At 43.1% G+C, this 71,881-nt stretch overlaps 2 protein-coding genes across 2 annotated transcripts; both read right to left on the bottom strand.

Moving 5' to 3' along the window:
* Positions 1 to 24,951: 24,951 nt before the first annotated feature.
* On the bottom strand, positions 24,952 to 53,553 carry LOC104151109 (uncharacterized). Its single transcript, XM_068960108.1, has 20 exons — positions 53,396 to 53,553; positions 50,670 to 51,014; positions 49,985 to 50,035; positions 48,380 to 48,456; positions 48,067 to 48,132; positions 47,192 to 47,306; positions 46,543 to 46,582; positions 46,032 to 46,123; positions 42,991 to 43,053; positions 42,593 to 42,703; positions 40,818 to 40,959; positions 40,241 to 40,398; positions 36,389 to 36,733; positions 35,275 to 35,334; positions 33,751 to 34,152; positions 31,626 to 31,715; positions 27,808 to 27,863; positions 27,262 to 27,346; positions 26,459 to 26,489; positions 24,952 to 25,346 (listed from the first exon to the last, which is right to left on the bottom strand). Exons 1-20 carry the CDS (start codon positions 53,493 to 53,495, stop codon positions 25,274 to 25,276), a joined length of 2,502 nt encoding a protein of 833 aa, XP_068816209.1. The 5' UTR covers positions 53,496 to 53,553; the 3' UTR covers positions 24,952 to 25,273.
* A 4,421-nt stretch (positions 53,554 to 57,974) lies between these two features.
* MED7 (mediator complex subunit 7) lies at positions 57,975 to 59,452 on the bottom strand. The gene is made up of 2 exons (XM_068959526.1): positions 59,340 to 59,452; positions 57,975 to 59,012 (listed from the first exon to the last, which is right to left on the bottom strand). Exon 2 carries the CDS (start codon positions 58,930 to 58,932, stop codon positions 58,240 to 58,242), a length of 693 nt encoding a protein of 230 aa, XP_068815627.1. The 5' UTR covers positions 58,933 to 59,012; positions 59,340 to 59,452; the 3' UTR covers positions 57,975 to 58,239.
* Positions 59,453 to 71,881: the final 12,429 nt, after the last annotated feature.

The following is a 71,881-nucleotide window of genomic DNA, read 5'->3' as shown; positions in this document are numbered from 1 at the left end:
TGTGGTACTGGCCTGAACACAGCGTTCCCTTGATGACTTCTCCGAGATGGTGCGAAAAGGTCCCACTACCTCCCTCCTCCTGCCTGAATACATAGTTGATAATTGCATTTTTCTCCAGTAACTACTAATGGCTTCTTCCCCTCTACCGCTGCTTCCCCAACCCTGAAAGAAAGGGAAAACAAAGCTTCACTTGGCTAGACTTTAAGAAATGGAATTAAATACTCTTCAAACTGGCTGCCCATATTCTGCTGGGGAAATCTGTCCTTGACTATCCTATTGACATCACCCAGGCATGTAGTAACCCAAGTGATGGGACCTGGCAACTTTCTGCATCACACCTCCAGCACATCAGGCTGGTGCTAAGAGTGCTAATTCTTGTTATAGCCTTACAGAAGTTAGGACAAACCTGCTGACGTGTATTCTGAGGGACCAGTGCTGGGAAGAGCTGCTCCTGCAAGCCAAGGGAATAAAGTGTGAGCATTAAATGCAGTGCCAGGCTGCTGCTGCACACCCTGCTTGCACCGTGTTTGTGCAAACACTGTGGGATTCATCATTTTCTGTTTGAGGCTCACAGGTTTTGCCAAAAGGACTTTTCTGATTCCTCTCCATGCCTCTACCCCCATAGCCATTACATGCAAGTTATTTGCTCTCAGTAATTGAGAAGGGATGGGCAGGGCAAGCAAGTCACTCCTATGTTGTTCAAAATCCTTTTTGTGCCCTTCTGGTTTAGTTAAATTTGGTCAGGCTTTTCTGCTGCCCTTTGGACCATAGCAAACAACTCATCACTTCAGATTTGGGATGGTTAAAAGAAAAGGAACAGTAGTGCCACCTGCAGCAGAAACACACAGCCACAGAGATCTGGGTCCACAGGCTGAGTATCAGGTAGGCATTTTTATCTGGCCCATACATAGACGTGGCTTTCAGGGAAACCATCCTTTGCAAACAGCAAGTTTGGTGCTTTTTGACCGTGCTTACACCAGTAAGAAAGGTGCTTGGTAACTGCAAGCTGGGGAATCTCTGCATTGCTATTCTCCCACGCCACTGGTGGCATTGCTGGTGCCCAGCCAGGTAGTGCATTGCATCCTGCCTGGCCCTGGGAGACCGCGGATGAACAGTGTCGCAGGTCCACAGTGCCTGGGGCTCCCTTCATCCCCTCTCATAGCAGCCCTGGGGAAACGATGGGCTCTCAGTGCTACTGTGAAGACTGTCGCTTCTAAACAGTTTCACAGTGGAGTGAAAATGAGTGTGACAGTGAACAAACGCTCACCCGCAGCCTTCCATTGGCAGCCTCTTGCTCTGTGGTAATCTCTACCGATTGCATCTTTTTTCACTTTGCCCTCCAGGGCTCAGATGACCTTTTCCGCTAAGCTCTTCTCTTTGCTTACCCAGAGAAAGACTAAGATTAGGACCCAAATCTGTTCCTCCCATACTGGCGTGCAGGATGGTAACTCCTACCCAGTATTTTCAGAGGAATAAGCAGTTATCACACGTGGAGCTGTAACTGTCTTAAATCTCTGTTTAATATCAATTTAGTAATGTTATTCTTTCCAATTTAGAGAAAATAGACTTATAATAACACATTAGTTATGTTTTCAATGATCAGTAGGCAAGTAATGGACAATCAGCATCATGTTCAACAGACACAGCAAAGAACAGACACAATACAGCTGCAGTAAGAAAAGATACCAGCCTGTCCAGATTTTACCTACACACAGATACAGGGCTTTTCCCCCCACCCACCTCGGATGTGTAATAGGGCAGAACATTTCTAATCTGCCCAATGTGTCTCAGCCAGCCTATTTCTAACCTGAGGCTTTGCAACAAGACAAGATCAATGGGGAGTACAGCTAGAACTCACATATGCTATTATAAAAGATCTCCACCAGAAGCCACTAGAAAATAGTCCACGGCGTTCACCTCAGCTCCAACATCCGACCACAAAACCTCCTGTGCTGATCCTGAGGGGCAGCTTTCCACTAGCACTAAGGCTGCAGCCAACTGAAGTCTAAAGATGTAACTCACTTTTATTTACAGGTCAGCACAATATCCTTTGCACCAGTGAAATTTGGGAAAGATATACTGAGAGGCAGTTCTCTCAGAGCACCCCGGAAAAAGCAAAACGCTCCTGGGAATGACGCACAGATCAGGATGCAGAGCGATGTGTTCTGGGATGCTACCTGAGACCAAACACCAGGATGCCCCGATCAAACCATACAGGCAAAATTAAGGGTGTACCATCCACTACACAGAAAGGGTATACTAATTAACTGCCAAAAAGGCAACAGTAAGCTGTTGTAAAACATTTTCTATCTGAAAAATGCCATTTCATTAAAGTTCAGACCTTCTGTGGACATATGCTAGCTAATGATTTTTCATTAAAGAAAAACACAGACCATCCCAGAAACACCTTGCTAACATCTTTCTTCCCTTCCGAAAATGTCAAGAAGGAACACTTCAACTGATCCAATAGCAGTGTGATATGGCTTTTCTTTCCAATATTTATTTTACATTATGGAAAAGATCAAATATTTCAACTGACCTTCAAAATAGCATAATCTAAAAATGCAGTTTTGTGGGATATTAACCTTGTTTTTTAAAGCTCTTTTTGCAACAAAAACAAGTATTCCAAGAACAAATAATTTCCTACCTTAGCCCATACTACTTGCAAGAGGAACAAAACGGTCTTACTGAAAGACTATTGAACAGGATCACACATCCTGAAGGTAGACACAAACCTTGTCTAACCAGCACAACTGGTAACAAGTCTAATTCGTGTTCGTAGAAGCAGATCCCAACAGATGTAAATCCTTACAGGCTCCCTGAGGTCAATGAAACAGTGCTTATTTAGCCAGACATGGGAAATCAGGTCAGAAAGAGAGTGGGAAGACATTTCAAGAGGCTATCAAGTCCATTCCTTGTTTTATTGCAGGATCCAATATGCCAGCGTTTGACAGGTGATGGTGTAATCTGCTGTCAAAAGCTTCTGTAAGCATGTTTCAAAGAACTTGTAATTAGAAAGTTCTCCATAATAACCAACTAAAAACTGCTGCAAATTAAACTAATTTCTTCTTTTCTTTCCTCCAAGGATCAGAAGAACCCATCCAGACTAGGGCTTTTTTTTTTTTTCTTCATATGAGAGGACTTGTAGTACAGCTGGGTAAGTAAGAGGACCCTTTAAGCCTTTAATATGCCTTTCAAACATGTGTATAGCTTTAAATGTGTGTTCCCCAGAAGCAATTCATACAGAAAATTGCTTTGCCTACTTCACACAGATGCAGAGAGGAAGACAAAAAAAAACGTACCTCAAGTGTTGCAAAAAAGTAAATATGAGTGTGCCAATGGAATGGAAAACCAACACCAAGTCATTGGAGCTTAATGGAGCATATCTGCAAAGCTGATTTTTCTCCAGAAACTTATAAATGAGCCTATGAATACCAGCTAGCATGGAGTGGGCACATGAATCCTGCTCCACACTGGTTCCTCTTGGAGAGGAGGTGCTCGACAGCAGGACAACGAGGGGCTGGTGGTTACCACAGTGAGAGTGTTCACAGCCCTTTTCCAGTATCTTGTTCTCAAGTTATAGCATGCAGAGGCTGCAGCTGGAGCATATGAGACACCCAGTTCCCTCTCGCCTGCAAACAGAAATCTGCCATAAAAGGAAGCGCAAACCTGGCTTTCTCTTGTGTTTAGGAACAGCATCACGAGTGGGAAGCTCTTAGCTGATGAACAAATAGACAGATTCCTAATCCTGTAAAGACAAAATATAGGCAGTTGGTATTTGTTTACTCGAAGTCTTGGAGTCTCTGCCACCATTGAAGAGCACTCTACTCCAGCTTCAGTGAGTCAGTTACACCACTGCAAAAGGGACACGATCCAGCCCCACCTTGGAAACCAGTCAAAAGAGAACGTAAGTAACAGAGCGCCCTCCTAGCCGAAAAGAAATCTCTGTCTCTTACCTCTTGTCCGGTTTAATTATCTTGATAGTATTAAGAAAAAGAAACACTGGGATGGGTCCGTCAGCTTCCTGATGGAGCATATTGTTAGCTTATCCTGTCCTCCCTTCTCACTGCTGCAAATCGCTGGAAGACCAATATTGTTACAGTACACGTTGGAGCCCTGGTTCGGCATGTGCTGCCCCATGCTCCACATTTCAGCAGTTTGAAGCTGATTAAAGCATTGAATCCTGGCTACCTTCCGAACTTATTACAGAGGGTTCCTGGGCCTGAGCGTGCTCATGAATTATTCAAGAAGATAGGTAGGCTCCAAAGTAAACAAATAGAGGCATAAATAAATGACCTCGAGCAGAGGCACTCTGTCACCTGGAGGAGGTCACTGCAGGCTCTATGTCCCTTATACATAGATATTAAAAAGATTTAAAAAAATTGTATAATGCCTTCCCCACCAGTCTACTTCACTTCTGAGGTTGACAATTTTCTTCCCAGCAAGGTACACTGCAGAAAACAGGGACTTTCCATTTGCTGACTGCAGCAACAACAAACAAAATCCTAGTCAGGAGCAAAAGCTAGGGAATTTTATAGCTACAATGCATAAATTACTGCTTTTTCTACATCTAAAATATAGTCTTTAACTAGTACTAATCAGATTACGTCTGTGGAACTGAGATGGAAGTTTGCTACAAATCTTTTAAATGCTCCAGAAAAAAATTACTGTTACTGCCTTTTCCATGTAAGCCATTATTCTCAATTATATCATTACGATGTGGATGCAATATGAATAGTCACTGCTGCTCTTTTGAGAGATGGCCAGGCATGCATTTATCTTTCGTTATAGTTGTAGAAGAGAGTTGAAAAGTAGGTGAAACACATGCCACATAAAGACTTTGCTGCCAGAAAAGTGCAAACTAGTCTGTCTCAACTGAAATTGAGGAGCAGCCATGACATTCAGAGCAGAAATTCACATACTGCTAATATAACACAGACCACAAGTGGAGCACAGCAACCTGGCCAGGTAAGTACAGAGGAAAGACCAAAAGAAGTAGATGGAGGATCACATACAAGGCAGAAGGTCAACATGAGAATAGACTATGAGGAAGCAATTTGACTAGATAATCATGCAAGAAGGCCCAGCAAGAAAGAGGATGAGATCTCACTTTGGGTGAATACATTCTGAGCTTCCCATGGACATGAGACATCAGTAGATTCATATCAACAGTTGTGTTATTTGAACTCTTTCCGAGCAACTTTTGCACTGTGCAGTTCAAGAGTCCAGGCTCCCTCGGTAGTCAGTAGAGACAGGTAGGAGTTTCCAGAAGGAAACACAGAGGCTCTGGCATAGACAACAGTGAGGATCCTGCCCCTATCTATCCAGAGCAACTAGGTTTCTTGCTTTGATGCCAGGAACTGGACACATGTCCCCTGCCAGCGTCTCCATGATGCAGCATGGTGCCTGGACAAATGGCTTCTTTAAGATCTGAGCAAGTCTTGGGTTTTGATGAGCCACTTTCAGAGTCTGTTTTAACCATAATAGGCGACTACACACTTTCTGTACAACTGAGATACCCTCTCATCCTCGCAAAAGTGTTTTTAAATGCATTCCTTGGATGGAGGCCCTACTCCACATCACCATGGGACAGAGTTACTCTCTTACCATACCTGTTTTGATACAGTAAGCCAGAGAAGCTGCGACCACAAGTGGGCATCCAGGGTAATATGGCCTTGTATAAGCTTGCATGATCCTGCAGACGAAGCTGCAGAGGAGAGAAGATGTGCCTATGCATGTAATCTGCTTAAGGCAGAGCTGCAGAAGCAGGGGAGTGATTGCAACCTGAGGTAGGGCTGCGTGCTAACATCGATGTACTGCTTTGGGGCTACACTGCTGTCTCTGCCCGGGGTGCCACGTGAACTCAGTAGGCTGTTTTGCAGCCGGGGCTCTCTGCCTCTTCTCTGTTGTGTAACATACCCACAGCAGCACAAGGAAGGCAAATAACTTGCCTAAAATCATTAGACAGGTCAGTGGCGAACACAGAAATATGAACAAAATAACTCCTCTCTCTTCTTGTTTTCATGCCTCTTTCTTAGACTCCTTTACCTTCTACAGTGCTGAAATGTCACCCTCTACACAAATTAAATAGTAACACCCTGGAGCTGATGACTGAATTATCTCACAAGTCCTACCTAAAGAGATTTGAACTGAGCAAAATGTATTGGTAGTTATTATTCTGAATGCAAGGGATCTGGTACCTGAATTTTCAATCACATTAAAGTGGAGAATCAAATTAATCAGGAATTGGATGAAGTGGAAGGTTCTTGATCAGTAAATTTGTTGTAAAGCTCCCATGTGAATAAAACCTGAAGACGGAGGAAACAATTATTCTTGGCTCACCCAAAATAAAAGAGTTTGTGCTTGATTAGCCTACCATGCATAAACTTTATCAAATGTCTTTCTCTCCGTCAAAGGTACTCAGAGGAATTAGTTCACATTTGCATTTTATTGGTATTCCAGTACAGCCCTACAAATCCACGGTCCCCTTGCTCCTGGTGTGGCAATATCTGTACACCATCCTTGGGCTAGGAAAATGAAGCAGAAGGCAACAACCACCTGCACCATCGGCTGTTGGAAACACGGCAGAAGAGTGTCACCTACTGGCCAAACAAACACTACATTTTCAGTGGACTTGTGTATCCCTTTTCTTTCCCTTATCATTATTTGCAACACTCTTGTGTCACTGGTCTGGTCCCCTTTTCTGTTTTGCACAATACAAATCGAAAGGCGCTGCCTTTGCTTTCCACGGATTTTGTTGGTGGTGGTGTTGTTCTCTGGAAGAGATGATGCCTACATTTCAAATCAAGGCAAGTAGTACCTTATTTTATTCTCCACCCGGGGTGTATCACAGTCTAAGTGTGATCATAACACAGAGCTCAACTATCTTCTAATCCTGTCTGCAGCACAGTCAGTGCCGGCTGGTAAACGGCCCCTCCAAGATCAGAGCCGAAGTCTAAACTCACCACGGAGGATGGTCTCAGGGCAGTTCTTGGCTGTAAAGAGTTCAGGGCTTATTGCATGAGTGAGCCAGAGTCACTCACACAGTCCCTAGGTGGCTTTCTCCCCCTTTCTCATAGGCACTATGCTCTGTATCTGAAGCTGGATCTTCCTCTAATAAAGTCTTCTCAATTGTATAAGCTAATACAGATTTTTCACCCTCATAGCTATCAGGTAGGGGTATGACAACAGTCAGATATTTCAAAGAAAGGTACAAAAATTCCCCAGTAGTCACTTGTCAGATAACCAGGTTCTGGGGAGGTTTCCTCCTAACCTCCAACACCAAGAAGTGATTTAAGCCCAGAAACGTAAGTCTTGGTCCCTTCAGCACGGAAGAAAAGAAAAGGCAGAGCCCAATCTGCTTTCACTGTCCCAATGACATGCACTGCACTTCCAGCTCTGCAATAGCAAAGTGTTCAAAGTGAATTCTGAGGGATTTTTTTTGGCTCCCTGGCCTTCATTACCCTGCATTGAAAGGGCAATGAAGAAACCCTGTGACAAAAGCCTAATAACATGTTCCCATTTTCTTGGTGCAGCTTTTGCTGCAGGTAGTTTTTGCTGTGATCTAGATACTAAACGCTCCAGCAGCCCATTCCCAGGAGAAGGCCAGTTCCAGAAGGGAATGGAGACATTGAATTCATCCTATCAATATTTTATAACAACTGAAAAATTTGCAAATGTTAAAGTTCCATACACAGCCTCTGAAACAACCATGCCTTCCTTCTGCTATGTCCAGAAACTATATCTTTTTACAGAAACTGCTTTAGGCAGAAAGTAACATTTTTCGTCCTTGTTTGGCGGTCACTAAAACCGTGAAATTCACTCAGCCATACTTGCATAATTCAAGAACCTCCCAAATCTCCTAGGATTTAAGGGATAAATTATGCTAACTTTATGCAACAGGACTCTGCTCCTGTGAGTAAGCTCTTACTAATCTAGCCTCCAGTACTGTCGTTTTGCACAAGAAAATGCACTTAGGTTGGCAACATCTCCCGGCAAGGATTGTCTTTTCATCTACATTTATCTGCAGGCATGTGGAACAATGGCATGATCAGGGCTCAGTAGCAACACAGTTAACAATGTGAAGCGAGTGAAGAGAGAGGGAAGGGCAGGAAGCGAAAGAGGCCAAGAGCGGAGTAGAAGACATATCCTTTGGGTACATGCCTACCTCTCTGCTGTGTTCCCAGCAGTGTCCTTCGTAACAGGTACTCCCAGTGGTCCACTTTCTTCCCATTTCCACCCCTGCCGAGTGCTACATTGCAAGACCTTTCTATTTTAGTCATTCAGTCCTGTTTTCAAGCACATTTATAGTTTCATTAACAGTAAATGCTTTTCTTAAATATAAAATATCTGTCTAAATATAAATTTGGACAGATTAGCACTTTGGACAGTGCTAATCTGTCCAAATGTATTTTTAGTGGGATAAACAGGTTTCCTTTTTCCCTCCTCCAATTTTGTAGCATCCCTATTCAAATCAGCCTTCCTGTACACGCTTATATAATTGGCTGGCCTCAATCTTTAATTACCTGTATTTGTATGGAATCTCAATTCGCTCATAAAAAAGTAACGTTTAATGTAGTTTAACGTTCACCTGTCTTTCTGTGAAGGAGACAGATGAAATAGCTTCTGATTAATTTTTCCATTAGGCTTGTGTTAATTTGAATCATGAGGAGGGGAGAGAGGAAATGCATTTAAGTACCCAGTCAGAATGGTAAACCAATTCCTGCAAGCTCCCTATCCCTTCAAGCTCCCTGACTCACAGTTCATCTATTTTGGGTTTCTGGAAAGTGGGCCAAGAACATAAATATTTTCTTCTTGCTGATCTCCAGCGTGGACCCTGCTGGACTGCCCTGACACTCTTCAGGAAAGCTTGCCTTGCAGTAAAAGACCAAAGAACCTCAGTTTATTTGATTTCACCAAGAGAAGGTTAAGAGGTGACTGAAGTATCCTCCTCATTTTCTATTAAGAAAGAACTTTTTAATCTAGCAGACAAAGGCAGGAAAAGAACCAATAGCGAGAAGCTGAAACGGGATCAATCCAAGCTAAGTATAGGCAGTAATTTTTTTTTTTTCCTTCAAACTAAGGAGAGTAATTAACCATGGGAACATCTTCCATTAGGTCTGCTAGATTTTCTGTCACAGGAAGTATTTGAATTAAAGACTGGGGATGTATGCAGCTCAACCACAGAGGAGCAAGCAGGAGGAAGAAGGTGCATTTTACTCCTGACTATGAGACTGGAGAGACAAACCTGGGATGCTGGTGCAACTCTGGTGTCAATGGTTTTTTAAAAACATATTGAAAAATTGAACTGAGTGAAAGAGAAAAGCACAAAATTTAAGAATTAGAAAAATAAGAGGCTGTGAGGCAATTTAAAGGTCAACTTTGTTTATAAAAAAAAGTCAAAACCAGTCAGTATTGCAAATGAGCGTTTTCCTATGGAAGAAAGATTGGTGCTAAATCTTGGGTGCAGAAAGGCACAATAGAAAAACGCGGCTGTGATCTGAATGCAATCAAATAAGATGGAAATGAAACAATGAGTCCTCTAATAATGGTGGAGCTCCTTGTTCCTGATCAGCATCTCCAAAGTATGACTGACTGCATCTCTGGAAGATTCTTTAGTCAAGATTTCACTCTTCTTGCAAGAGAAATGACTTCAAAGCTCACAAAGCCAAAGCAGTGACAGGCACGCATCCAGTACTGCCCTCAACACGCAAAACAAGAACAGCATTGCCTACAAGGTTAGACCTCGTGCATGAATGCCTGGATGGCTCTCCCCGAGTGCAGCCTTTCTATGAAGAGCGGGAACTGAATTTTGAATGGGAGAAGCAGAGATTATCATTCTGGGCAATAGGACCTCATTTCCATTCTGATTAGGGATAATAAAGCTGAGGATCATATGCTTGATGAGCTGGAAAATAAAAGAGGAATTAAAAAAATTAAAATTCTTAATATTCCTGAAAAGATCAGATTGTTTGCAAGGTTCACATGTTACCAGACTTTGGGAGCTCGTGGAGGTGTTTCCGTGCAACATTTCTTTTGCAGCAGCCAACCCTCTCCTAAACCCTGTTGTCATGTCTCTCCTGTGGCTGATTCTTTTCTATCCTGCCACAGGATATGGGCAGTCATCAGTGAAATGGGGTTACTGGAGTGCTGGAGCGAAGGTGTTGCTTGTGCTCCCAGTCTGAAAACATCCATGTGAAACAGTGCATTCTTGCAGAGTAAGGAAGGCATTACACAGCACAGACCAGCTGTCTTCTATTATTACTACTGTGAATCTGCAGGAAGCAAGAGGAATAGAAGGGATTCACAGTATCTTCTATTGAAGGAGAAGGAAGCTAGAAGTATGGCCATTATCGCGCAGAGTCCAGCATAGGAAGACAAAGAGAAATCCCAAGAGAGGACAGTTATTCTGCATCTCTCACGCATTTCAGGAAGGTCCAGTAGGAACAGAGACACTCTGAAGGGATGCAGCTGAGATAGATTGAGAAAAAAATCTGGTGAAGAGTCTCAGTGCTCTGTTATTTTGACTGCAGAGGATGACACATCCCAGCTGTTAAAAGTCAGTTTGAAATTAAACAGAAGTGCTTTGCAGTCCCTTGGAACACCACTTTTACAAGCCTAGGAACACTGAGGAAAGAATTCATCACTTTTGGGACTGATATATATTCTCTGGCATTTTAAAATATTGAAAACCAATCACAACTAATGAGAAACAGCAAGTGGGTCACGTCCAGAGAGATGTGGCTCAATCCTTTCTCAGAGGGACCGGTCATTGAGAAAGACAAAGGCTGCGTAAGGAGGCAGCTGGAGGTCACGCAGCTCTGTTGCTTGGGTGTCTGTACACGCAGTCCCAGCTCACCTCTACACTGAATCTGAACAGGAGCACACAAGTCTTGCTGCTTGCTACAGTGGCTCTTGTAATTAGATAGTGAGAACCACTTGCTGTTTTCCTCTTATATTCTTAGAGACAAGTATCAGGGATTTTAGGGAAAAGTATTTCTGTCTGTATTGAAATATTGCCTAGAGACCCCAGCCAGGATATTAAGCCCAACTTGCAGGGCACGCACTTAGCGGCAGTGGAATCTGTGACTTGTAAAGTTTAGTCAAAAGGCACATAGAAGAGCAGAGCAAATAGACAGAAATCTAGTCCTAGTATGTTAGGCTGGCACAGGACTCAGTCTAGGTAGACATTCTCTTGCAAAGTCCCAAAGATATCTGAGGTACTTCACTAAAGAGCAGCATGGATGCATGTTACAGCAAAAGAGAGCTCTCTGCTCTCCCTTTTCCTATGCGAAGCCATACAGGACTACTCCATAAACAGATATTGTATCACTTGGAAAGTCAGAGAAGACAATGACAGAACCTGATGACATTTTACAAATGGTAAAGTGGAAAGAAAGAAAAGGCACAGAATTAATTTTGGATTCAGAACGTGACCAGCTAATGGACCAGGAGGATGTTGGTATTATTAAAGAAAAAAATAAAGAGACCACCATTGAGTAAAGAGACAGAGGAGAGTCAACCATGCTAACAGTTGCCACCAAATACCAAAGACAGCCAGGAGGCAGCTAAATGATGTATTGTAATATCAGACACACACCAGTGACCCAATGCTGCAGCAGGAAGTGGAAATGAATCAATATCAAGTAATGAGAGAGAATAATACACAGATTAGTGAGGACAGAGACGGATTTCTGATCCAGGATTTTCCCCAGAAGACTGCTATGTGCTCTAAGAACTATAAATCTTTAATCAGTTCATCAAGTAGCTCACTTATGCCTGTGTGCATACACTTGGGGTGGGATGAAAGTTCCTTATGCATCTGAAGCTTTGACATGGCACTTTCTGGCGTTGTATCTGGTTTCCCTTTTCGTTCGATCCTGCTCCTTTCTGCCAGTTCTTCCCACTACCGCTGAACCTGGATCTTTTCTTCGCAATAGCCCAGCTCCACAGAGGGAAGAAAACGTCCCTATTCCAGAGAAGCCAGGTGGTCAGCCACTCTCCTCCAAAGGTGAGTTTAGACTCCTTCAAAAGAAGAGTGGAAATGACTTCCCTATTCCAAAGCATGGGCACATGCAGTAACTCACAGGTCATTTTATAAAAGAGAGGTTCCACCAGCAGCACCTCCGTTTCCTACGGTCATGTCTTAAAAGAAGGCAGCAGCCATCACATTTTATAGGAAACTCTGTATCAAGGCATAGTACCACCTTGAGGGCAAGTCTCAGGCTGAGCCTCCTTGGAGGTGCCTCGTTTCTGGATCTTGGTAGGGTTCAAAGATAATGCAATAGAATGAAAGTAGATGAAACTGTTAAGACTCTGGATTTTATTAATCCATAGTAGAACTGCCAAGAAGTACGACTTTTTTTTTTTTTTTTAAACAGTTGGGCAAATTTAATGTGGGAAAACAGCACTGGTAGAGTATGGAGCCAGGTGGAAGCCTGGGTAAGAAGGAAGCACAAAATGCAACTTTGGACCTCAGTTTCTAGCTTGCTGCGACCTCACTTTTGCCTCAGCCTAGGCATTTTTAGAAAAGGTCTCTGAAATCAGCGGGTTTATATTTTATTTCCAAATAGAACAAACTTAACTGAAAATGGCATAGATTTTACCAGGTCAATACAATTTATGAGTAAATAGGAGATGTTTAAATCTAGTTCTGCATAAATAGCCCCAGCAGGAAAGTAGAGGAGCCTGCTTAAAAAAAAAAAAAAAAAAAATCTCCATCAGAAAATGTAACCATGTCTCCATCAGCCAAGGAGATCTCAAATCTTTCTTGCAGAGGATAGAAAGAGGAATGCATTGCAAATGAGAGCGTATCCATGGACAGATTTGCAGGCTTTACTCTTCCTAAAATAATTCATACTACCCCATGCTAAAGCGAGGCTCAGATTCAGGATAATTAACCATAGGTGCCAGTATTATACACAGTTAAGAGACCACGGTTTGGAAGGTGATCTGAATTACGCAGCAGTGGAGCAAGTCTGACCAGTGCTAACACAGCAGCCGCTGCTGCCTAAGCTGCAGCAGAAGCAGAAGGCAGGGAGTCAGGGAGAGGTCTCAGTGCGCCAGAAACAAAATCGAGGCTGCTGGAGGAGACAGATCCAATGCAATAGCAATTTGGGGAACAATTCAGTATTTATATGTTTATAGGTACAGAGGAAATTAATTACTCTAATAAGCATTTAACCAAAGCCCTCTTGGGTTTTTCATAGAGATTCCCTTGCATGCACTCTGCTCTGTTACGAGCTGTTCTATTTATTGCCAGGTAGTTTTATGACCATCCGAAAACCTCAGATCGCTATCCCTCAAACCTGCACCTCCTTCCAGAGCACCAATAAGGAACTAACTTGAAGGCTGGCTTTGCTACCTTGAGCCAAAATTCACATGATATTCACCTTTTAACAACTTTTCCTTCCGTGATCTTCAGTTAACTCCTCTACACCGACGACTGCAGTCTATCAACTAATGCAAAGAAGAAATCTTTTCCCAGGTCTTTTAAAACCATTCTTGCAGGCTCTCTGACTGCAGAGGACTTTGAACAAACAGTTTCACAATCAGGGAAAAGAAAAATGAGTTGAAGCAGTTTTGCAGTCAGCAATATTTCTCCTAGGAGAGAAATTAAATGCTTTCGTAAAATCCCACGTTTTCAATCGATGACCAAATGGAAGGGAGATTTGAAAATGATGTTTGCTTTTCCAGGAAAATATTTGAAAGCTGGAGGTTGCCCTACTCCAGTAACTGAGACCCCCAAAGAGTTGGTGAGAAATACAAGGTTTAAAGAGAATCCACATCCCTAGGTATATGAGAAGAGCTGAAGCAAATTAGAGGCCTTTTGGAAATTTTAAAATTGGATAAATTGTTAAAAGTGGACTCATGTGGTCTGTATTATGTTACCAATTTGCAACCAGGACTTGAAAGGTAATAGATGCATATCAGGAAAGGCTCTTTTTACTTTCAAATAGTTAGCTAAATATATATGTATACATATATAAATACACACACACACACACATATATATATTTTTCATTCTATTTGACCTGACATTCCAGATTAGTTTTTCAATTCTCTCAGAAAGGCACAAAGAACAAACAAAGTTTGGTTGTCCAAATGAGCAAACCTCCTGCCTTTTAAGACAACGAAGCATACCTGGAAACACTGTTACTTCTGCAAAAAAACAGAAAGCAGTGGACCAGCCTCCCAATCCCCAAAACATAAAGGCCAGGTTCAGCAGGGATCATAAGGCCTTGTGTGCTGCAACCCAGCTTTCCATGCTGAATGTTCCTATCAGAGAAGGCCTCTAATAGGGGTCTCCTCTTGAATTTTGCAGTAGCATCACACACGCAGCTCCAGAACGAAGTACTATGATACAAGATCCCACTGCATGACAACTTAGAAACAAGAAAGTCTGAATTTTCAGCAAAGCCTGGGATTTTTTTTTAGAGCATTTGTGGCCAGGTTAGGAAGCCTACACACATTTGATGCTCTGCTCCCAGCTTTGCCTTTAGAACTGCTCAAAACACACTGCAACTTTAGCACTACTCCCTTTCCAAGCTTACAGGGACACAACTTTGAAGAGTACTCAAAAGAAATCTATAATGTTAAAATCAGCATTTTTTCCTTGTTTTTTTTCTTCCAGATGAAGAAAGGAATTACAAAGTCATTTTGGAAGCAGCACTTAAGTTACCTCCAAGTTTTCTTGTAGTTGAACTGGTTGTTGCCTCACAAAGAAATGCCCTTCACACCACTGCATCTGGGGGCAAAGGCAGACTGAGCACCCCTCCCATTGCCAGCCTGCGTTTGTTATTCATTTCCCCATTAAAGGAGCCTGTAGAAATTTCTCCAAAAAAGAAGAAACAGAATAAGCAAAAGGAAGTCATTGTCCCATCAGCACCAGCAGAGGCAAAGGAGCTGGGGCAGATATAGCTGTATATATCCCTGCTTCTTTGCAATTCCTCCCCCTCCTCAGGGTGTTTCCTTTTCCAACAGCAGGGAAAGGAGCCCTCCCACCTACTCCCCCGCTCCTCGGACACGACATCTCTAACCTGACAGAAGCTCTTTGCTGCATTTTCCATAACTTCATTGGTCTGACTTTCCAAATGGTTAACAGCCCTTATCAACAAATAAAAGCGTCCTGCAGCAGATGAGCAAAGTGATTGAGAAAGCCATAAAAACTGAAAGGAAAAAGCTGTCTGTAGTTAAAACAAGCCTCAGCTCCTGCTCCCCAGCAAACTCCCCCAGTAAATATGGAGAACTAACAGGTTTATTATACTCCCTTTGATCATATGCCATTATTACAGTGTTATTTTCCCACATACCAATTCCTTCTAGTTCCCATTTGCAATAAAGCATACGGATTTGGGCTCTTTTTAAAGATTAATGGATGTGGCTGCCCTTGCACTCCAGACTTGTAAAGTGGCTGAATATTACTCTTGAAATTCCAAATTCAAAGCCCTGACATTTATCTACTGTGGCTGGAAGTGAACTTTCTAAGATGTGAATTACAGCAGAGTTTCATGGAAGGAAAAGATCAGCAGCGGCCTAGTGTCACTATGACCATAGAGAAATGAGACTTTTTGAAGGAAAATTCTTTATAAAGAAACCCCCAAACTAGTGATCACTTTTAACTGAAAATCAGGGGAAGAACCTAGAAGAAGTAAACACATCCTACTAAGACATTTTCAAGGAAACTTGAACTTTGGCACCAAGTCATGCCTTGCAACTAAATTTGGCTAAGCTCCCTTTTGTCAGCGAGTATGAAGCACTACCTAAAACAAAGCATGCCCCCTACCGCGCAGAAAGAACAGTTTGTCCACGTGGGAGCAAAGCTTATCTCCAGGTTTGGCTTGGAGGCAGACAGACAGAGGAAGGAGATGGGGAGCCCAGCACTGCTCTCGACTTGCTGTTCACGGACTAGCGTGGGCTTTCAGGACACAAAAGGAGAAAAACACAAGTGTGCACACACGTACAGCAGCGGCAGCAAGTCCACAGCCTCTAGGAGCTCTCTTGCCCACCTCAAATTCTTCAGTTAAGCTCTAGTTATTATGTCTGCATTTAGTATTCATCGCTATGTCACTGGCCCTCACAAATTCCTCCCGTGTGCACGTGCCTCTCTCATCCATTTCTATCAGCATCCTACTGTAATTTATTATTAGTTAAGAATTAATAGACACTTGGAAGTATAATGTTACTTTTTTCTCTTATCTTCTGGTGCTCAGAAGCATTTCATGCAGCAGATCAAGCATTAAATCTGTCATGTAAACACATTAGTTTGTCATGTAATGCATTATGATCGCACGCTACCAGAGAAATGAAAAGCACTTAATTGCTTGTGTTTGATGCGTACTGTCAACAAAACTCAGGAAGAATTTACAAGGTATTTTAGTTTAATGAGTACCTATTTAAAAGGGTTTGCCGTATCATTCACAAATGTGGCTTTACAGGAGATGGGATATAATGAATTTCTATGTGAATTATAAAGCCTCGTCTAGATCTCCAGCAAAGATAATAAAATCCAGGGAGCTGTTTATAAGCAATAAATCATGACCATTTCTTGTTTTCCCTTGGAATATTCCTCTCTCCTTCATTGGGATTTCTGAAACTGCAGATATACCTGAAAGTGCTATCCAGTATCTATGTATTATAAAAGTCATTTCTTTTTTAGAATAATTCAACTCTGGAAGGGAAACGGATGAACTGAAGAGGTGAGATAAATGAGTTATTAAATGTGAATGCTATGAAAGATTCCGCCACTGGCAACCTAGCAAATTTTAAAGAGTTAATTAAGGGCTTGGGAAAGCGACAGTGACTGGGTATTGAAGGGGGAAATCTCTACCCAGCAGAGTCTTCATATAAGGCCCCTGTACCTGGACAAAGGTATCACAACAGCAGCACAAAAAAGGCAAATATATAAATGTAGCTGGAATTTCTTTTCCCTTCCTTCCCACTGGAAGCTTCTGGAAATGCCTCCTGCACAGTTTAGCAAAACTACAGGGGCTAGGATGTGATGGACTCACAGGGAGAAGCTTGAAGACAGATTCCAGCCTAGTTGTCAGCCCGCAGAGGAACCGGCTGAGCAGGGTTTATGCTGCAGTAAGAGGCACTGTAACTTCACAGTAGCTTGCTCTCAGCCAGAAGACTGGTTTAAGTTGTTCCTGACTTTGCCCCCCTGGTCGTGCCACTAGGACTGAGCCATGTACTGCACAATGACTTAAACGGGCAGTGCTGACGTTGTTGTGAGAGGGCCTTCCCATCTCATCTCCATGATCGTTATATCCATGCTGGACAAGTCTCAACAGATTTAATAAACCAGCTCCACCTCTTACCAGCACTGGCGGGTTTCCCTTGAAGACTGGCTGAAGGAGGCAGCCACTGCAGAGCAGGCCCCAGGGAAAAGCAGATGCGCTTAGTCATCACCTATCTATATGCCCAATTCTTTCGGCTGTGGCCTCTATGTTTCCCCTTCCCCGGTGGCAGAGTGGTTTACTAGCACCATTACTGCATCTCAGACGCAGGTATGGTGAACGCATTCCCCAGCTTTGAAAAGGAAGCAACTAAGAGAAAGGAGAAGGGATCAGGTTACTCAGAAGCAGCACTGAAATTCACTGTCAAAAGCTCCTCATTCCAATTTTATGATCAAATCATTTAATGGCCTGCTGCAAGTTTCAGACCTCCTGCAGTCCCCAGTTCTCTAATGTCTCCTCTGTGATGTGATACAGCAGCCACGGAGCCCTTTGAAATGCTCAGATCAGCTATGCTGCAAGTGCCCGGAGCGCTACCATCAACACTGGAGCTCCAAGACTGAACTGGGCAGAAATGTTGGCAGACTAAGATTGGTGCAAATCAACAGACTGATAAGATCCTTGCTCACAGCTGATAAACTAGTCTTCTACAGAGACAGCATGGTATATTTCATTAGAGGTCTTTAATTTATAGCCTACTGCATGCTCTTTCCTGACTATTAACGATGCCACTGGCAAAAAAAAAAAAAAAAAAAAAAATCACCCACACACACTTCTTTAAAAAAAAGCTGGAATGACATTGATGACACTGTCCCCAGGAAGAAGATGGAGACCTGATCCCCCTTCAAGGGCAATATACTGTTATTAACTTCAGAATTAGCCTTGTTCCCCAGAGACTGTTCACCTACGATGGAGCCTGCATATCTAAAGCGGGGATGAGGCTTGATATAGCCGAGACATTGTCCCAACAGTGCTCTTTTACCTAACTGCACTGTCAAACCCAGAGAGCAGACGCAAAGCCTGGTAGTGTAAGTCCCTATGGCACAGGTCCAGGGTCTTACACCTAGCCAGCAAAGCCCAGCTGAGCTCTGATGTTTTCTCATGAGAGAGAGACTCCTCACCTTCTCTTTGGCGGGCCAAGTCACCTTTCAGGGTCCCTCTCTCCCTCTTCCTGAGGACTATTGAGAGAGCCGAGGGTAACCACATACCAGGTGAATCCAGATTAGAGCCCTTTGACCTCCTGTCACACAGTTCACAGGATATAGTCTTACAAAACTCTCTTCAGATGCAATTAAAAGCTCTAAGTTACTAATATTAACAAGATTTACTGCTCTCCACTTGCAAATAATTTGCATTTTTATGCATTCCTTTAGCACAGATCATCATGAATTCCTTTGGTATTCATGAGGTTGCAATTTGTGTATTTCCATAATTACCTCATCATAGTCTTCATTAGATAATGGACCAAGGGCATAAAACACCAAGCAGAATTCAAAAGCAGCATTGACTCACCATTCCATTGAGAGATTGATTACCCCTTGTTCTTGAAGCAGAGCTCACAAGAAAGCCCAAAGAAAGAGCTCTACCCCCAGTATCAGCTGAGTCTTCTGGGTCAAAAGTAATATCAGTACTTCATCATTACAGTCTGTGGGACTTCTGCTGAGCATGCTAAGGTCCATGGATCAAGTTCTCAGCACAGCTCCCTGGGGCTTAAGAGAGCCACACCACGTTCGTTAGAAGCTAACTGAGGTATTTCGGCCTAGGAAATCATAATCATTTCAATTCTAACTGTTTTTAAACAGTTTTCATGACTAAAAACTGAAGTGTTCATGCAAACACCTTCTCTGTTCTAGATCTGAGAACGGCTAAACACGGAATTACAGAATAGCAGGCGTTGGAAGGGGCCTCTGGAGATCTCTATTCCACCTTCCCTCACCTCGCCCAAAGGTAAGACCTATGACGCAGACCATATCAGGGTGTTGCCTTCAAGGAGTTGTGCTGTTTGTGTATATTTTATATCCCCCCTCAACTCCCACCCTTCCTCTTTTTCCTACAGGAAAAAACCTTCTTTCGTGCATTTTTGACAAAGCGGTAGCACATGCATCTTGTTCCCATCTTAGAGAAGAAAAAAATCCCATATTTGGAAGTAATTGATTTCCCTTCCCTTTCAAGAAGATCAGCGTTGGAAAGGCTAAAGAAAGTCAATGAGCTTGTACTGGAGAACATTTCCCAATGCCCACCTTCTCAATCCTTTTGGTGCTTTGTACCCATCTAGGCTGCACCCATCTCCCCAGTGTCCTGTGACCTCCTACCTCAGCTTCAGATCAGTGGGAGCTCTCGCACTGAGTTTGTCACAGGGTAAGAAAACAAAGGAGGCCCTCACTCTAAATTCAGTCTCTTAGGTCTGAGCACTCCCAAACCTGATCATTTTGAGGGTCTCTTCCAAGGGTCACCATCCCTTTTCATGAACTTTAGAGCAGTTGGGAATGGGTGTGGAGACAAGCTATGGGATGGTTAGAAGTTATATTTCCTTTGCTAGGTCACTGCTGCCAGAGCACGACTGCTAGAGATGCTGAGTCCTGGACTGTATATTTAAGTTAGCAAGGACACCCAAAGCCACACTGCTCCCGGCTGGGGTTAGAAATCAGTGGGAAGAACAAGCCACAAAGTGCATGGCCACTGCATCCTCAGGAGCACAGAGTAAAAAAAGCATGTTACTGAGACCCACAGGAAATGTTTAACCATAGCTGCAGCAAAAGAAAAGCAGGAGGCGTCAGCCAGCGCCTGGGCCAAGCCTGCCTAAAATGCACCTTGAACCAGGCCATTGGTCAAGCTCTCAGCCCAGAACCTCTGTCTACATAGAATAAATGCAGATGCTTCCCATGTGGTGGTAGTGAGTCTGTATTACTTTTCACGCTCTCTTCCAACTCTAGCTGTTTCTCTGCAGCTCAATTTTGCCATCTGCTGTCATGTCTGTGGCAATACATCCCATTTCCTCTTTCTGGCAGGATAAAATTTTCCACTTTTTCATGCATTCATCTCACACCGTATGGTTATCTCTGCTTCTTCCAAGTCCCATGATGCTATTTAGTCTTATTTCTAATTTCCTATTTACTCAGTCACATTCTTCTCTTGTTATTTCTTAAGCTCCAATTAGATTACACCTTTGAAACCCAGAGATTTATTTATATTAACCTTAAAAAACATCTAGAAAAGCACATTAAGGCTTGGAAACAAACCCAGAGAAGTAATGAAATGTGCTGCTGAGAGGGAAAGGGACTATCAGAGCAGCCGGCTCCAATAAAGTCTGTTAAGAGAGGTCTCCTATTAATCTCAAAATAATATTTTAATTCATTCCTCTGGTTTCTCAAAGGATTTATCTCAACTCCTGACTATTTCTTTTCCCAGTATTTTCCTCCTCTTTTCTTATTAGCCAATCCCATGTCCCAAAATGCTCAGACCCCTCTTTTTAGTTACTTTTCTCTTTCGCCTCCATACTCATCAGGTGTTCAGTCATTATTTCTTTACGTCAGACCTCCTTTAACCGATTTAATCCATCATTTTGATACAGACAATTGTCCACAAAGTGCTGGGGTCCACTGAAAATTATTACTCAGAGGAAAAGCTACCTCCTTCATTAATTAACCACCTTGCTACATGGAGCAGAGCCAGATTCCCCAGTCACAACACCATTTAGGCCTGACGCAGACTTTGAACAAATTAAAAGCTGCTTAGGTTTAGTCTGAGGCTCCCTGTGCAAACCAATAAACACTGCAATAACTTTAGTAGTTCAGAGCACTGGGGAGAGGTGTTAAACCCCAACAATTTCAGGTCGTTATGTTTTGCAGTTTAAGAGATGGCAAGAGCCAAGATCTTGGAGGATTTGAGTTTTGGGGAAGTACAGGGCAATTTCAAAGCAAATGGATTTCCTTGTTGGCAAGTATCTGGAAGCTGCAGGAGCCCAGCGAGGGCAGCAGGAAGGCGTATGTATGGGGAGGAGACTCGCTTTTCCAAGTTCAGCGGGCAGCAACAAGTGATAGGAAAATGGGGAATTGCTCTCTAAAGCTCCGGCCACAGGCGTTAGGTCCTTCCCTGGTCCATGCCCACGCGCAAGCAGGCACAGCAGGAGCAAAAGGGGAGGCCAGGAGGCACAAACTGAAACAACCCTAAGCAGGCAGCAAGGGACCCAATGCTTTTGCTGGGGGTTTTCCCAGGCCAAGCAGAAAACCCCATGCCAGCTGCCTCCAGCAGGAGCAACAAGCACCTGCCAGCCTCAGCAGCTCTGCTCCCATGCAGGCATCACTTGATGGGAACCTGGCTTTAGAGAGCCCCCAACCAAACCCCTCCTCTTGAGCAACCTGCTCCAAACAGTAGGGCTTTTTCCCAGTAGCTCATGGTAAAATCAGGGCCTGACGAAGATCCTGCAAATGCAGAGGGGGTTAATGAGCCAAGCCTGGGGGTAAGCCAGGGCTAGAGATCCCCAGAGAGAAGATGCTGAGCTGCTGGGACAGCTCTCACCAGGAGACTCTCACCAAGACTGCTGTTCCCACTGCCCAGCTGGAAACTTGCACCTACCAACACCAGAGCACCCATCTGACTGCAGCAAACAGGGTGCAGATCCTCTTTCCTCAAAGGAAGCTTTCTCAGTCTGAAGCCCTGGCCAGCGTAGGGCTTTGCAGCTTCTTCTATGTGTTGGTTTAAGCCACTTACTGGAAGATTTTTTTGACGGCAATGCTTTATGTTTACTAAAGTGCACTTCTCTACTTTTCAATGTCTTTTAAAAATAAAGACTAACATCTCCAGATGCCAATGGCATACTCATTGTCAGTCCTTCCTTTTCTTTCTAAAAGCCTGCTGCTTTCATTCAGATTTTTTTTTTCCACTAGGCCCAGAAACCACATTTTGAGCATCTATGGCTTCTAAAAAAATAGTATTTTTCCCTCCAGCTACACTTTAAAAGGCTTCTCTTAACCTTTCGCTGGACATACAGACAACCCAGGTCAGTTCCTCAGGAATTACTTCAATGTATTTTCATTTAAAGATATCCCTCCCTTGCTTGCAATTGCCATTCTAAACCCAAACCTCAGTCTCAGTAATGGGGAGGGATAAAGAAATAAATAAAAATGCTCAGCTGCATAAGTTGCACTTAGAACTTCCCTACAGCATTTCGAGGCTGTCATTCCACATAGCTGATCAGATCAAACTCACTTTGTTGACTCTTGCTCCTCCCCAAAGCAGAACCCACAAATCCAGCCAGTGCCACAGAGAAAACACTGGAGCCTTCCCCCAGCAAGAGCCAGCCCAGCTCTAAGGAGATCATTAATGTAGAGCTAATTAACAGCAGCAACAGGTTTGGCCCAGCCCTGCTAATTGGAAGCTGCAATGAAGATCTGTTTGGCTTAATTAGCAGGTTTCTTTCTCTTAAAGAAAAAGCGATTTTGTTTGTGTTCTTTTAGAGAAGTACATCAAAACCGCTTGGTTTTTTTCTCCCTTTTAATCCTTGCAGATCTGTGTGGGATTCGTGCCTGAAAGCAGTGCTGGGAGTCAGGCCCAGACCAGCACACAAGCTGTGCCCTAATGTTGGGGCAGCTGCGTTAGCCAGTGCTGCACAGCCCTGTCTCGGCTGAGTGTCCCCAGTTCATGTGCCTGCAGGCCACATCCTCTCCTCAGCTGCTCTGCTCCACACCAGTGCAGCACTGCCAGACCAGCATAAGCAGGAGCCAAATGAGGTTAGAAGAGACACCAAGGAGGAACTCCCTTGGCCTTCCCCTGACTCCCACTGGGGCAAACCACAGCATGGACCAGGAGAAGACGCTGTAGCATCAAAATGTCTCGCCACAGCCCTGAGCGTGACTAGCGGGGAAGTCCAGGTCTGCCACACCACGTTTTCTTCTGCTCAAACACTGTCTACACAATACGCTTTTACTTCTGGCACTCACCGCCTGGAGTTAGCAATGCCAGGATTTTCTCCTGTAACCAAGAACTTTCTCCCATGCAAGCCATTACCCTCACCACTGCAGCAGAGTTGCAAGGACCCCAACTGCATACATTAAAGCTCTGCAATGTATCCCATAGCTAATCTTTCTTGAGCGAGCCTCCATGGCCAGCCCTGCTGTGGTGACTCCTCTCAGGCTGGTTACGGACACGGTCTGTTTTTTAAAGCCTAAACCTTGACCCAGCTGAAACACAGGAGAAAGTGCCCTCAGGAAGGGTGTGATTAGGGTTGTGAAATGGTGCCGGTCATGCTACAGCATGCTGCTAGCTGAGCTGCCGTTCAGCCACCTAAAGGCTCCAATTTTCCAAGCTGAGAAGAAGGTAAGATTCATGCTGCAGAGATATCATTATAGTCAGAAGAGAAGCAGCACTTACAGGGCTCGAGGAGGACGGGGAGGATTTCACAACTCTCTTGAGAACGTCTATGTTGTGCTGCATGCAGCCCTGGATCCTGCTCAGGCAACCAGAGGCCAAGCTAAAGCTTGTGGTCCAAGCCGAGCTGGTCCCTCTAACTATGTGCTAAGTACCCATTTGCCCATGTGGTCCAGACTGTCCGGACTGTCTCTGTCTTCAGCATCTGAATGTGGAAACAGCCACAGCCTGCTTGCCAGCTCTGCCATGCCAAAGTCCTGGGAACAAGGATGGCAGGTTCTGCTAGTGCTCTATGGGGTAGGTGCAGGGAGGCAGCTTGCCATGGCAAGAAAGACTGAGGATAAACTCTACCCCCTACAGCAGCAGCACCCTCCCCCCCAGCCCTTCTGCCCCACTAGAAGAAGCAGAAAGGGAACACCACCCTCCATCTCTTCTTTCTCAATGTGCTTTTAGTAGCCCAACCCCCAGCTGCTTTCCCTGGAAATCACAATTTCGAATTTTGCCTCTGGTGCTCTAAATCACTGGGCTTCGTCTGCCTCCCACAGAGCCCTGAAGGGATGGGCACATTTCTGAGGTGCAGCTTTGATCTGTATTGTGCTTCTCACCTCCATCTCCTCCAAAAGATAAATGGGCAACACTGGTGTGACTGGACACCCCAGTCTCATCCACTCAAAAACCAGCCAGGTGGCACTCTTCTACCCTGTGTCTGGTTACTAGGGCCCTAAATTAGTCACCCTAGGGCTGTATGTCGCAGTTCTGCATTGCCAAGAAGATGCCATCAGGAGAGCTGTTGTTTTACACAGCTCACTGTGATAAGTACTAAAAAGCAGCTACAAGCAAACTATGCACACTGCTGCGGAGAAATAGGTTTCAGAACAAGCATTATGGGGGTGACGTAGGCAGGGTAGAAAAATGTCCCTGGAGGATGGTCTTCTGGGCCCTTTCCTACCTCTGGAAATGTTACTGTCCCTCTTTGGAAAGCTGAGATAGCACAACAGGCATTTCAGCCCTGTGAGAATAACTGACCAACTCGTTTCAATGCCTTAGGATGGGGCATGAGGAATGCCATTTCTAGCAGTACAATAAGAAGTTTATTAAGAATCTCCAAGGGTCATTCAAACATGCTGAATCACAAGCAGCATTGGTACCCCATAAGCCATCTGCATTTTTGATTTATACGTGCTATATTCTTGTAGCTTAACATTTTTCTTGATTATATAAAAGTAATAAGAAACTTTGCATTTGCGAACTTCTTTTCTTTTTTTGCACTTCAAAATTAGGCAGCATTCCTTGTTATTTCTCCCGTCTGCTGTTCCTCACAGCATAGGAAGTACTCAATCAAGAACATTAGTAAAATACGAAGAAAAACAAATTTAATTCTGTAACACAGTATTAGTAACAAAGCAGATCCCAGAAGCAGCTATGAATAATGAATACGGCACCTTCTAAAGGAAGCTTCTTTATGCAATGAGTTTTAAAGGTGAAGCGGCAAATTTTGCATGAAGATTTCAAATTTCCACGGTTCAAGCTATGGCTTTGGTTTATATCCATTGATACTTTGAGGGCTCATAACAAATGAATCTTCTCCCTCAATGCAGCATGAAACAGTCCCTTTTTATTTGCAGTGTAGCTGTACTTTCTTCCAAGGCATCTACAGATGGTATGGGGGTTGCTCACAGGACAAAGAGGCCATTTTCTCCTTCAGCACCACTAAAAACTTTTTCAAGCTCTTCTGGTGGTCCAGGGCTGTAGTAAGAAACCCAGATCAGTATGCATGGAGGAAACAAAAGCATTGCTGCTTCAGAGCATCCTTTCTTAATTGTAATATTTGCAAATTCCCATGAAAATTGAGACCAGAAACTGCTGGCTTCACTGATTTCATTGGTGCAATGCCTACTTATTTACACCAGTGAATTATTTGCCTTGTTTACATTATTGTAAAGCATAGGAAAGGGCTGTTCACAGCTTATGACAGTTGTGAGATGATCAGCAGGAACTTAGAAAAAAGTCCCTCTTGGCCCTCACTTCTTATCTCCTAAGCTAGGTACACAGTGGGGTAGTTAGTAGCCATCTACCGTTGAAAAACTATTAGTCATTGACAGCAGGGTGGTACTTCACTGGATAGTGGTCTATCTAAACAAAAACCTTTTTTCCAGATCAGCCAGAAGACATGAAGTTATTAGGAATGCCTGGGTGATCCATCAGACTTATGTACTTCATATCTGTCTCAAAATCACCTCACATGCAGTGATGTGACTCAAGGAGGATATGACAATGCGTAATAGCCACATGAGGGCTTCAGGATTTGTGACGTGGTGGAAGGTTTTCATTTGCCACACTGCTGTAGTGAGACCTTCATGGGGCCAGCTCTCTTTATGCATCATCATGAATTGCTTCTCCATGGCAGACTGTATATAAATCCCTGATGCCATCCTGAGCAATCATGAGAGGAAAAGAAACATTTGCCAGCTGATTATGATAATCATTGATCATCTTGGTTTACACCTTTGTAGATGGCAGAGGAGTCACGTCCTGGTATTTAATCAAAGCATAAAATAGATTAGGAATTTCCCTAAACTGGGATCACTACCTTACAATAGCTTGAGCACCAGTAGCTCAAGCTCTCCAGTGCTTTGGGTGTCTATTTGTCACCACCCCACATGAGCATTTTACAGGAACTACTGTCTGATTTTCTGAAATGAGGTTGTCTGAAATTAGCTCGTGACCCAACCTGGGTAATTAGAACCTCAAGCCAGGTCTACACCCATTGCAATCAGTGGCAAATAACCTTCCTGCCTCTAAGAAAAATTAGCTCGAATTAATTGGAACGGTTAGTAGGATATTACAAAATGGATTACCTTTTGGTTATAAAGCTCCTTGTGTGTTTACCTAGAAGCAAAATAAAGTTAATTTCACAATGACCAAAAGAAATCCGTAACGCATCAGTCAAATGGATTCAGCAAACAAGGCAGTGAGTAGGAAAATTTCTGTGGGCTAAGCAGGACACAAAGGATCTCATTCTGATTTAAGTTACACTGATGTCCATAAAGAGCAATTCCAGGAAACTATGGAGCTACGTTTACTATAAAGCAAGTGCCAACAAAATGAGTCAGGCCTGTGACAAGTGGAGTGCACAGGTTCCTGCAGCATCCCCACCAGCTCTGAGGGCTCTCTGGTCCCCTCGTAGTAACACAGCCCTGGAGCAAGGACAGTGCCCCTATAAAATGAGCAAAACGCTGTTGCAGGGGCCATGGCACAAAGAGCCTAGCAGTTCTCCAAGCTGTGCTGCTGACCTGACAACCAGCAGCACCAGGCAGTGAGGAGTTTGCATCAGCCTTTTTGTCCGCTCTCAAACATCAGGGTGAGGAGAAGCAGGGCCTACACGCTCTAGTCCGGCGTCTTACATCCCATCTGTCCTGGCAGGGCCATTGTATGACAGTAAGGTCTTCCCTGCACAGACCCTGATATCACCTGTAACAAGGACAGGTGAGCTTTTAAGGTGGCCTGACATGCAGGAACGGGTCAAGAAGGGCACTGCTCTTTAGTGTGTTCTCTGTCCTGAATTCCTGAAGATAGTGAAGATTAACCAGAGATACAGAAGGACATCTGCATTATGCCGGCATTAGAAGCTTTAAAAAATTATGTGCTCAGGGATACTTACATTTCCATAACAGTGATAAGAGCATCAATATGAAAAGAATAGACGCCACTATGAGACAGGTGATGAGAACGACATAGGCTGGAAACTGGAAAGGAGATGAAAAAACTGAAAAGGCTTTAAAAGCATGCTTTACATCAGACCTACTCATGCAGGTCTGGGTTGCCCTAGTGGCTAAGAGCTCTGAAATATCTACCATGAGCTGGCATTTGCAACACTTTTCTGAGCTTGCATGTACAAAGTACGGAGAATACATATCAGGAGACAACAAGCAAAATGAATTACCAGTTAAATATTTAATACTTCTTGCTCTGAAGTATTTGGGCCTAGATTTATCCCACCTAACATGAGCTTCTTAAGGAATTTCTAAATAAAACCAAATAAAACATTCTGAATAAAAGTCTTTCTGAGTTTCTAAATAAAAATTCAAACTACTAGTTTGCAAACATTGTGCATTTAGCATGAACACATTAAAAATCACTAGCAAGTCCTGCTATCCTTCTGGCTTCTAGTTAACCGAACACTTCTGAAACTTAAAGGAAGTCTTACCTGATCTATGTTATCATCATTTTTCTTAGCTTTGCTGTTTGAACTTCCCAAAATATCTGAAAACAAAAGAAACTGACATAATTATTACCGGCACAGTCAGCTGAATGAACGAAGAACATTGAGGGTCACTATGGTTGTCACCATATTAGTCAGAGTACAATGAACTCTCAGTGAATGAGAAGGACAAAATCTGGCCCTGAGCAGGAGAAATAAAGCGCTTTGCAACCAGTGGCGAACAATGTGTTGTAGCCAAAAATGGCATATCAGGCATTCATCAGGATATGTCAGTCTTCATCAGGGAAAGAGGAAGCTTTCCAGGGATAGCCCGGTAAGAATGATAGAAGAAAGTTGTCTCCTGTGAGAGAGCTTTCATTGCAGTAAGCATGATGAGACGTGGTAGAGAACGTAGTAAAAAAAATACAAGGCTAAGTGAAGAAACCTCCTCAGTTTAATCATGGTCAGAGTTCTGTGTGATTACACCTATTACTGAGAACCACAGGAACTATCTGTACGTTCAGATAATTTTCCACTGGTCTAAGATAGCTCTGTGAAGATGATGCATTTCTTTCTGTCTATCTTAAGGTATGAAGAATAATTCAGTTCTAGTTTACCAAGCTTTGGATATGGGGGTGAACTAGAGGACTGCTCAAGAACTCTTGCAGCTAACTTTTCTATTATTATCCTATGATCCTACTATCTTACTTCTGTTAGTGAAACTAAAGTCACAGCAGGGTGATTCAGTCTTGCCCTTGGTTCATTGTGACCTTCTACTACAAGATGATGAAATATTTAAGCATTTGGAGCTCTTGGACCGTCACAGGAAGTGCCCAGCGCTTGGCAGCATCTTAAAAATTCAGGAGTCATTCATCTTAGCAAATTGAAACTTCAGCTCACATCTCTTTCTAGGCCATACTCTAATGCATAGAAAGACTGTGAGGAATAGTAGTTTTAAGGATTTGATAAGAGAGCAACTGCAGAGCCTCCATACTAGCAAAATGTAGTGGGGACTAGATGAGTCATATTTGCCTGGGCATGTATAACAGACTTAATGTGCTTGAGACCACAGTTAAAGGAAATGCTAAATGCATCAGACCTCCAGAATGTTGCCTGGTGATGGGTATGATCAGATGCTCTCTAATAATGCCATTAGAAGAGCTGAAGAAATTGTTATCCCCTCAGGAACTGCTTATAAATAACTGTCCACTCAGAAAAATGCCAGTGTGTCTGGTGACCGAGATAGCACCAGTCTTTGGTGTTCAGATTTGTGATGCAGATTATACGTAATTGTAGGGCTAAATAGAATTAATTAATTTGCTACCAAAAAAAAAAAAAAGATAAGCTTATGTGTATACTGAGCACCTCTTAGTGGAACAAGGTTTTCTTTGTTTTTCAGATAACACATTGTATTCTGATCCCCATGCAACCATTCTCCCGTCTCTATTTAACATGGAATGCAAATACCATTAAAATACACTGCAAAAGTCAATGTAATAATGTCTAATAAAGAAGGAGCAGATTCTGTCTGGGCTTGACTTATGATCTACCTTTATCGACTGCAAACAGGGCCCCCTCCATAAAACTCTTTAATGGGTCTGGCAGCCTTCCTTTCTAATCTCTCACTCAGCTTTTCATTAGTTCAGAAACTTTCCTGTCGGATGATGCTCATGCAGGAACATGTAAAGCTTGGTAGAATCCCACTTGCATCTCCTGACTTTAAAAATAATGAGACGTTTGTGAGGTACAGCTCCTTTATAATTAGAATTTGTTCCCCGAAGGACCCTAGAATTTACTTTCAGCAAAAGGAATGCATGTGCCTAAGTACATGGAGATTAATGGCTGCTTTGAGACTTTTGCACCCTGAGTATAAGAATTGTTCTTAGAGGCGGAGGACTGCTTCAGTTCTGTGTTTCTCTCCCAGCCAGTGTGCTAACCTCAGTACAGAGACTGGCCACAAGTTAGCCTTCCCTTACATTATGATAAGGCTGAAGTTTGTTTTAGCAGAGCTGTTAGTCTTTTGAATGCATTTTTTCACAGAGAAAAAGGAGACTAAGTCAAGAATGTAACCTAGCTTATTGCTGCTGCTAGGTAGTACTCAATTACCCTGCAGTATTTTCTATTGTTATGGGAGTCTGGCCTTGGAAATAACACATCACAAATTTTTGCACGGGTGGGAGCAAACAGTGACTCATGTAAGTGTGGTTTGTTGTTATTTGATCTGTGGCTGCTCTTTATAGCCTGCAGCGACAATTTAAGTTGCCCCAAGAACCCCAGCAGTAAGACCCTTTCCCAGACTCCCTATTTGACAATAACAGAATACAGTCATTCTCTACCTTGGCTGGATGGTGTCCCTATGCTCCCTCTACAGTCAAGGAAAGACAGGCAGACGATTCAGAGGAGGTTAGCATAAGTATTTCTGTTGCTTATTGAATCTAGTCCTACTTTCCAACAAAGTACAATAAACTTCTGCTTCTCGAGTCCTGCTGAAGTGGATCATGCATGGTCTTCTCTCTGCCACGTCGCCAGACCTACTGATCATACAGAGCACATCCAGATGTGCTGCATGTGCGCCAGACAGACTTTTTGCCTACGCCTGTTACACGTGGTGCTACTCCAGGACAGCCAGACCAGAAGAGACTGAGAAGAGATAAATGCTCACAAATGCTCACAAGATCAGTTATGAAGCCTCTTCTGTGAGCCCTGTCCAGGGGCATTGAAGAACAGTTTCCTAAACCCTGTTTCCCCTGTAAGTTTCCAGCCCTGTCAAAACAAGACCCATATAGAATACTGTAATACTTTTTTCTTAGGAGCACGGGAGACTTTTGACACTAGCTGAAACTAAAGGGAGCAAAATACTGACAAGTCATCCCTGAATTTTAGCTTTTCTTTTTTTAAGCGCTCATTTGCAGGCATCTGGTAGGCAGGCTATCAGACCTGAATAACATAGGCCTTTTGTCATTTACACCTGACTGAGGGAAAACACCTTCTCAGCACCTTGTTATCTTCATCTGTTCAGTGAAAACAGAATAATGTTTCTGTCAGTTTCTTTCATTATTTGTTTAAAGTCTCTTAAAACCACAGATGAGGATCCCTGAGATCACCTCCACTGTACCACCATGTGCAGTAAGTGAAAGGATTTAGTGGTATTTGGTTAGAATCTAAGAGCCCCTATTCAAGTTAATACTGTATCAGGAGTTCTCGTGGAAACTCAGCAAGATTGAAAGAGGAATCTAGAGCAGGCAAAGTTACCTTAAGTTTATTTATCATGTATGGTAAAATTTTGCATCCTAATTACTTTTATCTTGAAGGAGCGACTGACAGTTGTGGTGATTGCCCGCTACTGTCCAATATGACCAAGGACACATGTTGGGCACTGAATAGCTGAGCCTGCTAACCAAATCTAGCTGAATATACTGAGCAAGATTCAAAGCCCAGTGCAGTCAGGGAGGACATTAAATGGAAACCACAATGCATTCACAGTGATGACAGATTACATATCTGAGAACTGAAGCTTGGACTGAGGCAAAGAACAACTCTTAACTACTCTCAGACTGAAACACTTGACAGTAGTGAGTAACTGAAAATCTGTTTCCTTTGGGGTACTTGAAAATACGCATTTTTCATCTATTGCTTCATCTTGATTTCAGATAACGTCTCTGTGGATCCCAGATAGCTCTTGCTTCCAGATATAATGAATAATTATTAATAAACATTTGGTACGCTCTTTAGGGTGGTTAATGCTTTTGTTTATGACAGTTTCTTCATTTCTCTGAATAAGTAACTTTTTGCAGCGTCTGAGCTTGTGGCGTTATCACACTCACCCGTGGTTAGCCCATCTTCCGTAATGAGAGAAGCGTTTGCATTTTCAGTTCCCTCTGAACTTGGAAGTGTACTTGGGAATTCAGCAGTCACTGAAACAAAGTAAAAAGTAATGCTGATAAAGATTGCTGTTTAGGGGGGGGGTCTTCATATGTTGTTCAAAATTGCTAGCACAATTTTGCATCTTCAGCTAAGCAAGAGGTGAAAATTTGCACCTAAGGTGTAATGTCTGCAGCTCATCCTGTTCACATAGCTGATGTACTTTATTAGCACGTTCAGCAGCTAGACTTTTAAACAGTTTAGCTGCGGATGTAATTTGTTGTTGCCAAGTTTAACTGTGGCACATGGTTACGGCTGGAAAACTAGAGATGTTGCTGAGAAGTTGTCCTAAAACATTCAGGTCAGAAAGAGCTTCAGGTGATATAAGAACCCCAAAAGGTACAAAACCCAGCTTTGTGTGCAGACATCAATCTGTAGAAAAGTCACTAATGTGAATACAGCTGCAACCTAGGATAAAGACGATGCGGAATATAATATGTCACTGCTACCAGCTAAATAATAATTATAACAGCAGCCTTCATTTGGGAAGACATTTAAGTACTCAATTTTAAGCATGTATTAAATTCTCACTGACTATTGCTCAAGCAGAACATGCTCTTAAATGACCTTTTCAATAAACTTTTTCAATTGCCTTTCCCAAATCAAGGCAAAAATTAATGCAGAGTTTAGTGGATTTCGGTTTCACTGCCCTTTTTGTCCAATCCTATTCACTGGCAGCCTCACACTCTAAAAAAAATACAGTTACTGTAAAGTGATATAAATATTTACACTGCAGTGGTCCCTGAAAGAAAAGAGTAAAGGGAAGGGAAACTTGAATTTGCTCTTGAATGCAGACAGTTAAAGGTATCACCGAAAGACAGGCCTGGTATTTCTCATTTGGATGCATCTGAGAGTAGTGAAACCTATGGAATTGACTCCTAGAACTAACTTCCTTGGAGAACAAAACAAACGGTGCTACTCTAGATGAAGAGATTTGGCATAAATGCCAAAACTAAACAAAGATAAAACTTCCTTAATTTTTAAAAACCCCAGTGGCATATAAACATTGCCCTTTCTCTACTTTACAAACACTCCCCCTCCTTCAATTTATCACAGGGTCATAGAATAATTTAGGAGTGAGGGGACATCTGGAGTCATCTAATCTAACCCACTGCTCAGAACAGGGCTGACTGTGAAGTCAGATCAGGCGGTTCAGGGCCTTGCTTTTTGAATATCTCCAAGAATGGATATTCCACAGCCTCTCTTGGCTCCTGTCTCAGTTCTTAATCACTCTCACTGTGAAAATTTTTTCCTTAGGTCTAGTCAGAAGTTTTCTTGCTCCAGCTTGGGTGTGTTGCCTCTTACCCCTTTCACTGTATACTTCCAAGAAGAGTCTGGCTTTGTCTTTATAACCTCTCTCAGGTATACAACAATTAAAACCCTGTTTTGCATCCTCTTCTGCAGGTTGGCCAAATCTAGCCTCCTGACCTTCTACTGGACTCACTTCAGTTTGTCACAATTTTTCTTGTATGGAGGGTCCAACACAACACAGTACTCCAGATGTGGCCCCAGATGTGGCCCCATGACTTCTAATAGAAGGAAATGATCATTTCCCTTGACCTGCTAACTGCAGTCTTGCTAGTTTGGCTCAGGATGCAGCTGACCTTCTATGTTCAGCTTGCCCACCAAAATTCCTAGATCCATCCCTTTCTGCAAAGCTATTTTCTATCCAGTCATTCGCAGCCTGTTCTGGTGCATGGAGTTAATCCACCCCAGGTGCAAGACTTGACATTTATTTCTGTCGTACTTCATGAGTTTTCTGTCAGCTCATTTCCCCATCCTGTAGAAACTCCTTTGAATGGAAGCCCTACCCTCCAGTATCTTGGCCATCTCCCCCATTTTGACATCATATGCAACATTTGATCTATGTTTCCTTAAATCCACTGAGAAAAACGTTTAGTTATCTGGAAGAACACTTCTCAGCTACAATGATATCTATCTGGAAAACCTTTGTAATGCAAGAGTTAGGCTAACGCAGACCATCTATGTTAGATAAAGGAAAAGACTGATTCTGGTTACACTTTGTACCTTCAGGAACAGTAACAAATTCTGTTGAACCGAACACGTAATCACCTTCAGTATTCATGTCAGCTGCTTGAAAACCAGTTGAAAAATCTACAGGAGCACTACTTGTCACCACGATTTCTGGAAAAATGTCATTTGCTGCCATAGTGAAAGTGGGGGGAGCAAAGGTCTCCAACATAATTACTTCTGGAGGCTCGGTTGTTGCTGGTGGGTCAACAAGAATCGGAGGAGCAATTATTTCGGTGGCAGTTGTTGCTGGGGGACTGACAGTTGTCAGGAGGACAACAGTCTCTGCCATAACTGTTGCTTGAAGATCAGAGGTTGCTTGGGGAACAGAAACTGTTTTTGTGAAATTCGGGGGAGAAATGTGAGTCGTTGCCATGGCTGTTGTCATCACTGGAGATGCTGCATGAAAAGCCATAACCAAGAGAACAGCTAGATCAGAACATTCACAACTGAACTTAAGGAAAACTAGAAATGAATTGCAAGAATCTATTCACTAAAATATTGCAAATAAAAGTGGGATTGTCTAATTAGCAGAAAACAAATCCCAGTGAGAGCAATTCCCAGGTTTCTATTTTTTCTTTTTCAAACTTTCCAGAGTACATTTTTCAACAAATAACTTAATCTCCCCTAAGTTTTTCAGTTCTAATCAGCTCCCTCGTTACAGCTGAGAAGATTTCTCTCCACATACCATGCAGAGACGGATCCTTCATTAACCTTTTTCAACTTGAAGCTTAAGATTTTGCTTTATTTTGTTAGAAAATCGGACAGCAGCGTGTATTCCTGTTTTCCTCTTACACATTATTTATTACTAGAGATATTCTCCATTGGGAATATGATCTTGCATTTGGTAGATGTGAAACATTTGATATACCACATTTTCTCACTGGTTAGGACAGTTTTATTTTCAATTTAGCCTGCTGTCCACTGTCCCAGCCCCAGTATGAGAGTAATCAATCAATCTCTCTCACTCTTTTTTTTTTTCCAATATGGTAGTGCCGTGATAACATTGTTGACCACCGGCCATCACTTGCCCAAGAGTGTGATCTGAAAAGTAGGAAAAGAAAATGAAGACCTCGTTTTCCTGAGCTAGCTCTTCCGACAGCCCTTTCACTTCAGATACTTGAATTTTATTAAAGACATGGACAGGGCACAGCTACCCCGTGCACATGCAACTGTAGCAATGTAAATGTACACTGGAGTAGGAAAGCAATTTGGGCTTCTTAGCACTACAACCAAACAAATCGAGATAACAAAAACCTCGTCGATGCTGACGATCCCAGGGAAGATGTGAACATTACGCTTTGCCCTAGATCTGTTTTATGATATCCATCTTTCCTGCATTTTCTCCATATCTAATAAAAAATAAAATAAAAAAGGAACAATAGTTTAGCAGGAATATCCCCAAATACGTAAATGTGTATCGTGGTCTGAGGCACACTTCCCACAAGTCAAAATTAAACTTTCTGGGAGCATGCTGCATCCTAGGTGATGGGAGCAAGTATTCCTGGTTGCTTTTCATACCTGAAAGAGTGAGGGTTAACTTTGTTGTCTGAAGCCTGGTTGTCGCTGGCACAGTTGTTGCTGAGGGAAAAGTAGCCAAAGAAAGAAGAGACACTAAATCAGAGCATGGTCAGCAGGTAACAGCCACCCCAGACCTCAGCTAAACAAACCTATTTGGGGATCAGGGATTTTTAAGGCCATTTTTTTTCAAGTAAATATGGGTCCTAAGTAATAGCACATTTAAAGTATCCATTCCCTGACCATCTTACAGAAAGGGAAATGCCAGAACGTTTTATGGTAAATCCTAAAAACTTACAAATGTTGAGATTTTACCCTTCACTGTTCCCATAAAAAACTAAGGAAGGCAAGGAGTCCCACAGGTGTTCTAAATAAAAAGCCCAATTTTCAGCCAAAACTTTTTTCTAGTTTTTCAACTAGCCCTTTTTTTGAGCTCTGTTGCTTTCCAACTCTGGCATAGAAAGGGGCTGCCGTATTTTTGCCCCACTCTCCTGTTATATTGTTTATAGGAGGCATATAGAGACTTCTGTGTAAATCAGCAGCAGTTGCACCCATGAAATAAATTTATCTTTCTGTTGTGTGGAGGGCGCATACCATCTTTTTTCTGTGCTTTGCAATGCTATTCAACCTCCTCTCTACTTTGCAAGACCCTTACTTTATTCTGCAGCTCTGCAAAACAATGGGAAACGGGAAAAGGAAAATGTCCTTTGAGACTCTGACATAGAATTTATAAAAATGTGAGTCTCCTTATGAAATGAAGAAAATAAAAACCTCGGCTGAAAAACTTGCTGGGCTGAACCCAAAACAAAATACTGAGTTTCATTCCAAGGGATTTTCTTAACATTAAATCCCTTCTTTCAGTTACTTGTTTTTTTAAAAACTCGAATGTACTTTCAAAATGAGCAATTAAATCTTTTCTTTGAAAAGAAATAAAAGTGAAGGCTATATTTTCTCATCAAAACTACTTATTCAATTTGACTCTCTAGTTTTGACCCTCCCTTAAAACTACATTTTTAATTAAAATCATTTTTTTTTGCCAAAAAGCCACACCCGGATTTTAAACTCATATCCGGTGATAGGTTTCTAACTGTTGACTGTACAGATCAAAAAACCTCACCTCTGACCACCTCCAGCTTCATATTTCGTTTGATGTCGTTGAACCATCCAGGGATTTCTATGCGGCAGCAATATATACCTGCATCTTCTTCCTTGACTTCCTTTATTGTGAGAGACACATCTCCATAGGAAATAAAGCCCTGAAGACTGTATCTCTGAGATTTTCTGAATGTCACCCTGCTCCCAGTGGTGTGCAAAATTTTGTTATTGCATTTTGAATTTGGGCACTTGCCTTTGCCCCAGCACATGTCTGAGATGTCTTTCCATCTTGCTACCTGATAGAAGCAAGGTAAGGTAACAGATCGCCCTATTTCTCCTCTAACAACAGTGTCGGATGTAGCGTGCGCTGTCAAGGAAGAAGAAAGAAAGAAGAATGAGGAATTTTGGCAGCTAGCAGATGCAAGGTTCTACCTACGAAATACAACATATGAGGAAAAGAAAGACTGACCTCATCCTGTATCTGCTTGGTCTGTAGGAGGCAAGTTGAAATCAAACACCCATTAAAATACCCATTAAAAGATCTCCTAGATCAGGGCCAGCTTACGCTAGCAGAGCAGTGGGATCTGTCTCAAGCCCTGCCAGTTGTCCAAGTTATAAATTAGTCCCTCCCTCGCAAAGCACATTGTCCACGCAAGCCTTAGTTACTAGCACTATACTGACGTAAAAAAGAGCAAATTCAAGTTTTCATTGTGCTTTCATGATCAACTTTACTTTGCATTTACAGGCAATACCCATCTTAGCATCTGGTTTGAATCTTTGCTACATGTCATTCCCTCTTAACTGCCATGCAATTCCCAGATCAGGCCTAAAAGGGATTTCTGCATCATGAAGGGCACCATACTAAAAGGAAATATTCACATACGGGGACAAATTTCTTTTGGTCTTCATTCATCTTTGTCTATATCAATCCTTCTACCTTCTCCTATGTTACATGTGGCAAAGCAGGACCTGAGGGACCTGAGGGAAAACCCAGATCTTGTCCCCTATTGCAGCAAGAGGATAATTCCACCATTCTGATGCCTCACGGTCGGTTTGCTTTACCCCAAAGAGCAGTCATCACAGCGGCTACTTTTATCACTAGCTTTGGCCTTGGTTTACTGAACATGTCTATTTTGCCAGCTGTTTGAATGCCTTTTCTTTTTGGCATGACTCCCAGATAGCACAGAGATGCTTCCAACAGTGTTTGTGTCTGTTTTGTTTTGTCATTAATAGACTATTCACCAGGTGAGATTTTTGTCTGTGGTATTCTGCCTCATGACTTGTTATCGGGATGACATTTTAGCTTCATTACTACTTATCCAGTTGGCAAGACAAGCAAACCATTTCAGGTTTCTATAACTCCAAATGCTAAAAGAGTGGAAGCAGATAAAGCAATATGCAATACGGAGTGAAAGGCAAAGGCTTTTGTACGGAAATGAAGCTAGGATTTGCCAAAAAATTAATGTCTGACTGCAGCATAAGATTTTGCAAGATGGCTGCCTGTTTCACTCATTGGAAAGGGTAGGTTCATTTGCCATGCTGCAGCAAAAGAGAGACCTCTTTCTGTGACGACAAAGCAAAACAATTTATCCCATCGACCTTGAAGGCATCCACAGATGAGCAAGGCATTAGTCACTGGAAAGGGTCAACACATGTTTTCCTGTCACCTCAGAAATGATGTATGTAAAAAAAAGGGCAGCATGAACTATTCTTTGAGTTAAGGCAACTTTTATTTGGGGAGCAGGATTATCTTTTATTTTCATTTCATCTCACTGCTCAGTTCTGCACAATGCAAAGGCACTGTTTATTAGGCAACTGTTTAACAAATAAAAATTTGCCTGCTCTCCTCTTTGAAAGAAACAGACAGCTGAGTTTATTAAAAAATAATAAGAAGAAGAAAAAGGCAGAAATAAGGCACCAGCGTGTCTCCAATGCAGTTTCCCAGCAGTACTAGTGGGAAAATTACCGTTTTTGCCATTTCAAATCCTCTTAATTTATGCAGAGCTAATGTTCCTAACATCTACGTTCACTGCAGGTTAGTTGTGAGAGCTTAGATACTGTACCAGCCTTACTTCAACAGTATGAATTACTGCAAGGAATAAGTAACTTCCTTCTCAGCTGTAGCCTCATGCAAAAAGGCATTTTCCAAAAGAAATAGTAAATAAGACTGAATTAAAATGCCTTTGAAATTAAAACAGAGACTCCTGGGACACCCTAGTCTTAGTCTGCAAAACAAATTATATCTCTGCCCTTGGCTGTGACCCTCCTGAGCATCCAGTTTTGACCCAAGGCATCAGCTATCCCTGGGCAGTCATGCTGAAGTCAGTGAGGCTGGCCATTGTAAGCACATAATGCAAGTATTAGGCAGTAACTCCAACAGTTACTTTTCTCCTGTAGACTAGTCTTTGCATGGACAAAGACCCACATCCTCCAGCCAAGAAAGATAATTGAAAAAGAACATTTTTTTCTTGAACTCTTTCTGGAATAATTTTCTTTTTTGTAGAAGATACTTAATATCTTTTCCCTACCAATCCTACTTTTTATATTTTTCCTTAAAGCTTCTGTTACTTAAGAAATTGCAGAGAAAATCATTGATAAATAGCAAAGCAGCCATTAACTGCCCACTATGCTGTTTTCTGGAGTCCCAAGACTACCCGCTCTCAGCAATGAGCTGGATTAAAGGGAGGATGGTAATAAAGAGTTGGTTTCACCCTCCAGCAGCTCTGCGTGTAAGAATGTTTTTGAAATAAAATTAGATAGAGACACGTACCTTCAGTTTACTTTGAGGATGAAAATACAGTGAGGACAGAGCCCTCCTGCTCATTTTACCGAGTATGTTAACAGACCAAAAATATTATGGAATTCCCTGGGCTACAGCAAAGTGCCTGCCACGATCTGCTTACATAGCAGACACCATGTAGGCTGGGGTTGTGTTAACTTGCCTCGTAGATTTCAGTGGGACCTGAACCACCTCTTGTTCCTCAGTGCATTCCATCAATAATCAAACCTTTCCATTACTTTTCAGACTGATTTAAGAACATTGCAGTTGCTCTAGATATTATACTTGATATTTCATCGTGTTAGAGGTTGGCTGATTAAATGTAATATCTAGTCATCTAAGACGAAATCTCTTGAAATGCCTAAGTGATTTAAGAGCGCAGTTCCCATTAGGGTCTCATCAGGCCCCACTGAAAGTTGGTGAAGTCATCTTCTTGAGCTACACAGGCAATTCTGAAAGTCCACTGCTGATGTCTAAATGCAGACACAAAAATGCAGCTGATGTCAGCCATGCTTGTAAGTGCTGGACAGGACCCCGTCTCCCAAGTTATTGTTCTTTGACTTGTATCTCTTTTAGGAATGAGGTTTTAAATGGGCAAACACTGAACATTTTTGCAGTAGAAAGAGGGGAATTTTGAAATACGCTCTCCCTTGACAGCACTCTATTCATAGTGGCAGACAGCCCTTAGACCTTCAGAAAATCCCTTCTTTAACACATGTACACATGCATTACTCTGGTAATGTTTCAATTCCCTAACTTTGGCTGTGTCAACACTGTATTATTGCAGAGAGATAGATGGACAAGCAAAGTCAATTGCACACATTTAACAATGGCAACAAAATTAGATATTTTGGAGGGACAGGGGGAACTAACCAAACCTATACACAGAGGAAGCCACATACATTTTTAATAACTAAAGATATTCTAGATCAGTAGTACCTCAGTAAGTTTAAAAGCTTTTGAAGTTCTCTGTACAACTACAGCCTTTTTCATTGAGACGTATACAAGCACAGGCAACACAAGCGCCACTGTTTTTAGCACTACAAATTCTTTTGGTTTTTGAGCAAGCACACAGAAAAGCAGGTAAAGACTCACCTACAAAGGTCTGTATCAGAATCCAGTGGAACAACACAAGATGGGACATTTCAGCCGATGGAGACTTCAGGGCAGGGATTGGAAGAATAGAGAACCAGATCTTATACATTCCAGAGGTGCTGAGTGAGCACCACTGAAGAATTATTTCTCCATTTCCGCTTTATATGTATTGAAACTGCTTCTTTCCTACTCTTCCAGGGAGGTGCTCTCTCCTTTTCCCCTTCTGAGACATTCAGTACGGTACTACTGCCAGAGATTTCAGTATACTATTTATTTTGACCTTCCATCAATCTCTTAAGGTCCGTCCACTGCTGTACTGAGTAGCAAGAACAAGCTCTGTGCTCTTACATTCAAACATTTGGCTTAGTCTGCACCTCTGACGTTGTCCCCTCCTGTGTTTTCCTAACCTCTTCATCGCCCTGATTCTGCCTTCTGCTTGAAGACTCCTCTCTTTCTCTCCCCAGCTTCACATTTTCTATGTGCAAAAAGAAGCTTGGAGGGCTTCTCACAAATGTTCACAAACTTAACACAAAGTCCTTTCCAAAGATCTGACACACCACCCAGGAAATACTTTTACTTTTTCTGACCGGTTTGGAAGATGTCTCTGGAAAAGGAGATGACCAATAAGGTGAGAAAGTTTGCCAGAGTTACACAGTAGTTCAGGGCATTAAGGTCAGGGGCAGGCATTAAGAATGTAGAAGGCATTTCTGAGACAGGGACTAGACAACAAAATAGCAGACAAAATTCTATATAAAGAAATGTGAAACAGTGCAAATGGGGGAAGCAGTTCTAGGTTCAAATAATGAAATAACGGGTTCTGAGCAGATACAGCTTCCCCAGCAATCACATTTTGGGGTCATAATACTTAGTATAATGAAAATGTCACCTCATTGCTCGGTAGCATTCAAAAAAAAAAGCAAATCAAATTTTAGCAGTTACTAGTAAAGAAATAGAGAACAGAACAGATGACACCATTATTCCACAAATTCACTTTGAACCTGTGTGCAGTTCTAGACCTCTTAACTTGAAAAAAGCATATATTAGATCCAGAAAGGGTTCCAGGAAGGGCAGAAAGAACGGTGAAAGTGTGAAACAGCTTCCACGGGAGGGATAACTGGCTGGGTCAGGACAAGCTAGCCTAGAGAAGAGTTGACTGAAGGGGTACTACAATAGGGCTACAAAATCTTGAGTAGCATGGGAAGGTTGGAGAGGGGTTGACTGTTCAATGCCCACCCCCAGCACAGCATCAGAGAGAGACTCAAGTGTTCGCAGACCTGCTGGATTCATTAGGCCACTGGAATAGGGGACACCTCTCATTAGCATCCTCATCCATCACACCACTACTATAGCGCAGTGGCAAGGAGCAGATCCCAACAGCCTGGGCTCCAGCACAGCCAGAGGGCCTGCTTTCCTTCACCAGAGAGTAGCCAAGCTGATGGTGCTGTAGCCATTTCTTAATGGCAGATGCCAGCAGCATGAAGCTCAAAGGTTTTTCCGAGTTTATTCTAAATCAAAGCGATGCTATTGCGCTGTTTTGTACCTTCACATGCTTCAGTGCAGCACAAACAGGAACCACTGAGGCCAGACACTGCAATACAGCAGTATCCTGTTGTCAATGTTATAAGGCAACCTGACCAGCAATCAGTAAAATACATGATTTACCGTCTTCTACAAGGTACAGTTCACAGGGTGCCAAATACACCAAGCATCAACTGTTCTGTGTAGGCAGAATGAATGAAACCTGATGTGTCCAATATCCCTGACGCTTATTCCCCTGCAATAACACCAGTTTCCCCTTCGTCCCTATCCCTCTCTTCCATTGAGCAGCAGCTGTGGAGTTGTGACCAGCCCAGTGCTGCCCTGATAGGCACCACACAGGCAAGCGTGGGGCTCCAGATGGTGCAGCCTGTAAAGGAGGGGTTTGCTCTGTGGTGCTCCCCAAGAGTTTAGGAACCTCGGGTGCACCACGGCCAGAGTCACCACACTGTGGGGTTGTCATAGCCCTCCAGTGACCCCGTGAGTGCTGAGTAAACCTAGTCAGCAAAGGAGAAGTCACACCGCAGACTCACACCGTAAGCATCTAGGTACTGTGAAATTTTGCACTGGGTTATCTGTTAAACACCCGCACTGATATCCGTTAATTTGTGTACTGTTATCTGTTGAGCATCTTGTTGAGCATCCTGTTGGTATCTGTACTGTTATCGACTGAAGCCATCTGTTCTGTTGTGTAACTGTGGTCCGGCATTGATGGACTGGATAATGAACTGAGCCTGGGAAGGATAAAAGCAAGCCACATATATCTGGTGGGGACTCGTACTCATCAGCAGCTGGCCTGCAGACCCAACAACTCACCCGTCAGTGGGGACGCCTCTGTTGCCAACTGCCGGGGAGAACCTGAACCGTCTCGGTGCAGCTCGAGCGTGGTGAGAACAATCCAGGGAAAACTATACCGGAGAGGTGGCCCTTAAAGACAAGGAAAGGGTGAGAACAGTCATTGTACCACACATCTGTGACTTAACCACAGAGCTCTGATATGTGTTGTCCAGTGTTTATCCTATACGTAGAGCCACTTAGCCCTAATAAATTCTTATATCGGACAAATGATGACCTCTCGAGTTCACTGTGACTAACGCTGGAATACAAAAGAATCCCAAACACTCCTCTGGTGGTGCATCACATGCCTGCGTGCTGCCTGGAGGCTGGGACCTGCCCATGAAGCTGGGGCTACACAAGGAACAGCTGAATCCCACCTGCCTTGCCCAGGGCAGCAGCACTGCTTTGGGTCTTTATCCAGCTCCCCATTTTAATGAAGGCTGTAGAAAAAAAATTGGCCAACGTGTTCCAGATTACTACGGAACAAAGAGAACAAGCATGGCATTGCATCAGCTTTGCTTTGGCAAGGCTGGGCTAACACATGCAGCAGAGAGCACTAAACAAGGCCACTTAAAATCCAGCTGATCCAGTGCAAGTGCTCTGGGGAGAGCTAGAGCAATCTGCCTTGTTTTCTGCTCCTGTACTGCTATCTAGTGGTCTCTCGCAGGCAGAGAAGGGGGGGCAGAGAGCTTCCTCAAAAGTCAGCCCCTGCTGTTTGCAGCTCCTTAGCCTTATCAGGTTCACTGTGCTGCCAGCACATGTCCAGCTGGATAATCTCTTAATGGGGCAACTGACTCCAAGTGACACCTGTGCATCTCTGTGGCTTTTTGAAATGCCTGTTCCCAGATCCACTGACATGAGAGGGAATAATGAAAATAATGAAAAAACAGGGGAAAATTCTGCTTGCACACAATTATATTTATTATATGTACTCAAGGAATATATTATATATACCTGTATACCCAAGGTGAAGTTCTTGCTATGCACAACTTTGGCAGAGTCTGTTTACCCAGTAACTCCACAGCGCGCAGAAGCAGAAGGAAACTTTAAGAAAGACTTTGGCTATCAAATATTCTAGAACTTTGTTTTTTTATGAGGACTCTCTGCTATAAGAATTAGTCTATAATATTAGTTTTAAAAAAATCCTTAAAGGTAAGCAGTTCTCATGTTAGCAATCCTTAAAGACGGTCATCAGACTACTACTTATGACTGATTGGAATCACCTCGTGTGCTAAAAGGAATCTCCCAGACAACTTTGGAAGCCCCACACTTGCCTAACTCTGATCCCAGTGGAGAGGTGATTGATTCGGAAAAAAGCTGCAGGAGGTAGAAATTGCTGCAGATGTTTTCTGAGACCTGGTTCAGAGATCAGACCAGACTTCCTCCAGCTCTGGTCATGGTCCAGCGCCCACAGCAGTGACATGTGCTCAGCCAAGCAGCAGGAAAGTAGTGTCTACAGTGGCGTCATTCACTTTAATTTAGTAGCTGTTACTGATAGTCAAATACAAAAATACAAGCTAACAAGTCTATTCCAGTTTCAGTACCTTTTTACACAAAATAACTCATGACATGAAGATATATGGCAGAGCTGGTTTCCTCCACGGCCTCTCCTAGCCCAGCTCCAGCTTCTCCACCCAACACTTGAGCATCCACTCCCGGCTCTTCACTCACATGTGATTTCATCATTCCGTTTTCAGCCTTTTAGGCTTGTTCTCATGTGCAGCCCCAAGACAAGGCACTTCACAAGTGATCATATAAAACACGCCAGGGCCACCGGTCCCACCTCGTTCTCTTGCCCTACAGGAGAGTCCCTGTGGCACGTGCCGCATCTCCCCAGCCAGGGTCGCTGGGGCTTTGGGGCTGGGTTCCCCCTCCCCAGGCAGCTTGAGCCCTCCTGGGCGGGGGGGAGGTGTCACAGCAAGGCCATGGCCCCCAAATATCTCAGCTGTTAACATAGATATCTGCTGATGTTACTACTGCTCCTTTTTGCCTCAGTGGGCACTACAGCTTTGTTCTTTGTATGGCTCCCTGGAAAACGAAGATCTCAACGACAGACAGGCTGCTGCAAGTGTGACTGCCTGCCAGTGTGCCCAGCAGCAGCAATGTTGCTTTAGGTGTTGCACATCGCTGCTCAGACCAGGCTCCAGAGTGAAATCTGTGCTGACTGATACTTGGTGAGAGCCCATCTCCTCTTCTGCCTCGACTACTTCTCTGCTTTTTCAGGAAGTTCTTTCTTTCTTAAAAATAATTGAGGAAAGCTATTCTTCTGGTTAAAGCTGGGTTGGAGACTTGTGTCTGTTGCTCAACAGTGCATGAAGGGCTGATTCATCCTCACAGGGCTGCCTCCTTTTTCAAGTAAACCAGTGCTTAGTGTTGCACAGAGCAAAAAGTGAGAGTCATGGCTAAAGGAGGAGCTATGCAGGAAATGCTCTAGGCCACAGGTGCTACCTATTTATAAACTAAAACCCACCAAATAAATACAGCATAAGACATTAGAGCTGTTTGGTATTTAAAGGAGCATAAAGGCAGGGCAAACTTTCAACCAACATTTTGCAGAATGCCCAAGCAGTGAGAAGAATTTAAAACTAATTTTCCAAAGTAGCTGTTTTAGAGGTCTCGAAATGAGACTTTCTACACTGAGGACTTGTCAGGGTGTGTGTGAGCTTGAGGAAGAAGCCACAGAAAGAAACTGATGTATTTTGCAGAGGAAAATACACTTAGTCATAGATTGCCGAAAGTGCGTTGTGAATATTCTGCACACTGAAATACTGATCCTGTAGGCTCCAAGGACGTCCCGTGAGGGGCTGAGCACCAACAGTTCCTCCAGATTTAAATGCAGCTGGACAGAAATTAGTACATTGCACAACTGAGCTGTTACCAGGAACAGATATTTCCAGCTTTAATAAAAATTGAATGAAATGTATTTTGAAATATGAATACCCAAGTCTTTCCATACTGTCTTCTTTGCCATGGCAGCTACGAGGTTGCTCCTTCCCTCAGATGGCATGGAGCGTTTTGTAGCTGACAGACAGAACACACAGTGAAAACAATTAAAAAAAAAGTGTGTGGTTTTCCTTTTCCAACTGAGCAGCTATTCTGGTACTTCCTTTTCTTCCAAAAAGGAAGAGAAAATCCGAATTGAATAATAAATGCAATAGCAACTTTCTCTGTGGTTCGATAAGTGGATTCTGGAAATAATATTTCCATTTAAGCCAGTATGAGTTCTGTTTTTTGGAATAAGCTGATAAAGATTTTAATTAGAATTGTAGCTTTTATTTGCTTTGTTAGAATGATGTGAGTAATACTTCGATCATCCACTCACATTTAGCTGCTGAGCAGATAGTTTAGGGAGCAGCTAACATTTTGCAAACTATTCAATGTCCCAGTGATGAAAAAGGCAAGCATGAATGCATCCCTTAGCGTATTGTATAAATGTTTTCCTCTGCGTGCATCTCAACTTCCAGGGCATTTTGGTTCCCTGCGCGTTCTGATCTCCAAAATGTGACAGAGCTGCAAAAAGAGTAAAAACCATGCTGTTAAACAACAGACAATAGAAACACAGAAGAGCAGATAGCTAAATCAACCAACTTACTGGAAAAAATGTAAAATATGCAAAAACACTTATTATTTAAATGCAACTAATAATGAATCATTTCTCCATTTATGAGACAGCCCACATGAAGTTTTCATGCCCCCTAATGCAATGAATTGGCCGTTATACTTATTTTTGTTTATTAACTAATGATGAGTAGCAGGATTCAATAATTTATTTTTGCAATGCTTCTTATTAACTTGAGATTAAAAAGAAAATCAAATTAAAGTATGTAGTGGAGTGAACAATCAGCATGTGTCCAGGAGGAATTACAGTTTCTTTCTGGGACCAGCGTTGTCCTGTCAGCTAAAGCAGAAACAAGGAAGAGAGTACTTACCTTGGAAAGTTATTCAGCTTCTTCATATTGTGCAAATAGTCTAAGGAAAGAAAGAAAGAAAGAAAATGTTCTTTAAACCATCAGAAGTAACGAAAATATCAGGTTCATCAAGGGAAAAAAAATTAAGTGCTAGAAACTAAATAAGGGAACTATAAAGCACGTGTTTTGAATATAGGAAATCCCCCTTTTTTCCATGAGATCAAATTCATATAGTTTGGGCTGACCCAAAGTCTCTAACGGGAAAATCTCATGTGAAAAGTATTAGATACAGTTACATGAACCTAATGCACCGTCTCTCATCATTGGGAAGGACGGGGACAACATGGCAAGTGGGGAATGGGTAACATCCACGAGCAAAAGAGTGAGGCTGGGGAGGAGGGCTTGTATCTCCTCACCAGCTCCTGGCTCAGCCACTTTCTATGAAGTCTGAGACCTAAAATGACTGGAACGTATTGGCACCGTGCAGATTGGTACCCAAGACGCCACGGTGGAGATCTGACCAAACTAGCACAGGGCACAGAGTGAGGCCGTGCAGAGACATTAGCTCGCTGCCCCAAGGCAGAAGACCTGCAGCAGCTGCCACAGCTGTGATGAGCAGACGTGCCCTACCCTACGCATCCTTGAATAATCTCCATTGAAAAGCACTTACGTCTACTGAGGAACACAGCCAAAATAAGGATGACAAGAAGCACCACACATATGCCAATCCCAACGTATATCCCATTTTCTGAATACTGTGAACTGTGAGCTGATACAGACACGTTCTGTCAAACATAAAACAGATGGGCATCAGCGGCACAAAGAGGAAAAAAAAAATCCCATGACCCAAAGGCCATTTGTGCATTTTGCAGTCCTGCAGTAAAAATATACTTCAGAGCAAGAGCCTAATTGGAGATATAAGACTTGTTTCAAAGAACCACATTGCTATCTATAGTTGTGCGAATCATGCTGTTAGATGTGTTGTTTCTTGGGCTTGTCAAAGAAGCCGAAGTTATGACAAAACCTATTCATTTAGAATTAATATTACTTGGTGAACAGTTTATTTACTTTTGTGAGAAAAAAATTGCCTAATGTCTCTTTTTTTTTTTCCTGTCAACTTCTTCAGTAGTTATTCAAGGCTTTTTCCTGATCACTGAACCTACCTTCTCCTCCTCACTTTAGTCTTTATTTAAGTAAAACTTCTTTCTGAAGCCAGTAGTTAAATAGCTAACTTCTCATTAGGCCTAGGAAGAAGTTGACACACAATATGCTCCCTGACTTATATTCTGCACATGCAACAATATGAATGCCCCAGCACATTGAGGTATTTAGTATCAGGCTTTCCTAAACGGTAGCTTGGCTGTCTTGTCTTCCTGAGAAAAGTCAGGTGATGCTACTGCCTGGCAACCTAAAAGATGTGCTGGAGGATTCAGCTCCGCAGGGTAGACACAAGCTGTTCTTCTCACCACACTGCATGGGGGGTGCAGGTGGATCCCCATGCTATCGGACAATCAAATTTCAACTGCTCCCCGGATCCTGTCATACCTGCAAGTCTGTGGTTAGATCTGAGCAGTCCGAAGTGAAATTGGTGCTTGAACAGGGATCATAGGCCTGAAAGGCAATATAGATGTTGCTAAAAATTTTTCTAAATTAATAAGAAGGAAGTAATTTATGCATGCAAAGCAAATTGTTCCCCCGCCTTTAGTAATGAACACATAAGCGCTAAATGTGCAGACTCCGAAAAAATTTTCTTTTGCAATCAAAACAAAGCACTACAAGTGAACTGTAGAGATGACCCAGAACCTCCCATATCTGACCACTTAATCTAGGTATGTTATATAATAACAGAGATGCTTACAGTCTGAGGAGCTTCTGAACCAGAAACTGATGACCATGTTGTGACGGTAAAGGATGAGTCACTGGCAAACCCAGGAGCTGAGCAAAGGCAAGACAAACCAGCACATCACTTGCACAGAGAACTATTCTGCCATGACAGAGAGGAATGTATACTGCTCACCTTGGGCCACCTAACTAAAGTATCTAAATAAGGAGTTTTGACCCGTTATATAACCAAAGAGGTTGGTGCCTTCAGAGGGCAGTGCAAAACTCCTAAAAGGGGACCCTCTGCTGCCCTTTTCAGTGCTTTGAATACCTTCCAGGAAACTCTCAATTCACTACACTGTCTGCATACAGGACCTGGAATGATGGAGTTCCCAAGATGAGCAACTGCTTTCAGAGCCAAGAAGAGGCAGCAAATGCCTGAAGAAAATTTACTTCATCTGATGAGCACATTAACATTAGCTCAGGGCCTTGAAAGAATAAGTGGTGTGAAGTCACAGAAAGCAAGTAATATTGCATTGTGCAAGCAAACCTCAAATTACCCCCAAACAGCTACATAATAAACAGGTTGACCAAAACGTGGTACATCTGCAAAGGGACCACCATATTTAAAAGTGCTAGAATAGAAACAGTCTGAGAAAGTTTTCACTTCTTCTTTCAAAAAGGAAATGTAACTGTTGTAACATTTCAGAGCTCCTTAATTGGAAATCTCTGAGATTGAGGGAGAATGCAAACAGCATTCCTAATTTTTACTTCAAAATAAAAATCCTGAGAATAAGTTATCATTAGACCATGAATTATCTTTTGCGCGCTGGAAATTTAAGTTGGCTTTTTCAAACTGAAAAAGATATACCTGAGTGGGTATATGACAGAGGTCTATAAACTCATAAGCAGAATGGAGAAATTAAATGAGGAATAGCTGTTTGCTGTCTCTTCCAGTACAATGAAGAGCATTGCATGAGACTATTAAATATGCACACACATCGTGGATTCAGGGAACCGCTGAGGCATAAGGGTAGGACATAGCAGGGTAGGATAATACTCTGAGGATGTATCACAACATTTCTATGCTGTTCCTATGATCCTCTTTAATCATCTGCTGTTGATCGCTCCTGGAGATAGGACCCCGAATTAAATGCACCTTTGTACCAGTCCAATAAGAACTAGTTCAATAAAACTGTTCCATGCTATGTTAAATAGACTGTCAAATAAGTTGATTAAATAGTGAGCACACTGAGCCCCTAAAAATTCACTGCTCATGGGATGCATTTTTAGATAATAAGGTGAGATTTTATATCACATAAAGAAAAGAACATATCAAAAAACAACCACATGAAGAAAATAACACTTGCAGCGCAAACAAAATGACTGCTCAAGCCTAACGCCAAAGATTAATATCTGGGAGCAAAACACCTTCTGGGCATACATGCTCGTTCTGCTGGATTCACTACGTCATTTCAGGTAGAATTTACAGGCCAAGTTCTGATCTCGGGTCCTATGGTAATGTTAAACAAATTTTAGCCAGCACTTTCTATCATCTATCATTTATTTTCCTTCCTAAGATCTTCATGGCAACATAGTTTATATATGCTACTGAGATTAATACTCAAGTATTAAAAGTTACCTGAGGTCTGTTCAGAGGTGTAAGTGTGAGGACTTGGAGTAGTGATCCTAGCTGATGTTAAAAAATAAAACAAAACCAACATACAATATAGTTAACCTTAATATGCATGCATGCAGAGAAAAAGATAAATAGTTTCTATAATAAAAATATCTTAGCACTAATTACACAATCACATCGGTTACCGGCTTGATCTACACATTATTCTGTCTACAAGCACAGAAACACTAAATTCAAAGGGGGAATTGGTACAAATTTTGTCTGTATCAGGTATCTCTCTGTGTCCCTGAGCTTTACTCTGGAATTCAATAGAATTCAAAAGATCAAGTGCTGTCTTCTGTGAAAATGGTGCAAGTATATAGTGCTTCACTGATGAGTAAAGCACCCTACGCTGCCCTTGCTTTTGGTTTCTACACAGAGTACTTCTAAGAATGCTAAGCACTGCTGTGTGCCATGAAACGAAGGAGTATGCTCTTTGTTAAATTACTGTTAAATTAGTGACTGTCCTGGGATCACAACAATGTCCAAGGCAGCTTAATTTAAACAGCATCACCAGCAGCTCTGCCAGGTCCTAAAGATCAATACTGTGGACGATCACAGAAATCATTCCACCACAGCTGTGAAATCCAGACTCAACAGCAGATTTGCCCACAGCAGTATTCCCATAACAGAGCACGTTTGCACTCACCTTTCTCAATCACAACCCTGTAATTGGTTAACTGATCATTGAACAGCCCTGGGATCTCCACACGGCAGCAGTACGTCCCGCTGTCTGCTTCCTCTGCGTTTGCTATCGTGAGGGACACGTCCCCCTCTGACAGTTTCCCTTTCAGACTGTACCTCTTGGAGGACTGCTGTGTCACCTTCCACCCATCTGTCCAGATAATGGTCTGCAAACATTTTGAAGAAGGGCAGGCGTCACGACCCCAGCACATTGTTGTGATATCGGTTCTCTTCTTAACACGGTAAGAGCAGGGCAGAGTGATATCCTGACCAACCACTCCTTTCAGGACTGATCCTGACACTGTGGGGCCTGTGGACAAAAAGACAAGGGCAGTTGCTGAGCAGAGCGTGCACAGGAGGAAGCTTCCAGACCTTGCCTTGCATATCCCAGTACATCCCATTCTATGAAAACCACTAAGCGGGGTGGTTCTGGTCAGGTTCTCCACAAACAGATGTGAAGCCTAACAGGATCGAAGCATGGTGAAGGATAATGTTCCAGCCAGTACTTTTGTTCAAATCGTGTCTCTAACAGGAGACAGAAGAAACACATGCTTTCTGCAGCTTCTGCAGGTAGGCAGAAAAGTGGAGGGAGAACAGAGTTTGGATCTGCACAGATTCTTCTGGGGAGATTCTCCTAGCACTTCTCTGTGCAGCCTTAATAAAACCAGAACCCAGGAGAATTTGGAAACTAGGTAGAGAGGGCAATATCTGTCATTCTACCAGTTGTTTTTTCCAGGGAAAGCAGTACTGAACTCACTTCTGAGGGAGGGAGGTATTTTGGAATGACATAATACAAATGGGAGAACCAAAGTGAGATAATGCTGTGTAAAATCACCACAGTTTATGATATAATTTGTTGCATGAAATTCACTAAAATAGAAGGTGCTGAATTGCTCCTGTACCACTTACACAGAAAAGGCACTTGCTGTGATCAGCTTTGTGGCTTTTCCTTAGCTCTGTCCAGTCTGTTAGCTCTTCATTTCTTTGCTAATTTCCATTGAACCAGTCCACACATGGGGGAACAGTAAGACATTGCCTTTCATTAAAAGCATTGTGGAAACCCTTCCCTTTCAATTAAAAGTCACTGAATGGCAGGTTTCTTCAGAATGATCACTGCTGAAACTGTTTCTGTTTTGTTTCCCTGATGACAGATTTGGCTGGTTCCTATTTGAAGAGATTTTTTGGAGCTTTTCCAATAAAATTCTTATTTTTTTGTTAACTTACTTGCTTCCCTCGTTCTTATGAAGTTTCTAACTTGCTAAGCTCCTATTAGAGGCCATTTAATGGTAATGAATCTTTTCAGGTTCACAGAAGGCTAAGTCTCAGACCGGTAAATCAAAACACCTAGCAACCAGTAGCACATTCATTATAGTGAAATTGTTACTTCTGCTGTATTTAAACCACTCTGGTCAATATTCCCTTGAGGAAAGTTATAATAAAAGCTAGGTTAAGTCTGCCAGCCAAAATCATTTGTGCTTTGGTGATCCAATGGTCAAAGCCACCCTGTTGCTGCCTTCCTCTAACAGGCTCTACGGTGGGGTTTCTGAGGTACCCGTTCTCTCTGCTTGTACTTCAAAAAAAACTGTTTGCCATACACAATCCTTATCACATTCAGTAACATGGGATCAAACGCCTAAATATTTCAATCTGTCTGCGTTAATATTTCAGGGATAAAGTCTCTGCAGCAGCTACAGAAGCTGGAAATATTTTAGTGACAAATTTTCTCCATTAAAAGTCATCATCTATAATTAGGGAGTTCCCCAGGGTAGGTCAGCCAGCATGTGCTCATGGATCCCAAGCATGGTATAGCTTGATTGCAGTTGCGACTTGTAGAAAAGCTGTCCTTCCCAGCTCATCATTTCTTCCCAACCTAAGCTACTTGAGTTATAAATAAGTCTCATGCAGTGACTTTGCCACAGCAACATACTAGAAATTGATCTCTGAAAATAGACTATATTTAATATAAAAAATGCAAGCTGTATATGAATCTTATCAGAAAAAGCTTTATAGAGAACTAGAGGAAACAATATTTGTAATATTCCTTTTCTGTCTATTGAATATATCCTATCACCAAGTTTTTAACGTCTATCTGCCTGCACTAGTACTGCTCTATAACCTTTAACAATCGGAGAATGTCCTAGGAGAATGGCTGCTTCTTATAAAAAAAAAAAAGAGAAATCATTTGTCTGTCCCAGTAAAAAGTTTGTATCAGCTAAAACACACCAGAAGCCACTGGTAATTTAAGCTTTTCCTTAACTTCCTAAGTGTTCACCTTCCTAAGGCCTGTAGAAAAGAAATAACCTTGTTTCACATCCTTTCTAAAATGATTTAAAGATCTCTGCTAATCTCAGAACATCATTACCAAAAAAAAAGAAAGAGAAAAAATTTCTGCTTAGGATTACTTGCCAACAGGACTGACAGACAGCCTCACAGGCATTTTTCAAAACCATCATACCCACAATTATGGTTTTACTCTAAAAAAAATGAGACAAGATCATCAGAAGACTATTGAGCTGCTGTGATGAGGTTCTGTGTATAATGCAAAACTGAAATTTCTCTAGCAAATTGTGGCATGTGACAGTCACTTACCTCAGTAACATAAAATCTATCTCAGTAACTATTAGAAACATAGATGCGTGAGATAGTTACCTCCATCGGCTTCAGGCTATTCTTTCATGCCCATTTAGTTACCTGTAAACAAGATCAGGAGAAGCCAGTTCAGGGAGAAACGAGAAGACATGGTGGCTGAAGACGAAGACGAACACTTTGTTCGTCCTTTGGGCACCCACATTTATAGAAACTTGTTTCCTTCATATACTTCTGTTTTCACTTCCTCAGTATTAGCGCGTCAGCTATGCTAGCTACAGCTGAGAATGCCCTTTAACATCAGGATTGCCCTTCCTGTGGTTAGTCTGTTAGTCTCTTACAGCACAGTGAAGTGCTATTGCTGTCACTGCATGCAGCTAAACTCTTGCTGACTGTGGTTTGACTAAAAGGCTAAAATATTAAATACTACTTCAGAAGCCTTTTCTATTCTTGCAGATCTGCTTGATTGCAGAGAGCGAAACTGTTGTCCGTAACACCGAGCGCTCTTTTCCCTTAGCTGTTAGCTCTGTTCAGCTGTGATTGCTACTAACACCTTACAGCAGCATAGATAAGAGTTACAAAAAGAAAGCAAGCAAGACACTAGTACCAACTTCTACAGGACAGAGAATGCTATCAATAATCCACCGCCCCATATCACTCCCCAACCTGTTTTTTGCCACAGTACAGAAAATGAGGAGGAGAAACCCCATAGGATATTTAACACATTGTAGTAAATGAAAAGAGCTTGGAGAAATAATGAATTCATAGAAAAATATTATTCAAGCATTTAATCACAAATTTCTGGTTCTAATGCTTATAAGTACCTCGTACTTTAAGCAAATGTTCTCGTTCTAGGTTGTAATTTGGTAATGTAAGAAAGCTGTCTAGAGTTTCAGTCTGTCATCATTTGACACTGTGTCTACTCCGTATGCATCTGAGCTTTTACAGTACGAAGTAAAATGTATAATATAGAAATCACTTTAAAAGCCATATGGAAGCCACACTGTCCAAGGCTCTAGGCTCACTTTAACAAATCTTAATTGAAATGCATTTATTTTGAGAATTAGTGTTCCATGGCCCCTCTCCCTGTCCCTGGATTACATAACTTTTCTTGAGCTTGACTTTTTTTTTCCGTTGTTAGGGCTAGGATTGTGGCTGTTATGTTAGATCTCCGTCCAGTGAATGTCCTTGCTGAAGCAACTGATCTACTTTAGATCCTTTTGTAGAGACTAAATTAGGTTATATATATATATATTTTTTACCAAAAATAGAAGCAGCAGAAATACTTCCAAAAACTAGAGTCAGAATCAGGAGTTATCTTGGACTGACTACCTTACATAAGAGCAGTCACCAAACTGCCAGTTTCTTTAAGTGAAAAGGAAGAAAAACCGGAGAAAACTAGCAAAGAGCCAGAAGAACAATGGCAACATAGTTGTGGGAGAGGGCGGAGAGAGAGGAAGAGACTTTTCTATGCAGTGGCTGGAAGCAGATTTAGGATTAAGAAAATGTTTCCTCTTTGTTCCTCTTGTTCTTGGGAAATTGTAGGACATCGTAGACAATCGCTATGGGCATAATTCTGATGTAATAATGATGGTATCCTGAAACTGCTCAACACAAATGGAAAAGTTAGGGCAACCTGGCTCTCACAGGTCGAAGACTCCCCAAGGCCAAGCTAGACCTGTGGTGCTGGCTGAAGACTTCCTCCTGGTGGTTCAGTGTGCGAACATCATTTACGTGTAGATTTCCAGCACAAGTTCCTCCTGCTAGTTATCCTGCAATAACATAAAGTGTGTATGGATCCAAATGAATTTCTCCTTTACATCTGTTATGTCTGAGCTTTGAAATAAATAAGTGGGATATCAGAATCAGGAACATCTTATCCCAGATCTCCACCTGAGCCAATACACTCACTTTACCCAGGTTGTTTTATTCATTCCAAAATCTGCACGAGTTTAGGCATCATCCACTAGGTAGGCTGTATCCCCAAGAGAGCCATCTTGACAAACAATTTACTGCGCGTAGTAAGAGAGAGAGAGAGATCTACAAGGCAACAGTCAGCCCACCTGTTTAGACTGCATCTCAGAATAGACTATGGAATACCTTGACATGATTTCTGAATTCATAGTTGCCTGTTTTCCCTGAGTTCCTATTTTGCACATGTGTTTGTGCATGAAATCAGCACTATTTGTATAGAAAGGCTGCTAACTTCAGGGCCTTTTTTTTGCAGCTCTTAAACTGAGTGGCTCTATATTTTTACTTAATTTAGATTATATAGCCAGACCATACTTTGTGAAATAAAAAACATTAAATATTAAAATAATTTTAAACATTGTCAGAAACGCTTTCTCTCTTGCATCACTTTAAAGCCATACCATGAAATGACTTTTTTTTTTCCGCAAACGATCAGAACTGCAAACTTTCCACTTTTGTCCACTGACGACACAACTGGCTTGTTTTCATTGAGAAATTTATGAAACTTCTCAACAAATAACCGTGGTCCTTTTTATGCTTGTTCAAATGGTGTGATGGAACCATTTTTGCCCTTTTTTTTTTTTTTAAAGAAAATTGATGTTCTTAAACCGTTCAGTTTTCTTGGGAGACCAGCTCACAAACACATACGGCTGGCATACAAAGATATAAGAAACATCGTATTTACAACAGTGAAATTGTTTCTTCTGAAAGTCATTAATAGTCAGATTTGCAAGTCAATAGTACCAGAGAACTAAACAGTATAAAAGCATTCAGGCAGCGTACTTTAGAAGTGACGTACTTTTGCTACAAATTTCATCTGTTTACACTTCCAACAAAATTTTGCTTAACATCTGATCATTTTTTTTTTTCCTTATTGAATTTCATAAGGAATATATAATTGGATACATATTTCATACAATCATGCATTAAAATTTCCAGGACAGAATCCTTCAAATGTTTTCATCATGTCCAATAAAAATTAGAAGTTGGTCAGATAAGGAAAGACATCATTATCAGCAGGTTAATTAGCACATTGGATTGGAGATTACATATTCGTAATCTCACTTTCCAGTCAATGCATCATATCATTTTACTGAAGTTGAAGGGCCTATTTCCCTATGCCAACAGGCATGTGTCACCTCTTGCCTTCACTGCAGTCTACTATTTTCGCAAAAGTAAAGTCATAACAGAAAAGGGAAAAACTATTATTGCTTTGATCTGACAAAAAAGGAAAAAGTTACAGTTTTGGCTGAAAAAAGCCCTAGAAACAAAAGATGATATTTCCTCCAACTTTATAAGTATTTGCTTCAAAGATAGACAAAAAATAGTCATCTTAAACAAAATCTAGGAAAAAATTATTAATGAAATTTTTTGGAAAGTGAAAGTAGTCTTAAGGTTTTTTTTAAGGGACATGACCTCCATTCCTCTCAAAATGTATTTCACAGAAGTTCATCAGCAGTTGCTGTCAAAACCCAGCGTGCAGAGTACTTTTAAAACTACGCTACCCAGACCTACGACTTTATTAAAAGGATAAAAATGAGACAAGATGAGCAGAAAACTATTAAGCACGTATGGCAGTCGTTTCTGAACGGCAAAGTTAAAACGTCTATGAGAAACTAGAGTTGCATGTTACACGACCACTCTTATCCAGGAGGCACTCAATCTCTTTCTTTGCAATCTTCCCCTTTAAAAGCTTTTGTAAAGTAGCTATCCAATTAATTCCACTCACTCACAACCGTTTTCTAGTTGCATATAAACCATATAATTTAGATCTCTCAGAGGCTGAAGAAAACAGTGATGGTTGAAGATAAGACAAGAGTGTTAACTTTGTGCACTTATTTCTACATTTCTGACAAACACGTTTCCACGTCTTTATTATCACTTAAGATGTCATATGCACTTAATACAGCACACGATCCTCTAGCTGCTAGCCAGAAGTGACTCTTCGAGTCATATACGCACACTTGCTACAGCTCATTTCACCTGTATCTGCATGGAACTCAGTCTCCACCACCCGATAGCTAACTGCTTTTGCCTGTCTATTTAGATAAATATACCCGATTTATCAGATAAGATAGAGGCACGGCTTACAAAACCATGGTGAAAAAGCAGAGTTCGTGCAAGTTCCCTCACCCCTGAAGTTTACTGCAGTTTTTTAGCTGCTGTACACAGAGTTTGGAAAACATATATACTACAATATTGCACACCAAAAAGAAAGATTTAAGATTTCCCTGACAGGATGGGCAGGTTAAGGAGACCACTTCCTCATTTCAAACTACAAAAGAGGACGTATATGTGGGCATTTTTGTAATCTCACGCTTGGTTATAACTTACATCTAAGAAAATTAAAATCTAATTATTTTTAACCCATTTCATTCCCAAAATTCCTGACAGCGTAAGCCTCTCTCACTCCCTCTTTCCATAGGAGATTGTGACACGCTACATCCCTAGTGAAGTAATTTTAGGTCCTTTTGTACAATTACATTTGCATAAAGTTAGATGAAGGGATTTGGCAGACTTGACACTGACTTTACTTTTAATATTGAAATATGTATTTTAGAAAAGATCCACTGAAAGTGTAAGCAACTAAAGCCTCTTTGAAATGGAAAAACCATCAACTGCAATTCCTCTGTCTGATCCCTTACTTGCTTCCACACTTCACGGCAAGTAACAAACAGAATATACCCAAAAAAGCAGCAAGTGACAAATTACATCAAAGTACACCAAAAAAAGGCTTTTAATCTGTTGCTTCCACTTCACATGATGCTTTTAACAACTATACATTTTGGTTCTTATGAATAAACACACAGATTACATAACATATTGAACATTTCCATCTGCTTAGTCTTTCATAATCCTTCCCATCACGCATAAAATCAATGCTTTGTTTGCTTGTACAACAGTAAATTAAAGTGTAACATATAGCCTTAGAATCCATTCTGCCCCTTGCTATGATGAGCTAATAAACAGTGTTTTCTTCATGTCATTTCATCAATAATGCTACACATCGCTGCATCTTTGTCTAAAACCTGATCTCTCTTGCAACCTGAACGTTCCCTCTGTTTTTCACTCTGTCCAACACAGTTGTTGCCATCATCAGTATCCATGGGTTCTGCTTTCACTCTCAATCCTCCCTCCGAGTGAGGCAGATCATCAGGCAGGGAGGCCAGGCAGTTCTGAATCATCTCTACAACTCGCTCTAAATGCTTCTGAAATCGCTCTGCTGTTTCCAAACGCTGACGTTTCTGCACCTCCATCATGACCCTCAGTGTCTCCCTAGCTTGGTGAGGACGATACTCGTTTATAAGATGATGGACGTGAACAAAAAGCAGTTTTAAGTCTTCCAGTTTCTCTTCTCGCTTTATGCTTCCTGGACTCCTTATCAAGATATCCAGCAGGTCCAAGAAGTTGACCAGGATAGACATATTAAGCTTCCTTAACTCCTTCTTGTGATCAAACTGCACAGGATGCAATCGCTCAATACCTTGGCTTTCCAAGGGTCGAATAATTAGATCGTCACACTGAAACTGATTACCAAACATCATGTAACTGTCTTTCACAGGTGGAGGTGGCTTTGGGGCCAGACCTTTACGGATGTTTTCATCTGTATATTCTTTTATATATTGCATTGGTGGCGGAGGAAGAGCACTCACTTGCTGAGGTTCGCCCATTTTGCTAGACGAAAACACCTCGGGAACGCCCCAAGAAACACACGCTTAACGACCTGCACGGCAGACGGACACCAGAAACGCTGTAAAAGAGACGGCTGTGAGAAAAGCACCGGAGGAAGAGGCCCCTCGGAGGCGGAAGGCCCGGCAGCTCCCGGACACCACCCGTTAGCTCGCCCCCACGACACGCTCCCAGGCCGGAGACCCTCGGGGGGCCGCGCCAACGAGCCCCCGGCGGAGCCGAGCGCCTGCCCGGGGCCGGCCGCGCGGGGCAGGGATATCCGAGGAGGGCCGACAGGCCGCCGCTGAGGCCAGGGGAGCGGCGAGCGGCCTGGCGCGCTACGGCAGGGCCGGGCCCGGCCCACGGCTGCCGGGGGCGGGCAGCGCCCGCAGGAGACATCCGCGCTCACCTAACCGCCGTCGCCGCCGTCGCTCCCCTCAACGCCGCCGCCACCGCCTCCGGCACCCGCTTCCGGCGCGCTGCCCCCTCCCCTTCCCTCGTTAGGCTCGTCCCGCTCGCTGCGCCGCGCTCTGATTGGTCTTCCCACACGCCTGTCAGGAGCTTGCCCCACTCAGCGCGCTGGCTCCTTCGGGAGGCGGGGCCAGCGGCTACGCGGCGGAGGCGGGGCGGCCGGTGGCTGAGGGGGAGGGGGTGTGTCGTGGCGGGGCTCTGCGGTCGCCGCCCGCTCAGGCCCTGTGTAGCCGCTGCCGTGCCCGGGGCAGCGCCGTGCGCGGGCCCACGCGGAGCGCACGTCCCCAACGGTCCCGCAGCAGACGCCGCCCCTGGGGCGCTGTGGGGCCGAGGCGGTGAGGCCTGCCCCGAGGCGGGCGGCGGCCTGGCCTCCTCGGGCCCCCGAGCCCCCTCTGGAGGCGTCGCCGTGGCCGAGGGTAGCGTTCGGGGACAGGCGTTTGGTGGTGATCCTCATTCCCCTGCGGCTGAGAAACATCCTGGCGTAGGGATCCGCAAATATGATTACCCACGGAGTTGGGCAGCGCTCGTGTACTGTTTAATGCTGCCGCGCATTGGGACCGTGGGCGTTGGTCGTGAAATCCAGGGGGCACCTTGCAAAATGCTTTTATCTGCGTCGCTCCTGTAGCTGGATACGCTAAACCTCAGCGCATACAGACTCTAATGAACGCCGGGGCTCTGTCGTTGTCCTGTAGCTTCGTTTTTGTTTTAGGCCGAGCTGAAGATAGCGGTGTGGGTTTAAGCGTTCCACGTTGCGGAGCGTGGGTGGCTGGGTTTGCTGGCATCGCTTCGGCGGGCATCCCTGCCCGAAATGGCCACACGGGAGGATTTTTGACACTTAAGCCGTTTAGGTCCTATGTTGTCTCTTCCTCAGCAGAGGGCAGCAATAAGCTTTGTCTGGCAGGGACCCGTGGTGTACCTGTGCAGTACCGTTTACAGATTGACTTTGTGAAACCATCATTTTGCAAAGAAATTCTTTTGATTGAAAGGTAATTACCGTGGATCCTGTTAATTATTTGTAAACTAATGCGTAAAACTCCACAATAATTGAGTTTGTTTGACTAGAAAACCTGACAAATATTTACAGCTCACATTTTGCTCGCTAAATATTCCAGATGACACAACCCTTTATATTTGAGGCAGGACTGACAATGAATGCAACCCCAACTGCAAAATAAACTGACCTATTTTCGTTTGTAAGCAGGGTATATTTTGGGGAGGAAAGTAAGCTGACATTTGTTCTCAGGTGACTGAGTGACAAGCACAATAAAACAACATATTTGGTCACACAGCAAAGGAGGATGGCATTCAGTGAACTTGCTGAAGATGTCTGCCGTTGTGAAGTTTGATGGCCTTATTCTTTGGTGGTGCTGTACTTACCATGGTAATGTTATGTTATGTTGCTTAGGTTCTTATCTGATCATTACTTAGTTAAAGGTTTGTCCTGCTAACTCTTTTCTCTTTATTCACAGATTGGTGTCATCAATGTAATTATAGCTTCGTATTTATCCATATATACATATCCACTAACAGCTTGTGGCAGCAAGCTGTTAGTTTGTCTCAAACCACCTTGTGACATCATGCCCTGAAAGACAGAAAAGGGATAAAATGCACCGCCTCCAGCGGTACGTGAGAAAACCCATCAGGAGGTACTAACGCACCTTTGGTTTTATTGGACTTTCCAGACTGATTTCACATTCTTGTATATATATATATATATCCTATATCATGTTTTAAAGAATAGGCTCAAGGATTTATTTTCGTTGCATAGCTAGACCACAATTTATGCATGTTGTCCAAAGGAGGTTATCCTTGCCATTTGGCAATGACTTACAACTTTGATTTAGGGAAAACTGGTGGTAAATTGATTTGGGCACAATCTCTATTCTTAGAGTCTTTAGACTGCTAGATGATGCCAACATAAGTGATATTTTCACATTCTCTGCCTTGATACTAATAGTTCTACTTAAAAAGTGAGACAAAGGTCCTTACATTGAGGATTGTGTGGTGCCTGAAGATGTGAATTAATCTAGTGTTCTTTTCAGAAACACATCCATAATGAGTCTGAAATGTCACAAGCACTGAATAGTGTAAGTGCTGAATGGATTGTTCAGTCTCAGGAGATTGCGTACAGAAAGCTTTTATTCTTTGCAAATAAATATCTTAATGGGAAGCCATGTAGGCAACAACGCAGAAGAAACAGGACAGGATAAGGTGGTTTGGCTGTCCTGTTTTTTATTTTCAGCATTTCCTCACCACCACGCTATCTAGGGTAGCCATCCCTCTGACATGTAGGAGAGTTCAAGATAAATATTGTATACTTAAATTTTTTCGACAATCAAGATTTTAAAAATAAACAAATTAATAAAGAGGATTAAAAAGCTGCCACCAGTTCCCATTCTCCTGCCACAGTTACGGAACCCAGGGTCTCCACAGGTTGAAGGAGTGCTTCATCTTAGGCATGGAACTGGGACTCTGGTAGTCTGCCCTGCCACAGATTTGTTGTATGACACGGACCAGTCATTCACACTCTCCAGATTAAACCACAAGGTCTTAGGGGTCGGCAGGAAGATTTAAGAGACCTTTAGTCTTCATTTATATTCAGTCAGAATACTAGTGCTAATTCACTTCTTTCACTAGCTAGAGATACTGTCAGTTTAGAATCTAAACAGTTTGGAGTAGAAAATCCTGTACTATCAGCCAGGGGGATCCTAGATGGCTTATAATTTTTTCTACATGGTAGAGGTTTCTAAACACTACTTCAATACATACAAATAATCATTTTCAAGAAGGGAAAGTACTCCAGGGTGGAGATGCAGATCTTACAAATGCACATAAATATGGAACTGAGAATATGGCTTTCAGACACAGAGCAAGGGTGTGGTTCCTCACACCCTTGTGTGGGACCCTTGCGTATTAGCTACAACTGAGCTAATAAACAGTTTGCTGCTTTTGAAAGGGGAGGTCTCATTCCCTCACCTTCCTCCCCTACTCTTTCTTCCTGCCCTGACTCTCCTTTCCTCTCTCACTGCTCCTTCAGCCCCCCCACTTCTGGCGATGCAATTCTTTCTTCTCACCACTTTGTGCCAGTCCTGGCATTTATTCAAACTCTATAGAAAACATGACTATCATTTTTCTGGATTAGGTTTTCCACTCTTCTAGTGCAGAGTCAATTCACTGTGCGATCCAGTGAACATCAGTGTTGGCTTTTAAGTAAGTGATGAGACCACAAGGGTAGAAGCAGAAACGGCAGAGGTAGGGGAGATGATGACAGGAATGGCTCTCCTTTCTGTGGCAGCAAGCTGTTAGTTTGTCTCAAACCACCTTGTGACATCATACCGTGAAAGACAGAAAAGGGATAAAATGCACCGCCTCCAGTGGTACATGAGAAAACCCATCAGGAGGTACTAACGCACCTTTGGTTTTATTGGACTTTCCAGACTGATTTCACATTCTTGTAATAAAAGCTGAGCTTGATGCTCTACTGCCTGGTATTGTGAACTGTGCAGCAAAGCTGTAAAGTAGTTCAAAAAGTAGGAGACAGTGGGCAAGCAAGCACTTGTTTTTCACACGATGTCTGTGATCTTCTTGAGTCATTTTCCCAGTCTGTATGTAGTGGCCAAAACATAGCAGATAAAATGTCAACTAATGAAGGAAGAAAAAAGGGTTTCAGTCTCATTCTTAGTAGCAAGATGGCTGATTCGCAGAAGGCACATGGACGACCCTTTCCAACATATGGGGAACTGCTAACATTTCTTTCTACAATGATTCCAAATGAAAAATGAAGAAGGATGGTGGGTGCTGTCATGCATAGCATTCTACAATATGCTTTCTGCCATGTTTCAGCTCTTTTCTGAAATGTGCATGCTCTACGGTGTCCAGTACAAGCTCACAACTGATACTGCAACTATCTCCAGAATACAGAATTGCTGTAGCATCTCCAAACTGTAGGAATGAACCTGGAAACCCCTCCAGCAGGTACGGAATCAGTACAGTGACACTAGCTGCCTCAAAGACCTAAGATCTTTTTTTTTTTTGCATTAGTTAAATTGATTCAGTTATTCTTCATAACTAATTTTAGGCACATTGGTGTGTTTCATTAGCAGGCATTTCTGCTCTTTGTTAATTCAGCAACTATGTGTACAGTACGTGCCATCAGAGTGTGTTAAGTTATCTTACCAGAATTCTGAAGCCAAGTATTGTACAAGAACAGAAAATGCATAATACATAATACATACCGCACCTTCATGCCCTGTCTTAGAAGAGCTCTGCTCTTTTTTGTATATGAACATATTTCTTCCATTTGGATTTCTACTGCAGTCTAAATATTAAATAAAAGTCAGGGTTTTTTTTTCCCAAGTAGTCTGAAAAATAACCCCAAAATGAAACCCAGTTCAAGTCTCTTGTTTAAGTGTTGCGTCTTGCAGCCTAGTTAAGAAATGGGCTCAGGAATTTCCTTTTTTGGTGATTGTTACAGGTTTTGTTGCAGGATATATCAGGGAGGAGGAGAAGAGAAAGGCGGGGAGTCTGTTAGGGTTGAAGAGGACTTAAGCAAGCTTGTTGCCATCTGCTGTGGTTAATTCCCATCTCCCAGTCTCCTGCTGTGGCTTTAGGAATTAATGAATTTGCAGTGCAATTATTTCTGGCTCCTCAGACTAAAATATCAGCTGTACTCTATTGGTGTGCTGACTAATACAAGAGAGAAGTTTAATGTTCCTCTCATGTAAGGATGGGGACACACCATTCTTCAGTTCACATGAGAGCTGAAGTGCTTTTTGCTATACAGCCTGTTATCACAGGTAGCTAAACAGATTCAAATCTCAGCACAGAATGTGGATAGTATTCAGCCATGAAACAGCTGTTTCACTACTCACTAATAAATTGATACAGTTTACATATTGGTAGAATCATATCAGCACTCTCTCCTGTACTCGTATTCTTAATGTTTTTGGAAGTAACACCCCTACCCAGTTATTAAATCAGACATTAATGTTGGACCTTAACATGGTCACAAGTCTGTGGTAGCTACCTACTCTAACTTGTAAATGAAAACGGTTCCAAAAATTTGTCTGCATGGACTGAAGATGAAGAAATGCTCGTTATCCAGCAGCCATTAGCAACCAGGGTAGCTGCAAACAAGTCGTATTGCCAGAATAAACTGTAGGATTTGCAGCACTGCAGTTTTGCCAGCAGTGTAAATAATGTCTTTGTCTTCAGAAGGAAGCAACCATGATGGCAGGCGCTAATAAACGGAGCTGGAGCAAATCCCCGGTTTGGGTCCAAACATACAAAATGGATTTTTCTTTCTGCTTTGTTGTCTAAGAGAGAACAGCTGAGCAGGGGATTATTTGTACCTATGTCACTGAAGAACCTGTTCTATCCCTGTGCAAGTTCACTGGTAGAAAACACATTCTCTGTGTTACTGCCAAGGTTGATGAGCCCTGGAGTGATTTGCTTCAGGCATTCAAATCACGGATAATTCACTATATCCTCCTAGGAGATGCCCAGAAGAAGACATCTACTTCCCCAAGGCCCCAAAACTGTTCAGAAGAGAATCTTGCTTCTGGTTTTACAAGAGCAACTCCCTTCGTCACCGGCAGCAGTGTGAGTACATTCAAAGGTAGTCATAAGACCTAGGGGGAAGCTGGATGCCTTTGGCTCATGAAGACTGGGCTAATTGTTTCCTTTTTCTACAGCTTTCTGTCTTGTTCTTTGGGTGTACTGCAGACACATTAATTGCAATGATAATGAACTGCAAGAGAAGCAAGACATTTGAGTAACCTAAATAGAGTTTCTCAGACTCTTTTAAAAAGGCTAATTAGCAAAACGGATTTAGCAGTAGAAGCTTGGAAGTTGAATGATAATCATGATCTGTTTAAAAGAAGAGCTGGCACCTGGAGAGAAAATCTGGCCCAAATATTACACCTGGTAGAAGTCTACAGGTTGTTTTATGAGAGTGAAGATGTAGTAGCTGCCTTCCGGTCTGTTTTTTTTTTACAAAAACAAAAACTGTCTATATTTAACTTTATAAATTTCTCTGCCGCCTTCAGGACATAAGCCTTGGTATCAGAGCAGGATGCGCGGGTGGGGAGATTTCCACAGTCTGCAGTAATAAAAGTGTGAATTGCATAATCTAGTAAATCCCCTAAGAAAAATCCAGTCCCTAAAACAACACTTTTCAAAGCAGAAATGGAGCAGTTTGCGGGACGTAGCAAGGGATGAACAAAGGTGATTAAAAGAGAAAAAAAAATGAGCCAGTTGACGCCAGAGATAGTAAGAATAACTTGATCTGTGACCTCGACTTGGCAAGCGGAGAGGAGCATAGAGTGCACACAGCAGCTCAAAAGTAAACCTAAAAAAATTATACTCTTCTGCTTCAAACAGTTCAGTTCTTTCTTGCATATGGATGGAAATGGGTCAAAGGATACATGCTTAGCAGGCTTTATAAAAGTAGTTAAGCAGAGGTGATACAGGACACCTAAAAATCCGTCAGGCTGGTCTCATCATTTTAAGGGCTGGACTTACAGAGGGATTAAGACACTGAGGACAATTATATTTAATTCCTTTCTATGACGTTTACAGAATTTCTGTACCATGCAATACAGTGTGGTGCAAATAGCCCTGAACAAAAAGAGTAGGCTCATACATTCAGTGCATGACTGCACCGACATACAAGCTCACGTTTCAGAAGTGTGGTACCTGTGTTAGTGGGATGTTCCAGCTAACCTAAGGAGCCCTGTTAGCAGCCTTTCAGGAAGGCTATATAGTTTGTGTGTAGAGATGTGCAGACTTGCCTATACTGCTTCCAAATCTAAAGCCAACTTGGTCATAGATAAGTTGGGTATTTCAAAAGTATCCTACTCCACTGTAGAAGGGTCCTGAAGCCCTTAAATGAGCACTCTGTTTAAACAGAGCCACTGTTTAAAATGGTTATTACCTGCTAGTCTCCTAGGGGGATTATCACATATGATTTATGTCTACAAATATAGAATCACAGAATCGTTTAGGTTGGATGGGACCTCTGGAGATCATCTAGTCCAACCTCCCTGCTCAAGCAGGGTCCTCTAGAGCATATTGCCCAGGATCACATCCAGACGGCTTTTGAATATCTCCAGCGAAGGAGACTCCACTACCTCTCTGGGCAACCTGTTCCACTGCTCAGACACCCTCACAGTGAAGAAGTTTTTTCTCAGCTTTAGGTGGAACTTCCTGTGGTTCAGTTTCTGCCCGTTGCCTCTTGTCCTGTTGCTGGGCACCACGGAGAAGAGGCTGGCCTCATCCTCTTGACACTCCCCCTTCAGATACTTGTACACGTTGATGAGATCGCCTCTCAATCTTCTCTTCTCCAGGCTGAACAGGCCCAGCTCTTGCAGTCTTTCTTCAGAGGAGAGATGCTCCAGCCCTCTAATCATCTTGGTAGCCCTCCGCTGGACTCTCTCCAGGAGTGCCATGTCTCTCTTGTAGTGGGGAGCCCAGAAGTGGACACGGTACTCCAGGTGAGGCCTCCCCAGGGCTGAGGAGAGGGGCAGGATCACCTCCCTCGACCTGCTGGCAACACTCTGCCTCATGCAACCCAGGAGACCCTTGGCCTTCTTGGCCACAAGGGCACACTGCTGGCTCATGCTTAACTTGTTGTCCACCAGCACTCCCAGGTCCCTCTCTGCAGAGCTGCTTTCCAGCAGGTCAACCCCCAGCCTGTACTGGTGCAGGGGATTATTCCTGCCTAGGTGCAGGACCTTGCACTTGCCTTTGTTGAACTTCCTGAGGTTCCTCTCCCCCCAGCTCTCCAGCCTGTCCAGGTCCCCCTGAATGGCAGCACAGCCTTCTGGTGTGTTAGCCACTCCCCCCAGTTTAGTATCATCAGCAAACTTGCTGAGGGTGCACTCTGTGCCTTCATCCAGGTCATTGATGAATATATTGAACAAGACTGGGCCCAGGACTGAGCCCTGGGGGACACCGCTAGCCACAGGCCTCCAACTTGACTCTGCGCCATTCACCACAACCCTGTGAGCTCGGCCATCCAGCCAGTTCTCAATCCACCTCACTGTCCACTCGTCTAGCCCACACTTCCTGAGCTTACCTAGGAGGATGTGATGGGAGACAGTGTCAAAAGCCTTGCTGAAGTCCAGAAAGACAACATCCACTGCTCTGCCCTCATCTACCCAGCCAGTCATTCTGTCATAGAAGGCTGTCAGATTGGTCAAGCATGATTTCCCTTTGGTGAATCCATGCTGACTCCTCCTGATCACCTTCTTGTCCTCCAGATGCTTAGTGAGGACCTCCAGGACGAGCTGTTCCATCACCTTTCCAGGGATGGAGGTGAGGCTGACAGGCTTGTAGTTTCCTGGCTCCTCCTTCTTGCCCTTTTTGAAGACTGGCGTGACATTGGCTTTCTTCCAGTCCTCAGGCACCTCTCCTGATTGCCATGACCTTTCAAAGATGATGGAGAGTGGCCTAGCGATAACATCCGCCAGCTCCCTCAGCACTCGTGGGTGCATCCCATCGGGGCCCATGGATTTATGGATGTCAAGTTTGGACAAAAGATCTCTAACCTGATCCTCCTCCACCAAGGGAGAGTCTTCCTTTCTCCAGCCTTCCTCTCTTGTCCCCAGGGTCTGGAATTCCTGAGGACTGGCCTTAGCAGTGAAGACTGAAGCAAAGGCAGCATTCAGTAACTCTGCCTTCTCTATATCCTTTGTTACCAGGGCACCCGCCCCATTCAGCAGCGGGCTCACATTTTCCCTAGTCTTCCTTCTGCTATTGATGTATTTGAAGAACCCCTTCTTGTTGTCCTTGACATCCCTTGCCAGATTTAATTCCAACTGGGCCTTAGCCTTCCTTGTTGCATCCCTGCACACTCTGACAACGTCTCTATATTCCTCCCAAGTGGCCTGTCCCCTTTTCCACATTCTGTGTACTTCCTTATTCTATTGAAGTTTTGCCAGGAGTTCCTTGCTCAGCCATGCAGGTCTCCTGCCCGCTTTGCTCGACTTCTTAGTCAGAGGGATGCACCGATCTTGAGCCTGGAGGAGGTGATGCTTGAATATTAACCAGCTTTCTTGGACCCCTCTTCCTTCTAGGGCCCTACCCCATGAGATTCCCCTAAGTAGGTCCCTGAAGAGGCCAAAGTTAGCTCTCCTGAAGTCCAGCGTTGCAATCCTACTCATTGCCCTGCTCCCTCCTCGTAGGATCCTGAACTCCACCATCTCATGGTCACTGCAGCCAAGGCTGCCCCCAACCTTCACATCTCCAACCAGACCTTCTTTGTTCGTTAGTACAAGGTCTAGCAATGCACCTCTCCTCGTTGGCGTCTCCACCACCTGGGTCAAGAAATTATCAATGGTTTGCAGGAACCTCTTGGACTGTTTGTGCCTAGCTGTGCTGTCTTGCCAACAGATGTCAGGGTGGTTGAAGTCTCCCATGAGAACCAGGGCCTGTGATCGTGAGGCTACTTCCAGCTGTCTGTAGAAGGCCTCATCGATGACTTCCTCCTGGTCAGGTGGCCTGTAGTAAACCCCCACAACAGTGTCACCCATGTTAGCCTGCCCTTTAATCCTTACCCATAGGCTCTCAACTTGCTCTTCATCCACCCCGAGGCAGAGCTCCATACATTCTAGTTGCTCCCTCACATAAAGAGCAACTCCACCACCTCGCCTGCCTGGCCTGTCTTTCCTAAAAAGCACATAGCCATCCATGACAGCACTGCAGTCATGTGAACTATCCCACCATGTCTCTGTCACTGCAATGAGATCATGGCCCTGCGACCGCACACAGATCTCTAACTCTTCCTGCTTATTCCCCATGCTGCGTGCATTGGTATGCAGGCATTCCAGAGAGCCAGTCAAGCACGCAGGCTTCCCAGGAGAGGTGCAAGAGGATCCTCCATGGCCATGTTCCATGCTTTCTCCCCTGGCTGTCTGCACCCGCTGGAGGCATCCTGACTTGAGCGGTGTTTTAGTGACTCCCCTGCCACTATACCACTCCCCTTCCCCCATCTTGCCTAGTTTAAAGCCCTCCGTACCAGGCTGGCCAACCTGTTGGCAAAGACGCGCGTGCCCCGCTTGGTAAGGTGGATCCCATCACTCCCCATCAGCTGTTGATCTTCAAACAGGGTCCCATGGTCATAGAAACCAAAGCCCTGTTGCCAACACCAGCGGCGCAGCCAGTTGTTAACTTGGAAAATTCGTCTACTCCTCCTCCCGTCCTTTCCCCTCACAGGCAAGATTGAGGAGAAAACGACCTGGGCTCCCAGACCCTTCACCACCCTTCCCAGAGCTATGAAGTCCCGTTTGATGGTTTCCAATTTGCCTTTTGTTCTTGTTAGCATGGAAGATCAGCAGAGGGTAGTAGTCCGATGCGTGGACAAGCCTTGGCAGTCTTTCCATGACATGTCTTCTTTGAGCCTCTGGCAGGCAGCAAACCTCTCTGGACAAGAGGTCGGGTCGGCAGAGAGGTGCCTCTGTCCCCTGCAGCAGGGAGTCACCCACAACAATCACTGGCCGCTTCTTCCGGGTGTTCCTGCACGGCACAGGGTCTGTGAGGTCAGTTGCCTCCCTTGGAGCCATGCCCAGCTCCTCCTCAGCTTGGAGGGCGCTAAGCTTGTTCTTCAAGGGTAAATCTTGAGGAGGAGCAGGAGCATTTCTCCTTCTACGAGAGGTCACCAGCTTCCAGCCCTCTTCAACAGCGTTATGATGCAGCTTTACACACGGTACAGAGCCCTCCAACAACTCCGCTGCAGTGTGGGGTGAGGACTCCTGGAGCTGCACAGTCTCCGAGAATACCCTGTCAATCTCCCGCTCATCTTCTCGGATGCTACGCAGCCTACTGACTTCCTCCCGTAACTCCTTTATCTGGTGATGCAACTGGTCAACCACAGCACACCTCATGCAGGAGAGCTGACTGTCAGCCCAGGCCTCACGGAGAGGCCCCAGGCACTCCCTGCAGCCTGACACCTGCAGAGCTGCATCTGCTGTCAGAGGGTCTGTCTGGGTTGAAGCCTCAGACACAGCTGATGCAGCACCTCCAACAGCCGCTGGGGAACGTGCTCTGCGGCATGTCATGACCATGCCCGGGGAAGGACACACCACTGTGCAAAATGGAGAGGTGCCTTCTTTGCCTTCTGGCACCCTTCTGCGCGAACTGCTGCGCAAACTACTGTGTCTGTTCACTGCCTCTGTTGGCTGCGCTCATGTCTTCATGAAAGAAGACCAATTCATGTCTTGAAAGCAACAAAGAATTATATTACAAAATTAAGAACACACAATGATCTTTGAAATAAATTCCATTCAAATACACATAAGCAGGTTACTTAATCATAAATGTTTAATTAAATATAAGTACAATTCTTGAAGCATTTGCTTCTTTATATGCATGTCAGCGTGGCCTTATAATTATTAGACTTACAAAGTATTCATCCTCTGTTCTTGGCCGGCTGTATTCAAATATTTGCATGCTTAGTACACATATTTATTGGGATTAAAATGGAAAAAGTAGCATGAATGTATAGATCTGTGGTAAGAGTAGATGCAAAAATACACCAGTCGCTACTTTCCTCCTTGATTCAACATGTCAAGAGTTGTCAGTTATATCTTAGCTGGACAATCATCAGCTTGAATTCACCATGGAAAACTCAGAATAGCTAATCTCACCTTCTAAATCCTGCTAGTTACGATATAACTATCTATGAGGCTAAAATTTGTGATTATTTTCTTACAACTTTCTGCCTTTATTCCTACATGTGTGTTGTATCAAATCTGTGAAATTTCTTTGTCAGCAGCTCAGCCTGTCCAGTTCTTCCATGCCCAGAGCCAAATCACTTGTTTGGTCCTTGATTCTGTCTTGCCTTGACTCTTGCAATGTCTTCCTCTCAGACCTCCTACAGTGCATCACATCGTACCATGTTTGCATCATACCAAGTGTAGTTGCCAGGCTCCAGGTCTAAACATTTGATCAAATGCCTCCCCTCTTCATATCTTTCCACTAACTCCTTATCTCTTATCGCATGAAGAAATCAAGCTGCCTTTCACTACTTTCAAAGAATTACTTAGCTCGCCCCCTCAACATCCCACCCTTACTGAATCTCTCTTCTCCCCCCACATCCTGTCTCCAGCAGCAGTGCTCCCCTCAAAGGCCTGCTTCTGGGTTTTTCACCTCTTCGCTGTCCTGTAGGCCTTGCTTTTTTTGCAGAGGTGCAATGTCACACCCTTAAATTTCTCTTTATGTTCAATTTTCTGAAAAGACAACGTGAAAATCTCAGCCAACAGATTGTGAACCTCCTTGGTATAAGCAACTAAGACTTTTCAGAAAGTCTTTTTGCAGTCAATGCAAAAAACAGAATAGAAAGAATAGCGCAGTCCTAAGTGTCCATAGCTAAAAATGCAATAGCATTAGAAACAATGAAGCTAGTTACAAGTGAAATCTATTGTCTTTTTTTGGATTCCCTGCTGCTAGCACAATGAAGTCCCATGGAGTTAATGTATGCGG

The sequence above is a fragment of the Struthio camelus genome, chromosome 13, assembly GCF_040807025.1.
Source record: "Struthio camelus isolate bStrCam1 chromosome 13, bStrCam1.hap1, whole genome shotgun sequence".
NCBI classification, from domain to species: domain Eukaryota; kingdom Metazoa; phylum Chordata; class Aves; order Struthioniformes; family Struthionidae; genus Struthio; species Struthio camelus.
This window is presented reverse-complemented; position numbering and strand designations above follow the sequence as displayed.

Excerpts from the sequence above, each read along its gene's own strand:
- MED7 (XM_068959526.1), bottom strand. The coding sequence starts at position 58,932 with ATGGGCGAACCTCAGCAAGTGAGTGCTCTTCCTCCGCCACCAATGCAA.
- LOC104151109 (XM_068960108.1), bottom strand. The coding sequence starts at position 53,495 with ATGTGGGTGCCCAAAGGACGAACAAAGTGTTCGTCTTCGTCTTCAGCC. Across the intron at positions 42,704-42,990 it reads TGCTGCCCTGGGCAAGGCAG|GGCCACCTCTCCGGTATAGT; the intron begins GTGGGATTCAGC and ends CTTGTCTTTAAG. Across the intron at positions 27,864-31,625 it reads GGAAGATGGGCTAACCACGG|ATATTTTGGGAAGTTCAAAC; the intron begins GTGAGTGTGATA and ends TTTTGTTTTCAG.